Below are 72,089 nucleotides of genomic sequence, written 5' to 3'. Positions count from 1 at the left end.
ACAATATATATATCATAGCAGCCTTATGCCCTGTACACACGGTCGGACATTCCGACGACAAAATCCATCAGATTTTTTCCGATTTTTTGGCCCAAACTTGTCTTGCATACACTCGGTCCCACAAAGTTGTCGGAAAATCAGATCGTTCTGAACGAGGTGAAATACAACACGTGCGATGGGACTATAAAGAGGGTAGTAGCCAATAGCTTTCGTCTCGTAATTTATTCTGAGCGCGCGTGGCACTTTGTTCCGTCGGAATTGTCTCCACGCGATCGAAATTTAAACCGATCGGATTTTGTTGTCGGAAAATTTTAGATCCAGATCTCAAACTTTGTGTGTCGGAAATTCAGACGGAAAAAGTCAGATGGAGCCCCACACACGATCGGATTTTCCGACAACATAATCAGATCTGACTTTTTCCATTGGAATTTCCGACCGTGTGTACAGGGCAATGAGATCAGATCGCGCATTTTTCCGTCAGAAAGTCCAACCGTGTGTACAGGGCATTAGTGTTTTTACAGTAAAAATTCAAAGGGATTTTTTTGGGCGGTTGGGCGGTTACCAGACTAACAATTCTTTTGCTTTCCCCATTTTTTTGCACCCCGAAACAATTTTCCTGGCAGTTGTGGCTGAGATCTGGTCAACTCAAACACCACCAATCTATACAGAATTACACTATGTGGCCATTTTTCTATTTCTCCTATTCATTGATTGCAAACTGATATCAACCACCTTTGTATGGAAACAGATTATCCATAAGTTTTGGGACGCGATTTCGACAGGTCACATCCCAGCTGTCAGTTGACACCATAAAGCCTTATTGACTCACAGAACGTATATTCTTTTTGAGTCTGAACCTTCCGGTAAGCCTGCATCTTTATCGGTGGTGGTGTTGTTACACGGTGGTCGCAAGCTCCGTCTTTGAATTTTAGTGGTCTAAAGATCTACAAGGCTCTGACTATCACTGGGGGTTTTATCACACTTTCTATAGAGCTTTTCACCAGTGTTTGATTAATATTTTTGTTTCATTTATATTGCACTATATATATATGAGATTGTTGGTGCAATGTATCACTTTTTTCCTATTTGTTAACCACTTCAATACCGGGCCATAGTCAAATGATGGCCACAGATGGGATCTCCCATCCTGAGTGGACGTCATATGACGGCCTCGGTATTTCGCCGCTCCTGCGGGCCCCCGGGGCCCGCAGCGCGGCGATCGTGGATGAGCTGTGTCCCTCGGACACAGCCCATCCCCGATCTGTGTGGTTTCCATCTATAGCGACCCCCCCGATACATGTGACCGGCCGTGTCCAATCACAGCCAGTCACATATACTGCGCCGTTACAGCGCTCGTGCACCCGCCTAGGGCGCGTGCAGAGCGGCGATCGGGGGATGCGGCTTGTCACCCTGACACAGCCCAACCCCGATCTCAGTAAAGAGCCAATGAAATTGGCTCTTTACCACCTGACCAGCTGTGTCCAATCACAGCCGGTCACAGAATGTAAACAAACCGCGGTAACGAGATGTTACCGGGTTCTCCTCCTCACACACGATCAGTCCTCATTCCTCAGTCCTCCTCACACACGAACATCTCGTTACCGCTCAGTGTACACACCAACCATACTGATTACCCCTCCCCCCCAATAAAGAGGACCTGTCACCACCCATCAAAGTACCTGTCATCACCCATCACAGCCCATCTGAGTACCCGAGTACCTGTCAGCCCATCTGAGTACCCGAGTACCTGTCAGCCCATCTGAGTACCCGAGTACCTGAGTATCTGTCACAGCCCATCTGAGTACCTGAGTACCTGTCCCAGCCCATCTGAGTACCCGAGTACCTGAGTACCTGTCCCTGCCCATCTGAGAACCCGAGTACCTGTCCCAGCCCATCAGAGTACCCGAGTACCCGAGTACCTGTCACAGCCCATCTGAGTACCCGAGTACCTGTCAGCCCATCTGAGTACCTGAGTACCTGTCACAGCCCATCTGAGTACCCGAGTACCTGTCACAGCCCATATGAGTACCCGAGTACCTGTCACAGCCCATCTGAGTACCCGAGTACCTGTCACAGCCCATCTGAGTATCCGAGTACCTGAGCACCTGTCAGCCCATCTGAGTACCCGAGTACCTGTCCCAGCCCATCTGAGTACCCGAGTACCTGAGTACCTGTCCCTGCCCATCTGAGAACCCGAGTACCTGTCCCAGCCCATCAGAGTACCCGAGTACCCGAGTACCTGTCCCAGCCCATCTGAGTACCCGAGTACCCGAGTACCTGTCACAGCCCATCTGAGTACCCGAGTACCTGTCAGCCCATCTGAGTACCCGAGTACCTGTCACAGCCCATCTGAGTACCCGAGTACCTGTCACAGCCCATATGAGTACCCGAGTACCTGTCACAGCCCATCTGAGTACCCGAGTACCTGTCACAGCCCATCTGAGTACCCGAGTACCTGTCACAGTCCATCTGAGTATCCGAGTACCTGAGCACCTGTCAGCCCATCTGAGTACCCGAGTACCTGTCCCAGCCCATCTGAGTACCCAAGTACCTGAGTACCTGTCCCATCCCATCTGAGTACCTGTCCCAGCCCATCTGAGTACCCGAGTACCTGTCACAGCCCATCTGAGTACCCCAGTACCTGTCACAGTCCATCTGAGTACCCGAGTACCTGAGTACCTGTCACAGCCCATCTGAGTACCTGTCACAGTTCATCTGAGTACCCAAGTACCTGTCACAGTTCATCTGATTACCCGAGTGCCTGTCACCAGCCCGTTGGAGTACCCGAGTACCTGTCACCAGCCCGTCTGAGTATCCGAGTACCTATTTGCAGCCCATGCCTCATAGAATACACATTGGGGTGTTTGCTTTCCAAAATGGGGTCATTTTGTGGGTAATTCTATTGTCCTGGTGCTCCAGGACCTTCTAAAGTGTGATAGGTAGGAACGAAATGAGATGTGTAATTTATGCTCCTAGAACGCCTGAAGGTACCACTTCCATGTTGGACCTATGTATGTGGCCAGGCTGTGTAAAAGTCTCACACATGTGGTATTGTTATACTCAGGAGGAGTAGCAGAATGTGTTTTTGGGTGTAATTTTTGCTATATACATGCTATGTGTTAGAAATATCTTATAAATAGACAACTTTGTGTAAAAAAAAAAAAAAAAAGATTTTAATTTTCTTTCCACGTTTTCTGAAGACTTGTGTAAAAAAAATAACCACTCAAAAGACTCATTATGCTTCATAGAATATACTTTGGGTGTTTGTTTTCCAAAATGGGGTCATTTCCTGGGTAATTCCATTGTCCTGGTGCTCCAGGGCCTTCATAAATGTAATAGGTCGTTAGGAAATTAGAGGTGTCATTTATGCTCCTAGAACACCTGACGGCGCTCCCTGCATGTTAGGCCTCTGTATGTGGACACGCTGTGTAAAAGTCACACACATGTGGTATCGCCATACTCAGGATGAGTAGCAGAATGTATTTTGGGGTGTAATTTTTGCTAGGTGCATGATTTGAGTCAGAAATATCTTATAAACGGACCACTTTATGTAAAAAAAAATATGTTTTCATTTTCTTTCCACGTTTTCCGAAGACTTGTGGAAAAAAATGAACTGTTCAAAAGACTCATTATGCCTCATAGAATATATAGGTTGGGGTGTTTGCTTTCCAAAATGGGGTCATTTTGTGGGTAATTCTACTGTCCTGGTGCTCCAGGGCCTTCACAAATGTAATTGGTCGTTAGAGGTGTCATTTATGCTCCTAGAACCCCTTAGGGTGCTCCCTGCATTTTGGACTTCTCTGTGTGGCCAGCCTGTGTAAAAGTCCCACACATGTGGTATTGCCATACTCGGGAAGAGTTGCAGAATGTATTTTGGGGTGTAATTGGAAGTATGCATATGCTGTGTATGAGATATAACTTGTTATTATGACAATTTTGTAAAAAAAAAAACAAAAAAAAAACATTCTTCTTTTTCCCAAGAATTGTGGGAAAAAATTACAACTTCAAAAAACTCACCATGCCTCTTACTAAATACCTTGGACTGACTACTTTTCAAAAAGGGGTCATTTGGGGGGTATTTGTATTTTCCTGACATTTCAGAGCCTCAAGAAATGAGATAGGCCGTCAGTGCATCAGGTGTGATCAGATGTGATCAATTTTCAATGATTTGCACCATAGCTTGTAGACTCTATAACTTTCAGGCCGGGTTCACACCGCTGCGATGCGGGAACGCCGCGAATCCGCGGCGTTTTCCCGCATCGCATTACTCCCGCCGGCAGTTCACACTGCCCTATGCGGACGGCTGGGAGTGTCAATGATATGTTAATGACACCCCCAGATCCGTCCGCATATCGCAGTGCGATCTGCCGACTCGCACAGGAATCGGATCGCATGGTGTGAACCCCCATGCGATCCGATTCTGTTGCGGACCAAAAAAAGGGTCCCGTGCGAGTTTGCTGCGGGAGCGATGCGAATTCAGCCATGCTATCTGTATGGCTGTACTCGCATCGCTACGGAGATCGGATGTGATTTGCGGTGCGAATCACATCCGGATCTCCCCCCGCAGCAGTGTGAACCCAGCCTCAAAGAGACTAAATAATATCCACTAATTTGGTTTATTTTTACCAAAGAGATGTAGCCATATAAATTTTGGCCCAAATTTATGAACATTATTTGCAAAATTTTATCATAGAAACTAAAAAAAAGTGTTTTTTTTTTCAACATTTTCACTCTTTTTTTACTTATGCCGCAAAAAATAAAAAACCCTGTGGTGATTAATTACCACCAAAAGAAAGCTCTATTTGTATGAAAAAAATGCTAAAAATTTTGTTTGGGTACAGTGTTGTATGACTGAGTAACTGGCATTCAAAGTGTGAGAGCGCTGAAAGCTAAAAATTGGTCTGGTAAGGAAGCTGTATAAATTCCCTGTATTGAAGTGGTTAAATAGGTGTGATTTACAGTTTATGTCACAGAATTTGTCATCATTCACCTATATTCATTTATGAATTATGTCATTAGTTTGGCTAGGTCATTAATTGATATAATTTAGCGCTGCACTTTATTCACCTTTCTCACTTGAAACAAAGTTATCTGTTTGTTGTGTTAGCTGCTATTTTTGTTTTTGTTTTTTGGATGCGTGGGGTATTTTTTTACATTGTATTTGGCTGAAATTTTAGTTGGTCTACCTGACCGTGATTTGGTTTCAACAGAACCCCTCATTTTCCACTTCTTGATTAGAGTTTGAACACTGCTGATTGGCATTCTCAATTCCTTGGATATCTTTTTATATCCCTTTCCCGTTTTATACGGTTCAACTACCTTTTCCCACAGATCCTTTGACAATTCTTTTGCTTTCCCCATGACTCAGAATCCAGAAACGTCAGTGCAGCACTGGATGGAAGATGCAAGGGTCTGTCAGGAGTCCAGAAACTCGTTGACCTTTTTATTATGTGTGGTGCTTTCATCTGAAGAGGGAAAGGAAACTTTTGCTACTTTGTTATTACTGGATACCTTTGTTACATCAGAAAGAACTTTTGCTACTTTATTACCGGCTACCTTTGTTACATCAGAAAGAAGTTTTAGTAGCTGGAAATCCTTCTGACGCTTTGTGTCAATTATACTGACCTTTAGCCACTGAGATTGATCTATCCTTATTACGGACACTTTGGACACTAGTGTATAATAGATTAATTATTGAATTAATTTATTTATTTAATTCACAATTTGTTTATTTAGAGATTTATTCATTTAATTTATTGTGTGGCACATTTGGTTATCTAGTCACAGATTTATTTGTTCACTCGTGGAAGTTTGTATCCTGATTGCTCATTTTTTATTTAATCAATTAACTCATTTAGGGTCCTTTCACACGGGGCGGATCAGTTCTGATCCGCCCCGTGGATGTCCGTTTGCTCAGCGGGGATCACTCCGCCGATCCCCGCAGAGCAGGGAGATGACAGGTCTGTCTCCGCACACTGTGCAGGGACGGACCTGTCACAGCGCCGCTCTCCCCTATGGGAGATCGGATGACGACGGACCGCAGTGCCCGTCGTCACCCGATCCGATCCGCAGACGGATGGAAAAATAGCTTTTTCCTCCGTCACACTTTTTCGGATCGGAGCGGGTCGGATGTCAGCGGACATGTCACCGCTGACATCCGACGCTCCATAGAGCTCTATGGAGCACCCGTTCAGGTCCGCCTGAAAAACTGACAGGCGGGCCTGAACGGGACGTTAGTGTGAAAGGGGCCTTAGGTTGCGCAATTGAAGTTTTCTTTACTCACGCACAAGCCGTATATTCAGTTTTTTTTAGTTGCAACACCTTGTTTTTGCCTTTGTTTGTTTGTTTTGTGTTGAGTGTGAAATTACTCACATATATCTTTTCTGTAATAGTCAAATTAGAACATATGCACATTTTAATTAATTGTTGCTGGTTAGCGCGGATATTCTCCTTTTAACACTTTTAGACTCCTTTCACACTGCCGCGCCCATAGCGTCGGCGGTAAAACGCTGCCATTTTTAGCAGTGTTTTACCGTCGGATTTGCAGCGCATTTCGGCCGCTAGCGGGGGGTGCTTTTGCAGCAGTTTGAGGGCGGATTGCAGGCGCTATTTCTAATGCTGTAGCGCCTGCAAAACGCTCTCGGTGTGAAAGGGGTCTTATACACACACACTAATTACAAGTAAACTGATCGCAGGTGAGGATGGTTACCTTCAGGGCCGCTGATAGGCCAGTACAACTGGCCCTGCTGTACCGGGCCTGACCAGCAGGGGGGCCCAGGCAACTTGAACTGCAAAGTAAATTTTTAATGAAAAAAAAAAAAAGATTCTCCTCCACCGATCATCATCCACAGGGGAGGGACTATTTGTTGTATTTCGGGTGCGGAAGAATACGTCTTCTGCGCCCGCTCCTCATGCTCCGCACACAGCACAACTCCCGGCCAGCATATCCTATGGTGTTGCGGAGTGATATTCCTCTCTCTCTCTCTCTCCGCGTGAGAAGAAGTAGCAGATTGAGAGGAGCAGAGAGAGCAGGGGCCAGGCAATCGAGATATTGTGGACACTCAAGAAGAGGGAGGAAGTGATCTCTGCTGGGGCCAAGGCAGCTGAGCTAACAATTACACAGGTGAGGTGTATGCTTGCTTGGGGGGGGGGGGGGCAGGGGGGGGCTTGAAGTTCAACATCTACTACTACTCTGCAATACATACCCTGCCAATACTCTGCCAATACTCTGCAATACTTACCCTGCCAATACTTTGCAATACTTACCCTGCCAATACCCTGCCAATACACCTGAAAACTATCTACAGTAAACTATCTTTAACGAGACCTTTGTCATTTGTTTAATCTCCCTAATTTTTTCAAAATACCATTTTATTTATTCATTAATGGCTTGTATTACATATAGATATTAACGAGGTCTGTTCTCATTTGAAAACAGTATTTCTTTTGGATAATCAAACCTATAACTGGCTGTAGAAAAACAAATATCACTTGTAGACAAACCTACACTTTGTTTCAAGGCGGGGTCTGGGGAGGGGCAATGGGTGGGACCAGGGGTGGGGCTGAAGGAGGGACCAGGGGCGGGGCCAGGGTGGAGCTGAAGGGGGCCCCATCAGGTAGGCTGTACGGGGCCCCATGATTTCTATCAGCGGCCCTGGTTACCTTCAATAGCCATTGAAACCCCTTTGTGTCAACTTGTGTGCATGTAATCAGGCCAAAATCACCAGGGGTATGTAAACTTTTGATCAGGGTCGTTTGGGTAGTTTCTGTTGCCAATATGATTTAAAAAGAGTAAACACAGCTGATTGATAATAAATGGCTTCAGCCCAGGGTTGCCAACCTCCCGCGGCATATTTGACTGGCAAAACATGGAAAATATACTGGCGGAGCACATTTTTTGCTGGCAACTTGAGAAATTACAGAACTCCTATTGAAAAGTAACACAGTGAATATTTGAAAAGTATTGATACATGATAAAGAAACACTGACAATACCTAGAACAAAGTAATTTGCTTGATTTACACTTGAAAAAGTCAACACAGCATGAAATTATCAGGCCCCCCGATATTTACTGGCAGTTGTAAAAAAAAATCACAGATTTTTACAAACTGTCAGTAAATTTACTGACGGTTGGCAACCCTGCTTCAGCCAAACACTAACCATGAGTGAAAGAAAAGTTTTTTTTCATATTCTCTGAAAAATGGGCAAGAAATCATAAATTCTGCCAGGGGTGTGTAAACTTATGAGCACCACTGTATGTTTATTTTTTTTTCATTGCCATGCACTTTAGCAGAGGAGGAGAGCGCAGGATCTCTTTTACTTGTAAGGAAGCACAAGTTCTGACAAGGCAAGCGGTGACAAGGAGGCGCTCTGTGACTCAGTGTCAGCACTTAATTATTCGCCCGTGTAAAGCTTTTATCCTCCAGGTGCGCCATAAACCGCTCGACACCTGCACTCTGTCTTATAAAGCCGCAGATGTGACCGGCACAGACATCAGCACACAATGTGCTGGAACACTTTACGGCTTAGTGCGGTTTTCCATATTATACGAGCCTCCATTAACGTGCCGCCCCGGTGTCGGAGGATGCTGAGATGTTTACAGAGATCGCCATAAACTCCGCTGACGCTTCCATGTCTTGCTTTGGTTACAAATTGTATTTATTGGCGTTTTATAAAGTGCAGAAGGTGCACGAGCAACACCTGCAACTGTATACATCGAGCTTTACGCTGGAAATAACAAAACGGACATCCCCGGAACTTAAAGTGGGGGGAAAATTAATTTAAAAAATCTGGTGTATGCAATTGTTACACAAGTCATATTGCAACTGAATGTCATCAAAATTACCTTTTTGTTTTCAATCTGTGATTTTCTGAAAAAAATGCACTATGGCAACCTGGAGGCGTTCCGTACACAGATGGTATACAGAGCGCCCCTAGAAAAGTCATCTCCTGCTTGTGTGATTGGCTCACTGATTTTCCCAGAAGTCTGCACTAAGATACAAGTCAGATTTTGAGCATCCCCTGCAACAAAAGTTTCCGTTTTGGTGAAATACTCCCAATAGGAAATCACATCTAAAGGGATGCAGACCCTGCCAGCTTCCTCATTAAAGCCCTGTAAGTGCAGCAGCTGATTCATCTTTTTTTTTTGTACATTTTATTCGATCTTACATGTAGAAAAAGTAACAATACATTATACACAAATATTTGTATCCTAATACTCCAGTTATCGCTGCACCCCCCCCCCCCCCCCCCCCCCACCAGTATTCCTGCTTTACAACCCTTTACTTTTTCTGTTAGTCTACTTTTCCTCCTTGATTTATTCCCTTTCCTATGATCACCTTATCTCTCCCTGCATGATCTTAGTGTAGTTACTAGTTCCTTTGAACACTTCCCATTTCTTCCAAATGAGAGTACATCACGGGACACAGAGCTCCCGCCCTTCTTGGGTTTTACGTGGTTTCTTATTGCTTTGCTACAAAACTGAGGTGCCTCCCATATGGGGGAGGAATTCTCCTTAATTGGGGTTAGCCAGTGTCCAATCACCGAAGGTGCCTATATAACCCACTATATAATGAAGCTTCTGTGTCCCGTGATGTATGATCAAGAAAAGGATTTTACAGGTAAGCTATATATAAAAATCCTATTTTTAGTTTACAGTACAGTAATAGTGATCTGCCACTGGGATCACTTTTACAGGACACTCACCAGCTGTAAAAAAAAAAACGGTACCAAGATCAACAGCTGTAGCCGTGATCCTGTATTCTTCTTCTTCTTCTTATTATTATTATACAGGATTTATATAGCGCCGACAGTTTGCGCAGCACTTTACAACATTAGGGCAGACAGTACAATTACAATACAATTCGATACAGGGGGGAATCAGAGGGCCCTGCTCATTAGAGCTTACAATCTAGGAGGGAGGGTCAAGTTATACAAAGGGTAATAGCTAGACATGTGCATTTCGTTTCGTTCCGATTCGAAATTCGGACGAATTTTCATTATTCGGACATTCGGATGCATCCGAATTACAATGCTAACGAATTCAACTGAATTCGGCCGAAATTCGACTCAATACCGGATTCGAAATGATTTCAACATGATTCGACATTATTTCAACCGCATTCGAAAATATTTTATGACCCGACTTTAGGGCCATGTTATCGGGATAACTTGGTGCTAGAAACTCCAAATTTGGATATGTTGTAGTGCTAGTACTATTTTGTTTGCATACCAAATTTGGAGTTTCTATCACCAAGTGATCCCGAGATACGTGGCCCCAAATTCGGGTCACAAAATGTCAAGCACTTTTCTGCAGCAGAGAATGACATTTTGTGATCCGATTTTGGGGCCCCATATCTCAGCGTCACTTATAGCTAGAAACCGCAAATTTGGTATGCAAACACAATAGTACTAGCACTATAACATATCCAAATTTGGAGTTTCTAGCACCAAGTGACCCCGAGATACATGGCCTTAAAGTCGGGTCACAAAATATTTTCGAATGCGGTTGAAATAATGTCGAATCATGTTGAAATCATTTCGAATCATGTTGAAATCATTTTGAATGCGGTTGAAATAATGTCGAATCATTTTGAAATCATTTCGAATCATGTTGAAACCATTTCGAATGCGGTTGAAATAATGTCGAATCATGTTGAAATCATTTCGAATGCGGTTGAAATAATTTCGAATCATGTTGAAATCATTTTGAATGCGGTTGAAATAATGTCGAATCATGTTGAAATCATTTCGAATGCGGTTGAAATAATTTCGAATCATGTTGAAACCATTTCGAATGCGGTTGAAATAATGTCGAATCATGTTGAAATCATTTCGAATGCGGTTGAAATAATTTCGAATCATGTTGAAATCATTTTGAATGCGGTTGAAATAATGTCGAATCATGTTGAAATCATTTCGAATGCGGTTGAAATAATTTCGAATCATGTTGAAATAATTTTGAATGCGGTTGAAATAATTTCGAATCATGTTGAAACCATTTCGAATCCGCTGGAAATATTTTCGAATTTGGTTGAAATATTTTCGAATGTGGCCGATTTTTCGAATTCGGTAGAAAACTAAACGAAATCCAAAAACGAATTTAAGGAAGTTAACGAATATAACTAAACGAAATGAATGAATTAACGAATTAAAACGAAACTAAACAAATTTTTTCCTTTTGCACATGTCTAGTAATAGCTGTGGGGGATGAGCTAATGGAGAAAATAGTGCAGTTGTTAGATGAAGGCAGGATAGGCTTCTCTGAAGAGGAAAGTTTTCAGGGATCACCTAAAAGTGGATACATTTGGAGACAGTCTGACAGATTGAGGTTGTGAAATCCAGAGGATGGGCGAGGTTTGAGAGAAGCCCTGGAGGTGGATATGGCAGGAGGTGATGAGGGAGCTAGAGAGCAGGAGGTCTTGGGAAGAACGAAGAGGGCGATTAGGTTGGTATTTTGAGACTAGGCTGGTGATGTAGCTGGGGGCAGAGTTGTGGATGGCTTTGTAACTCATTGTTAGTATTTTGAATTTGTTGGGCGAGCCAGTGGAGGTATGGGCAGAGAGGGGTAGCAGACATTGAGCGGTTTGTTAGGTGGATGAGTCTGGTGGCAGCATTCATGATGGACTGAAGGGGGGATAGTCTATTTAAAGGTAAGCCAATGAGGAGGGAGTTGCAGTAGTCAAGGCGAGAGATAACCAGGGAGTGAATCAGGAGCTTTGTGGTTTTATTGGTTAGAAATGGACATAGTTTAGAGATGTTGCGGAGGTTGAGGCGGCAAGCTTTGGAAAGTGAGTGAGTTCAGAGTCCAGGATAACACCTAGCACGCTGACATGTAGGGGTGGGTGGATGGTTGTGCCATTACTCTTGACAGATAAGTCAGGGGAAGAGGCACGTGGGGGAGGAAATATTATTATAAGTTCGGTTTTGGACAAGTTGAGTTTGAGGAAGTGGTGTGACATCCATACAGATATGTCTGTTACTAAGTTAGTAATGAGTGAGGAGACTGATGGAGTGAGTTGAGGGGTGGAGAGATAGATTTGTGTGTCATCAGCGTAGAAAGGATATTAAAAGCTGTGAGAGGCCGACCCAGGGAAGAGGTGTAGATTGAAAATAAAAGAGGTCCAAGAACAGAACCTTGGGGGACCCCGATGGAGAAGGGAAGAGGAGTGGAGGAAGTATAATTGTAAGTGACACTGAAGGTGCATTGGGATAGGTAGGATGAGAGCCACTGAAGAGCACAGTCACGGAGATTGAAGAAGTAAAGTTTTTGAGGAGGAGGGGGTGGTCAGCCGCGTTTGGTTTTTGCAGTTAGTAGGTCATTTGTGAGTTTTAAAAGAGCAGTTTCTGTGGAGTGTTGAGGGTGAAATCCAGATTGAAAGGGATCAAGAAGGTTATTCTTAATGAGGTGGTCACTCAGTTGGTTGTAAACCAGGCGTTCAAGGAGTTTAGAGGAAAAGGGGAACAAGGAGATAGGGTGTCGTTTTTTAAGACTGGTAGGGTCAAAGGATGGCTTTTTAAGTATGGGGGTGACCAATGCATGTTTTAGAGCATTGGGGAAGATAGCAGAGGTGAGGGAGAGATTGAAGATGTGGGTTAGAGAGTGTAGGATAGATTCAGAGGGCGACTGCAGTATTTGAGAGGGAATAGGGTCCAGGGGACAGGTAGTTAGGTGGGCATTAGAAAGGAGTTTAGCAACTTCGTCTGTAGTAGCAGATTTGAATAAGGGGAGTGTCAATTGTATCTGTTGACATGGAGTTTTAACTGGGGGAGATACCTGTAGAGTGGCGATTTCATCACGGATTGTATCAATCTTGTTTTTGAAGTGATTAGCAATCTCCTGGGAAGTGAATGAGTCAGTGGGTGGAGGCGGTGGAGGACGAAGTAGAGAGTTGAAGGTAGAGAAGAGTTTACGGGGACTGGATAAGAAGGTGTTAATAAGAGTTGTAAAACAGGTCTGCTTGGCAGTGTGGAGGAAAGAATAGTATTTTTGGAGGGTAGATTTGTATTGGTTCAAGTATTTGAGAGACTTAGTCTTGTGCCACAGACGCTCAAGAGCGTGACTACGTTTTTTGAGAACTCTAGTGTTGTCTATTTTCCAGGGTTGTAGGGGTCGAAGCCTGATTCTGCGTGGGAGTGAACTTGTCCTGGGTGGAGGACAGGTATTTATTGTAAATGGAAGTGGCTTGGTTGGGGCAGGACAGGGGAGAGATTTTGTCATAGAGGTGGTCGGTAGCAGAATAGAGGAGAGAAGAGTTGAAGTTGCGAAAGTTTCTACGGTTAGACGATTGGAGCGAAAGGTGGTGGAAGACAGGGGGAGAGAGAAACTAATAAGGTGGTGGTCAGTGAGAGAGGAAAAGGATTGTTGGAAAAGTTGCATGGAGTGCATAGGTAGAGAATACAAGGTCAAGGGTGTTGCCATCAGAATGAGTAGAAGCCTGTACCCATTGCTTCAGGTCAAATGAAGAGGTTAGACTAAGAAGTTTAGAAGTAGCAGGAGTGTTTGTATTAGCAGGGATGTTGAAATCACCGAGAAGGATTGTGGGAATTTCTGAAGAGAAAAAGTAGGGTAGCCAGGCAGAAGACTCATCAAGGAAAGTCGATAATGGTCCAGTGGGCCGGTAGATCACAGCAATTCTTAGGGAAGTTGGAAAGAATAGACGTATACAGTGAGCTTCAAATGATGAGAGGGAAAGATAGGGAGGAGAGTGAATAACCTGGAAGGTGCTTTGGGGGATAGGAGGAATCCCACTCCACCTCTCTTGCGTCCATTAGGCCCAGGGGAGTGAGTCCGAGAAAGCCACCCTGGGAGAGGGAAGCAGGAGAAGGGGTGTCAGATTCATGGAGCCACCTGTAATAACCACTGGCTGAGAGGCCATATATAAAACGCAGTCAGGAAGTGATTGAATTGTAACATTATACCTAGAAAGTTTTGCATACTGCCCTTCACCATGTGGGGGCGCTCTATAGAACCTCATTTTTTACACAGGGAAATGTTTGGCCCTTTGGAAAGCGCTATGTTATCTTCATCAGGAAAAGTCCAGTTTTTTATTTTTAGAAACGATCGATTCTTCCATCCGCACACATCCACTAAACTCTGAATGACTTCAGCCAAACAATGACTGGCAACGTTTCAGCATGCGTCAAGGGAAAACTCCCATCTGTTCAAGTCTCCTGCCACTTACATAAAGGAACTTCTCTTCCTGAACCAGGAGCCTTTTATTTCTGGATATCGAGAAACGATATTGATGACAAGAGCTAACAGTTTTGCCATTGTCATCTGAAAACAGGTTCAGAATGGACTTATAGATATATTGATTCTTGCTAAGTGCATCAAGTGTCAGTGTCAAGTGTTTATTTTTCTTATTTATTTTTCTTCTTATTTTTTATTTTACACTGTCCATTTAGAAAAAAAAAATGTGGATCTTTTTTTTTCCTATTATGCCCTGTACACACGGTCAGACTTTCGGACGGAAAATGTGCGATCGGATCGTGTTGTCGGAAAATCCGATCGTGTGTGGGCGCCATCAGACTTTTTCCGTCTGAATTTCCGACACACAAAGTTTAAGAGCTGGATCTAAAATTTTCCGACAACAAAATCCAATCGTTTAAATTCCGATTGTGTGTAGAAAATTCAGATGAACAAAGTCTCGTTAAGGCCGGAGAGCGTAAGTGACGCGTGATGACCGAAGAGATGGAGATAACCGGGACGCGGCGGGAGGGGGGGCACTTCTCCCTCCGCCGCCGATGAAAGTGATCTTGCATTGAATCCGTCACGGAGACCACTTTTATCTGAAAGCGGACGGCCTGCCGTGGAAGAAAATACTGGGGTTATGGCAGCTATCTGCTGCCATAACAATGGTATTTAACATTAAAATAGTGACCTAAATACATGGTGGGCATTCTGTAAGTAGTTAATGCTGGGAGCCAGAATGGACTTCTCGTTCACGTGATCACTGTGATTGGCTGGACCTCATGTAACTTGGATTATGTGGCTCTCCGCTCTTCCTCCAGACTCTGAGACCTTGATTTCCAAACGAAATGCAACATTTTCCACAGTCAGTAATGATTTGGGGAGCCGTGCCATCTGCCGGTGTTGGTCCACTGTGTTTTATCAAGTCCAAAGTCAGTGCAGCCCTCTACCAGCTCTGTTGACCAGCTTTATCGAGATGCTGATTTCATTTTCCACCAGGACTTGGCACTTGCCCACAATGCCAAAACGACCAATACCTGGTTTAATGATCATGGTATCACTGTGCTTGATTGGTCAGTAAACTCGCCTGACCTAAACCCCATAGATAATCTGCGGGGTATTGTCAAGAGGAAGATGAGAGACACCAGACCCAACAATGTGAATTAGCTGAAGGCCACTATCAAAGTAACCTGGGGCTTTCATAATACCTCAGTCATGCCACAGGCTGACCGCCTCTGTGCTATGCCACATTGATGCAGTAATTTGTGAAAAAGGAGCCCCGACCAAGTACAATACTGTACATGGACATACTTTTCAGTAAGCCAACATTTCTGTATTGAAAACTCTTTTTTTTTATTGGTCTTATGTAATATTCAAATTTTACGAGATACTGAATTTTAGGTTTTTACTAGACATGTGCGATTGGTTTCGTACAAATCGAAAGTTCGTACGAATTTCCGGAAGTTCGTACATTCGTGAGGATCCGAAATACGAATTTTTATGCATACGAATTTTGTATGAAATACGAAATTTCGTTTACGAATTTCGGATAATTTTGTCATAACGATCTTTCGTTATTGTTACGTAAAATTAATGAAACTAAAAGTTAAAAACCCAGGAAGTCAGCACAGCACAGGGATGGTGGGAGCCCCTCATAATGAGCACGTCCCTAACAAAAATTCGTATTTCGTACAAATCCGAATTGGACACAAATTACAAATTACGAATTAATTTTAATATGAAATGGAATGAAACAAAGCAAATTTATTGACAGCGCACATGTCTAGTTTTTACTAGCTGTAAGCCATAATCATCAAAATTAAAAGAAAGAAATGCTTGAAATATATCACTTTTTGTCTAACGCATCTATATAAAATATATGAGTTTCACTTTTTGAATTAAATTACTGAAATAAATTAACTTTTTGATGATATTCTAATTTTATGAGATGCACCTTTATAATAATGATTCATTTTAATTATATGAATTCTTTTTAGAAGCTTGGCTTTCCCTAGTCACAGGCTAATGAACCTGTTGCACTGGTTCATGAGTTCAGGACAGGAAGTGATGCGAAGCTTGGCTTCCCCTATTCACATGCTAATGGATTCGTTGGAGTGGTTCATGAGTTCAGGACAGGAAGTGATGCTACAGGAAGTAGGGGGAGGAGAAAGAGGACTTAAACAAGGCCATGTACTGAACAAAGGAAGCACTGGTAGTTTTTGCAGGACTGGAAAGATTTTGGTTAAAAGGAAGAAGTCCCCATGAAAGAAGAACTTTTAGAGCAGGGGTGTTAATCTCAATTTCATTGCGGGCTGCATCAGCATTATGGTTGTCCTAAAAGGGCTGATTGTATCTGTAAGACTAGATGTCCAGAGCACCCCCCCCCCCCTCATCAGAAGTCAAGTCCACAACCCTTCCTTATATCACAGTGCACCCCTCTTACCTTGTGCTGCTGCCAGGAAGAGGCCGGGAGCGGAGCTGAGAAGCACAGTGTAGGGTCTGGAGGAGGACCAGAGGAGGTGGAGTCTGCTGAATGCTGAGACCAGGGGAGGTTGAGACAAAGAGTGCCTGTGGCTGCACAGAGAAAGGCAAGATCTGTAAGAGGAGTTCTGTCCTCTTCTCTGCTTCCTACTGTTGAGACAAGGTGGGGGCAGAGACAAGGGGGTATGCTGCAGCTGCAGGAGAGGTGCAAGGGTCATATTAAATGGCCTGGATGACTGGACATGGCCCAAGGGCCTTGTGTTTGACACTTGAGTATTCCTATTGCATACAATGCTCATTTCCTAAGGAGGATAGATAGCTTGTGCATGTGTATATTGTATGCATATATTTTGTAATATTTTGTATCTCTTAAATTGCTTTTCCCACAAGTGAGTGCAGCACTTTTTTTTAATAAGGCAAGTATACACTACAGAGTTGTTTATGCTTCCTTGCTTTTACCGCAAAGAACCTTCAAAATCACAAAGCAAACTTTTTAGATGCAGAAGGTCGGATCTGTAGACATAAAATTGTCTTTGTTACACCCTCCAATCCTCGATCTAGACATCTGTTCTCCCCGGACTTGTCTTATTTTGGAAACCGCAGCATCTGAAAACACATACATAAGGGGATTCCAAGGAGGATACATTGCGTTCCACATGCTTGGGCTGTTGGTGTCGTTGTTTGGTGTGTTTCTACTTGGCGGATATCCCTTCTGTATAACGTAGAGCTGCACAATTAATCGTTAAAAAATCGTGATCTCGATTCGACCCCCCCCCTACGATCTCTATTGCAGAGTTTGACGATTCTTTCATATAATAAGTGGAGAGACTTATCTGCTCACTCAGCTGTCAAAGGAAAACATCCCAGCAGTCTGACAAGTTTTTAACATGAAACATTGTAACTAACTCTTCCTTCTTAGATCAAAGGGATAAACTTCTGTGTGTAAAGAAAAAAATCCAGGCAGTCTGACAAGTTTTTAAACAATGTGTAAATGCAGGAAGTTTAACCACTTAAAGTCTGAATCTTTTTCAGACACTTGTTTCTTAAGTTAAAATCAAGTTCCAAAACTTCTAAAGCTGCACTCCGGCACAAAAAGCCCAATTTTTAATTTTTTACTGGTGTCAGTCTTTTTTTTATTTTTGTTATTTTATTGTTTTAGTATTTTTCACCATGTTATTTATATATCACTATATATATATATATATATATATATATATATATATATATATATATATAATATATAGCCCCCCCCCCCCCCCGATCCCTCCATAAAGAGTACCTGTCACCGCCTATTACTGTCACAAGGGATGTTTACATTCCATGTGACAGCAATAAAAGGGATCAGATTTTTTTTTTAACCACTTCCATACCATCTGGCACGCCTCTCCTGCATGTAAAAATCATTTTTTTTTTTGCTCGAAAATTTCTCAGAACATTATACATAAATAATGGAAATAAAATGGCGGTCATTGCAACTTTTTATCTTGCACGGTATTTGCGCAACAATTTTTCAAACGTGTTTGTTTTTGGAAAAAAAAACTTTCATGATTTAAAAAATAACAAAACAGTAAAGTTAGCCCAATTTTTATATACAATGTGAAAGAATAAATTATGCCAGTAAATATGTCACGCTTTAAAATTGCGCACACTCGTGGAATGGCGCCAAACTTCAGTACTTAAAAATCTCCATAGGCGACGCTTTAAATTATTTTTTTTACAGTTTACATGTTTAGAGTTACAGAGAAGGTTTAGTGCTAGAATTGTTGTTCGCGCTGTAACGCACGTGGCGATACCTCACGTGTGGGGTTTGAACTGCGTTTACATATGTGGGCGGAATTAACGTGTGCGTTCGCTTCTGAGCGCGAGCTACCGGGGACAGGTGCGTTTTAAAATATTTTTTATTAATTTATTTTTTATTTTACCTTTTTCTTTTATTTTTATTTTCTTTTACAACATTTTTTATTTTATTTTTTTGATCACTTTTATTCCTATTACAAGGAATGTAAGCATCCCTTGTAATAGGAATCATTCATGACAGGTCCTCTTTATGGAGAGATGCGGGGTCAATAAGACCCCCACATCTCTCCTCCAAGCTGGAAAGCATGAGATCAGGAAAAAAAATCCACAATCTCATGCTTACCAACCGCGATCGCGGCTTTGTTTATAACTGCGGCCCGGAAGTGACGTCATAACGTTGCGCCTGGGCCTCCGACGTTCATAGAGATCTATGCTCGTCATCTGACGGCGGGCAATTCTTTCTCCGGGGTCCCCGATGGCACGGGAGAGCCCGAAGAAGCACCAGATGGCGGCGAGAAGGGATCATGTCCCCTCCCGTCGCCTGTAAGAACGATCAAGCGGCGGAACTGCCGATATGATCATTCTTATGGTGTACAGAATCTCCATCATTCTAATATTCCCACCGAAAGTCCAGGACGTCATATGACGTCCTTGGGCGGGAGGTGGTTGAAGTGAGAATGTAAAAAAAAATTATTTTTTTTTGGACTGTCGAGTTTGCGCTGCAAAGAAAACGCATGCGTAAGTCACGCCCACATCTGTAAACGGTGTTCAAATCACACATGTGAGGTATCGACGCAATCGTTGGAGCGAGAGCAATAATTCTAGCAAAGGACCTCCTCTGTAACTCTAACCTGGTAACCGTTACATTTTTTTAAAGCATCTCCTATGGAGATTTTTAGGTACGGTAGTTTGTCACCATTCCACGAGTGTGCGCAATTTTAAAGCGTGACGTGTTGGGTATCTATTTACTCTGCGTAACATCATCTTTCACATTATACAAAAAAAAAAAATTGGGCTAACTTTACTGTTTAGTTATTTTTTTTAATTCATGAAAGTGTCTTTCCCCCCCCCCCCCCCCACAAAAGTGCGTTTGAAAGACCGCAGCGCAAATACCGTGTGACATAAAATATTGCAACAATCATCATTTTATTCTCTAGGATCTCTGCTAAAATATATATATAATGTCGGATCTTCTATATGCCACCCTGCCCTTTGCCTGTAAAGTCCGAATTAGGGCCTTTTGGCCCTTTACACTTTCTGTCCTCCAATCACGGATATGGCTTTAGGAGTGTTGATTCAATTTTTGCGATTTAAAGTTTCCTGACCGCCTCCCGCAGATATACTGCGGCAGAAGGGTACGTACAGGCAGATTAACGTACTTGTACGTTGTCCTTTAAGAGGCAGCTTGTGGGCGCACGCGTGCTGCCGGCGGCGCGCAAGCGCGTGTCCGCCAGGAACTTCGTGACCATGGGTCCCGCGGACCCCGATGTCCGCGGGGATACCCGCGATCGTCTCACGGTGAGGATGAACGGGGAGATGCTAATGTAAACAAGCATTTCCCCATTCTGCCTAGCGACACTGACACTGATCTTAGCTCCCTGTAATCAGGAGCGGTAACCATTGCCGTGTCACACACCGCCCCTCCCCCCCCCCATAGTTAGAATCACTCCCTAGGACACACTTAAAGGGGTGTTCCGGCCGCAATTTTATTATTTTTTTTAAAGTCAGCAGCTACACTTACCTGTCCAGCGAGCCCACGATCTTCTGCCGCCTGAGACCGATCTCTCCATCGGATCGGCTGCCGGCGTCTCTATCTCAACTAAGGGAAACAGGCAGTGGAGCCTTGCGGCCCGTTTCCTCCTGCGCATGCGCAAGTCGCACGGCACTTTGTGAATGGCCCCATTGTTTTCTGGGACACACCCAGAAGGCAACGGGGCCGCTCACCGAGGAGGAGGCAGATTAGGAAGACTGCCTAGCAACAGCGGTTTCAGGTAAGTTAAAAAACATTTTTTTTTTATATTTTTAAGAAAAATTTTAAATAATTTTAATGCCATTTTTTATTTTAGGGTGGCCCTCCGCTTTAACCCCATACAGCGCCACCTAGTGGTTAACCCCTTCACTGCCAGTGACATTTTTACAGTAATCAATGCAATTTTTTAGCACTGATCGCTGTATTAATGCCAGTGGTCCCAAAAATTTGTCAAAATTGTCCGATGTGTCCATCATAATGTCGCAGTCATGATAAAAATCGCTGATCACCGACATCACTAGTAAAAATGCCATAAAATCCCCTATCCCCTATTTTGTAGACGCTACAACTTTTGCGCAAACCAATCAATAATTGCTTATTGCATTTTTTTTTACCAAAAATATGTAGAAGAATAAATAGCGGCCTAAACTATGGAAAAATTATTTTTTTAATATTTTTTGGGGGATATTTATTATAGCAAAAATTTTAAAAAATGTGTTTTTTTTTTTTTTTTAAATTGTCGCTCTTTTTTGTTTATAGCGCAAAAAAAAACAGAGAGGTGATCAAATACCACCAAAAGAAAGCTCTATTTTTAGGGAAAAAAGGACGTCAATTTTGTTTTGGAGCAATGTTGCACGACCACGAAATCGTCAGTTAAAGCGACGCAGTGCAGAATCGCAAAAAGTGCTCCGGTCAGGAAGGGGCTGAAGTGGTTAATATATCACCTACACTTGTATGAGTAGAAGTTGATGGATTATTATAGCAGAGATGGGGATTCAGGATCCAGATATGTGAGCGGTACCAAGGAAACCCCTCCCCCCCCAGCGCTATTTCAGCAGGTAAAACCATTCCTATACACAGTATACAGTATATATTTCCTACACGTGTAGTAGTTAGCTCGGAGTTGCCTTTAAACATGCAGGTACATTCATACCCACCTCATTATATGAAGCGCCGCAGATTTGTGCCTACAGTTGCAGCCTATCGCTGACTACATATGTTTAAATAATCTGCGGTGAAATAATGTATGGAAAAGATCTGCTCTCAATTTTATACGCATCTGGGCACCGGTCACATCCAGAACAGATCAGGTTACTGAGCGTTCAGAATCCGATTCGCTCTCCCTCTATATATATATATATATATATATATATATATATATATATATATATATATACATCTACAGCTTGTTCTGCTTTCACATCAGCAATGAAACATTGTACCAAAAAAAATAATAATAATAATAAAAAAAAACACATTCATAAATTAACCCTTTATGGATTAAAATTAACCACTTGACCGTCGCAATGTTTTACCCCTTACATGACCCAGGGCATTTTTTTTGCTATTCAGAACTGCCCTACTTTAACCACTTAAGAGAAATGGTTATACATTTCTTTTTTCTTTTTTTTCTCCCCCAATTTTTTGTACATTTCTATAACTTTTGAGCAAACCAATCAATATACGCTCATTGGGATTTTTTTTATTACCAAAAATAAGTAGCAAAATACATACTAGCCTAAACTGATAGAAGAAATTTGATTTTTTACTTTTTTTTTATTTATTGGGTATGTTTTATTTCAAAATTGTCACTCTTTTTTATAGCGCAAAAAATAAAAATGGTAGAGGTGATCAAATACCACCATTTCTATAACTTTTGAGCAAACCAATCAATATGCGCTTATTGGGAATTTTTTTTTTACCAAAAATATGCAGCAGAATACATATTGGCCTAAATTGATAAAGAAATTTGATTTTTTACACTTTTTTTTTTAATTGGGTATGTTTTATAGCAAGTAAAAAATATTGTTGTTTTTTTTTTCAAAAATTGTCACTTTTATAGCGCAAAAAATAATAACTGCAGAGATGATCAAATACCACAATTTCTATAACTTTTGAGCAAACCAATCAATATACGCTTATTGGGATTTTTATTATTACCAAAAATAAGTAGAAAAATACATATTAGCCTAAATTGATAAAGAAATTAGATTTTTTTACTTTTTATTTTTTTATTGGGTATGTCTTATAGCAGAAAGAAAAAAAATATTGTTTTTATTTTTTGTTTTTTTTTCAAAATTGTCACTCTTTTTTATAGCGAAAAAAATAAAAACTGCAGGGGTGATCAAATACCACCATTTCTATAACTTTTGAGCAAACCAATCAATATACGCTTATTGGGATTTTTTTTTTTTTGTACCAAAAATATGCAGCAGCATACATATTGGCCTAAATTGATAAAGAAATTTGATTTTTTTACACTTTTTTTTTTTATTGGGTATGTTTTATAGCAAGTAAAAAATATTGTTTTTTTTTTTTCAAAAATTTTCACTTTTATAGCGCAAAAAATAATAACTGCAGAGATGATCAAATACCACCATTTCTATAACTTTTGAGCAAACCAATCAATATACGCTTATTGGGATTTTTTTTATTACCAAAAATAAGTAGCAAAATACATATTAGCCTAAACTGATAAAGAAATTAGATTTTTTACTTTTTTTTTTTATTGGGTATGTTTTATAGCAGAAAGAAAAAAAATATTGTTTTTTTTTCAAAATTGTCACTCTTTTTTATAGCGCAAAAAATAAAAATGGCAGAGGTGATCAAATACCACCATTTCTATAACTTTTGAGCAAACCAATCAATATACGCTTATTGGGATTTTTTTTTACCAAAAATATGCAGCAGCATACATATTGGCCTAAATTGATAAAGAAATTAGATTTTTTACACTTTTTTTTTTAATTGGGTATGTTTTATAGCAAGTAAAAAATATTGTTGTTTTTTTTTCAAAAATTGTCACTTTTATAGCGCAAAAAATTAAAACTGCAGAGGTGATCAAATACCACCAAAAGAAAGCTATGTAAACAAGGCAGACCACCGTTCTGGTAAAGGGGAAGACAGAGATCTTTTGTTCCTGCGAATCAGGAACATCCCCCACACAATTAAACAATGAAAATAAAAAAAGTCCAAATCCATAAATCTAGCCCATAGTTTGTAGATGCTATAACTTTTGCGCAAACCAATCAATATACGCTTATTATGATTTTTCTTTTTTATTTACCAAAAATATCTAGCAGAATACATATTGGCCTAAACTGATAAATAAATTAGATTCTTTACATTTTTTTTTATTGGGTATGTTTTATAGCAGCAAGTAAAAAAATATTGTTTTTTTTTTTTAAATTGTTGCTCTTTTTTATAGCAAAAAAAAAAAATCAAAACTGCAGAGGTGATCAAATACCACTATTTCTATAACTTTTGTGCAAACCAATCAATATATGCTTATTGGGATTTTTTTTTTTACCAAAAATATGTAGCAGAATACATATTGGCCTAAATTGATAAAGAAATTCGATTTTTGTAAAAAAAAATTATTGGGTATGTTTTACAGCAAGTAAAAAATATTGTTTTTTTTTTTAAATTGTCACTCTTTTGTGCAAAAAACAAAAAACTGCAGAGGTGATCAAATACCACTATTTCTATAACTTTTGAGCAAACCAATGAATATACAATTATTGTGATTTTTTTATTACCAAAAATATGAAGCAGAATACATATTGGCCTAAATTGATAAAGAAATTCGATTTTTAAAATTTTTTTAATTGGTTATGTTTTATAGCAGAAAGTAAAAAATATTGTTTTTTTTTTCAAAATTGGCGCTAATTTTTATAGCGCAAAAAATCAAAACTGCAGAGGTGATCAAATACCACCATTTCTATAACTTTGGAGCAAACAAATAAATATACGCTTATTGGGATTTTTTTTTTTTACCAAAAATATGCAGCAGAATACATATTGGCCTAAATTGATAAACAAATTAGATTTTTTTTAACATTTTTTTTTTTATTGGGTATAAAACATACCCAATAAAAAAAAAATGTTAATAGCAAAAAGAAAATTTTTTTTTTTTTTTTTTCAAAATTATCGCTTTTTTTATAGCAAAAAATAAAACTGCAGAGGTGATCAAATATGGACATCAATTTTATTTGGGTACAGTGTTGCACGACCATGCATTTGTCAGCTAAAGTAAGCAGTGCCGTATCGCTTAAAATGACCTGGTCATTAAGGGGGTAAAACCTTGCGGGGCTGAAGTGGTTAACTGGCATTTGTGCAGTCATGCAACACTGTATCCAAATTAAATTGATATAATTTTTGTACACAAAATAGAGCTTTCTTTTGGTGGTATTTGATCACCACTGTATTATTTTTATTATATAAACAAAAAAAGACCAAAAATGTGGAAAAAAAAACAATATTCTATACTTTGTGTTAACCACTTGCCTACAGGGCACTTTTACCTCCTTCCTGCCCATGCCAATTTCCAGCTTTCAGCGTTGCCACACTTTGAATGACAATTGTGCAGTCATGCAACACTGTACCCATTTTACATTTTTATCTTTCTTTTTTTTTCACACAAACAGAGCTTTCTTTTGGTGCTATTTAATCATCATCACTGTTTTTTTTTTTTTTTAAATTAAAAAATAAATAATAGTTATATTCTATATAAATGAAAAAAGGACCAACATTATTGAAAAAAAAAACACTCTTATATTTTCTACTTCCTTAAATTATAAACCATATGCAATAAAATCTAATTTCTTTATAGAATTAGGCCAAAATATTCTGCTACACGAGAAAAAATCTCAATAAGAATATATTAATTGATATGTGTGAAAGTTATAGGGTCCACAAGCTATGGGATATATATTTAAAAAAAGAGAAATCCTGATATACTGACGGCCCACCTCATTATTTGGTGAAAATAACCCAAATCAGTGTATATTATTTAGTCTGTAGGAAAGTTATAGAGTCCACAAACTATGAGATATACTGTATGTCTATCCTTCCTGATATACTGATGGCCTATCTCATTTTTTCAATGCCCTTAAAACACTAGTACAGTACAAATACCCCCCCAAATGACCCCTTTTTGTTAAATAGACAGTCTTAGGTATGTAGTAAGAGGCATGGTGAGTTTTTCGAAGTTGTAATTTTTTTGTGCTTGAACACCATCTAGCCTCCACATTCAATGTGCCTTCAACCAGGTAATGTGAACCTGTCGCTATCATGACTTGATTAAAGTGATTGAGTTATCCTTGTGGTGTTAAATGCTAGAGTATTTTTCCAATACTTATTTGGACACCACTTCATGTCACTACTAGTAGCTACACCAGGGTTTATCAGCCAAGGTTCAATGGAACCCTAGAGTTTCTCCAGAGATTGCTAGGGGTTCCTTGAGCAATAAGCAATTTCTTCCTCTTAAGTTCCCACCGACACCATTGATGTTTTTCACTATAATTCTTCTCAATGATCATCTATCCTCCACATACAATGTGCCTTCAACCATGTAATGTGAACAGGTGACGCCTGTCCCATACAGTCAGGTTCTTGGACAATCAACATCTCCCTTGACATATTTTAGTAGCCCTGCCATGATTTCATTAAAGTGATTTAGTTATCCTTGTGGTGTTAAATGCTTAGATTCTCGATTGGATTGAGGTCTGGACTTTGACTTGGCCATTCTAACACCTGGATACGTTTATTTGTGAATCACTTCTTTGTAGATTTTGCTGTATGTTTGGGATCATTGTCTTGTTGGAAGATAAATCTCCGTCCCAGTTTCAGGTCTTTTGCAGACTCCAACAGGTTTTCATCCAGAATGGACCTGTATTTGGCTGCATCCATCTTCCCCTCAATTTTAACTATCTTCCCTGTCCCTGCTGAAGAAAAGCAGGCCCAAACCATGATTCTGCCACCACCATGTGTGACAGTGGGGATGGTGTGTTGAGGGTGATGAGCTGTGTTGCTTTTACGCCAAACATATCGTTTTGCATTGTGGGCAAAAAGTTGGATTTTGGTTTCATCTGACCAGAGCACCTTCTTCCACATGTTTGGTGTGTCTCCCAGGTGGCTTGTGGCAAACTTTAGACGAGACTTTTTATGGATATCTTTAAGAAATGGCTTTCTTCTTGCCACTCTTCCATAAAGGCCAGATTTGTGCAGTGTACGACTGATTGTTGTCCTATGGACAGACTCTCCCACCTCAGCTGTAGTTATCGGCAGTTCATCCAGAGTGATCATGGGCCTCTTGGCTGCATCTCTGATCAGTCTTCTCCTTGTTTGAGCTGAAAGTTTAGAGGGACGGCCGGGTCTTGGTAGATTTGCAGTGATCTGATACTCCTTCCATTTCAAAATGATCGCTTGCACAGTGCTCCTTGGGATGTTTAAAGCTTGGGAAATCTTTTTGTATCCAAATCCGGCTTTAAACTTCTCCACAACAGTATTACGGACCTGCCTGGTGTGTTCCTTGGTCTTCATGATGCTCTCTGCGCTTTCAACAGAACCCTGAGACTATCACAGAGCAGGTGCATTTATACAGAGACTTGATTACACACAGGTGGATTCTATTTATCACCATCAGTCATTTAGGACAACATTGGATCATTCAGAGATCCTCGCTGAACTTCTGGAGTGAGTTTGCTGCACTGAAAGTAAAGGGGCCGAATAATTTTGCACGCACCACTTTTCAGTTTTTTATTTGCTAAAAAAGTTTAAAATATCCAATAGATTTCGTTCCACTTCACAATTGTGTCCCACTTGTTGGTGATTCTTCCCAAAAAATAACAATTTTATATCTTTATGTTTGAAGCCTGAAATGTGGCAAAAGGTTGAAAAGTTCAAGGGGGCCGAATACTTTCGCAAGGCACTGTAAGTTCCCACTGACACCATTGATATTTTTCGCTATAATTTTTCTCAATGATCATCTATTCTCCACATACAATGTGCCTTCAACCATGTAATGTGAACGGGTGACACCTGTCCCATACAGTCAGGTTCTTGGACAATCAACATCTCCCTTGACATATTTTAGGGGCCCTGTCATGATTTGATTAAAGTGATTGAGTTATCCTTGTGGTGTTAAATGCTAGGGTATTTTTCCAATACTTATTTGGACGTCACTTCATGTCACTACTAGTAGCTACACCAGGGTTTATCAACCAAGGTTCAATGGATCCCCCGGGGGTTCCTCCAGAGATTGCTAGGGGTTCCTTGAGCAATAAGGGTTCCTCTGTGTTGACAAGGTTGAGAAAGTCTGAGTTACACCATGACCTGGATAAATGCTGGCCCCTATTATACCTATTCTTCCCGCCACAAGATGACCTTGGTTAAATGATACCGAATATCATCCAACCTGGAATACCGAGGAAAGACTGTAAGCCCCTGTACACACGGTCGGAGATTTCGACAACCAAATCCGTCGGATTTTGTCCATTGGATTTTGTCCGTCGGATTGTGTCCGAAACTGTTGCATACACACGGTCGGACTAAGTTGTCGAAAAATCCGATTATTCAGAACGTGATGACGTAATTTCGTTACGATGGGACTACGTTCAGGCTAGTAGCCAATAGCTTTGATGTAGGAATTTGATCTGAGCATGCGTGGCACTTGGTCCGATCAAAATTCTCTACACATGATCGGAGTATGTCCGACCGAACCAGTTGGTCGGGAAATATTTCCAACAAGTTGGAAAATTGGGTCCGACAGATATTCCGACAGAATCAGTACGATGCATACCACACACAGTGGGATTATCCGACAACGCGGTCCGATAGGACACATTCCGACGGATTCTCCGACCATGTGTACAAGGGCTTAGTGTAGGGCCTCATGGCCATACCTCCTGAGCACAGTGCCGAGCACTCATAGTATGTGGATGCATAAAACAGCACTGATGTCAGCTCTGCTCTGGGCATCATCCATAACTGCCCACCGCCAGAAAAGGACCTAGCATATCACTTGACCAACCGAAAGACGTCAGAAAATACTAAGTCCACCTTTAAGTACCTTAAGTGCTATTGCAGCTTGAATTGGGGTCTATTTCATAAAAAAAAAGCAAGAACTTGGACCTCAGAATATAGATTTTTATTACTAACGGGCTTTAATGCATTAAACTCTCTTAGGAAACATTTCAATCTGTTGTGCATTTACGGCAAAAGTGATATCAGTCCAATCCCTGTGTTGTTAATATATTTCAATTTGAGATTCATTTTATTGTTTCTGTTTTTGATTAGCTCAAACGAAAAAAAAAAAAACAATGTTGTACATTGAAAGAAAGAGCTAATGGCTTTTAATGCACTAAACTTTGTCCAGCCGTGGCACCCGACGTTCCATTTAAGAGGAAACAATGGAAACAGTTATTGCTAGCCTAATGGATTTGTCAGTTCTGTCCCTGCCATTCAACTCATAAATAATGACTTTGACTGCCTGACTTGGGTCTAACTTGGCCACAGAGGCCCTCGAATGACCAATTATTATTAGTTCAATAAGTAGCAGTGATCCACTAACATGTGCTAACATAAGTAGGTACTGTAAGTACTACCAGGTGAGGGTCTTTGGGTGTCTACTAACAAAAGTCTCAACTAAGCTCCACCCCGGTCCCATCTGCATCTTATGGGCTCAAGGACAGTTCCAAATTGAACATGTGTATTATCTTCTGCCAAAGAACCACGCTCTAGTAGATGAACCAAATGTTGTTGGTCTGTTTTTGTACCAATTTCAAGTCTTTCATAGACCACGAAACCCAGCAAGAACCCAACTTCAAAAAAAAAACCCCTATCCCACCAAGCTGTCATCACAAGAAGAAACGGCCAACCCAAACTGCTAACCGGCAAAAGAATAATAAAAAAAATAATAAAAAAATAAGTTGCGCAAGAAATGCAAAAAAATCACAGATCAAGTGACATAAGATGCAAATAAATAAACAGTGAACGTTCAAAAAATTCACAAACACAGAATACATGTGTACATATGAAAACTTAATAGTGAATAATAAGAATCAAAATGAGTGAATATATAAAAAAAAAATCAAAAAAGTAAATGAATCAAAAATAAAAATGAAAATAGTGAAAGTCCATTAAGATGAAAAAAATGGGTAAAAATAAGAGGCAATCTGTTGAAATACAAAGTTCCAAGGGTTGTCCACCTTCACCAACAGGTGAAGAGAGGGGAAGAGGAGGAAAAGATCCCAATCTGAGGAGAAGAAACCACTTTATAAGTGGGGACCGTTACCGGAACAGATGGACCCGTAAGAAGACGTAAGGTATTACGAAACATGTAGGGCGGTGCTATGCACTGACGCCATCACGCCACATGTGCCCTTAGTACACGGGTGTTTGTATTTTGAATTTGCCGGCTAAGTTTTATTCATTCAAGTTTTTATTTTGTAGTGTTGTGGTTCCCACCGCTTACTTTCTTTTTTACTAGTAATACAGGCTCCTTTTTAAATGGTATTTCACAATCGGAGTCCTTTTTTCCTATATTCTTTGTACACTCTTGGCTTTGGGTCGGAGTGTACTCCCCCAAAGTGAAGTGCCTGTTGGTCTGTTCCTGCTATACCCTGTTGCTCCCATCCATATTCGGAGGACCCCGGATGTTTCGGACACTTACAGGTCCCTGCAGAGGGTTTAATCTGCCTGCTTTTATGACCTTCCTCTAGAGGGGGTCCATCTGTTCCGGTAAGAGTCCCCACTTATAGAGTGGGTTCTTCTCCTCAGATTGGGATCTTTTCCTCCTCTTCCCATGTCTTCTCCTGTTGGTGAAGGTGGACAACCCTTGGAACTTTGTATTTCAAAGGATTGCCTCTTTTTTTACCAATTACCAATTTTACCAATTACTAATACTTAACCACTTGAGGTCCGCACTATAGCCGAATGACGGCCACAGCGCAGACCTGAATTTCTGGGATGTCCTCCCCTTTGCGTGCTTGCCGTGTGCGCCCTGCACACGCTGTGATCACCGAGTCACCGAGACTCACTTGATCAAGATCCAAGTAAGGGGCTGATCCCGGCCCCTTACTACGTGATCAGCTGTCAGCCAATGACAACTGATCACGTGTGTAAACAAAAGCTTGGTAATCTGCTTTTTCAGCGTGAGGAGAAAAAAGCCCATCACAGGCTTATGCTCAAGGGACATCGGTCACAAAAATGAAAATAGGCACATCTGCCTCCTCCTCTGTGTCTGCAAGTGCCCCCTGCCATTGCCCACAGTACCCACCACTGCCACCTATCAATGCCCATAAGTGCCACCTATCAATGCCCACAAGTGCCACCTATCAATGCCCACCAGTGGTGCCAGTGCCTCATCAGTGCCACCTAGCAGTGCTGCCTTTCAGTTTAACCTATCAGTGCCCATCACTGCCACCCATCAGTGCCCATCACTGCCACCTATCAATGCCAACTATCACTGCCACATATTAGTTCCACCTATTAGTGCCCATCAATGCCACCTATCAATGCCCTTCAGTGCCACCCATCAGTGCCACCTATCAGTGCCCGCCAGTGCCACCTATCAGTGCCCACCAGTGCCGCCCTATCGGTGCCCATCAGTGCAGCCTATCGGTGCCCATCAGTGCAGCCCATCGGTGCCCATAAGTGCAGCCTCATCAGTGTACATCAATGAAAGAGAAAAATGACCTGTTTGCAAAATTGTATAACAAAATATAAAAATATATACCGTATTTATCGGCGTATAACACGCACTTTTTCCCCTTAGAACCAGGGGAAAATTGCGGGTGCGTGTTATACGCAGATCCTCCGCGATTTTTGTGCGATTTTTGAGCCCTGGGTGGCTTTCAGCCGCCCTCGGGCCTTCTCGTGGCTTTTGCCCGCCTTCGGCCGCTCTCGGCGGCTTTCGGGCAGCCTTCGGCCATTCTCGGCGGCCGAAAACCGCGAGAAAGGCCGAGAGCGGCCGAAAGCTGACGAGAATGGTCGAAGGCAGCCGAAAGCCGCCGGGAATGACTGAAGGCAGCCGAAAGCCGCCGAGATCAGCCAAAGGCTGGCCGAAAGCCCCCGAGAACGGCCGAAGGTGGCCGAAAACCGCGAGAAGGGCCGAAGGCGGCCGAGTACTACCGGGCACCCCTGAGATACACAGGACATCTCGGCGGCGCCATTTTTTAAAATCTGAAATGAACACTGACAAGGGGACAATGATGCACAAGGCTGCATTACAAGGCTGCAATGATGGACAGGCTGCATGACAAGGCTGCAAATGACACTGATAAGGCTGCATTGATGGGCATTTAAATGTAAGTTTTTTTCCCTAAAATTTCCTTCCAAAAATTTTTTTCCTTAAAATTCCCTCCTAAACTTGGGGTGCGTGTTATACGCCGGTGCGTGTTATACGCCGATAAATAGGGTAATTAAAAAAAAAAATCTGTCTTTTTAAAACATTTTTAACAAAAAATAAAAACCTAGAGGTGATCAAATACCACCAAAAGAAAGTTCTATCTGTGGGAATTTAAAAAAAAAAAAAAAAGTCATATGGCTACAGTGTTGTATGCCCGCGCAATTGTCATTCAAAGTGCGACAGCGCTGAAAGCTGAAAACTGGTCTGGACAGGAGGGGGGTTTAAGTGCCCAGTAAGCAAGTGGTTAATGGACTTTCACTATTTTCATTTTTATTTTTATTTTTGATTCATTTACTTTTTCAATAATTTTTTATCTATATTCACTAATTTTGATTCTTATTATTCACTATTAAATTTTCAAATGTACGCATGTATTCTGTGTTTATGAATTTTTTGAACGTTCACTGTTTATTTATTTATTTGCATCTTATGCTTTTTTTCATTTCTAGCGCAACTTATTTTTTTATTATTTTATTTGCACCATAGAGATATTTGATGACACTCTGGAACCTTCAAGCTCCAGGCCCCCAAACTGAGACTGCGGGAACACTAAAAACACAGCTTAGGCCGCGTACACACGAGAGGATTGTCCGTCCAACTAAGTCCATCAGACAATCCGACAGACAGTCCGTCCTACTTTTGAATGAACGGACTTGACCACACACGATGAACAGACAGTCCGCTGAAAGCTTGCGCGATGACGTGTACAGCACGTACGACGGGACTAGAAATACGACGTCCAATACACTGCAATGCAACCTTCGGCCGTGTAAATCCTTTCTGAGCATGCGCCATACTTAGTCCGTCCAACTTGCCTACTCACGAGCGGACTGTCCGCTGAAACCAAAGTTGGACGGACAATATTACGGAAATTCCGAAAGACTTAGTCCGCCAGACTGTCCGCTGAAAAAGTCCGCTGAAGCCCACACACGAGCGGACTGTCCGCTGAAACACGTTTCAGCGGACTAAGTTGGACGGACAATCCTCTCGTGTGTACGCGGCCTTACTTTTTCTCAGAAACGATAGTCTGCAACTTCGCATTAGGCCTTAACGTGAATCCTGTGTCGTTTTCTTCTACATTTCCACAGTGGCAGGGTCTCGAACTGTCGCAATAGATAGATAGATACTGGACATTAAAAGGAGAAGCAGAACGGTGAGGAGCTCATCTCTCTGTCACTCCGCTCTCTCCTCCCAACATCATCATTCAACCTCAATGGTTGAAAGGATCAGTCCAAAGGTTTTGTAAGAGATTGTGTGAAAAATCATAATATATAAAGCATATATGTGTTCTATCAGTCCAATTCCTTCACCCCAAACTCGCTCATCCATGTCTTAAATTACCTTGTTTTGTGCTCTGGTGCTCAATCATGTTGGAAGAGGAAGGGGCCATCCCCAAACTGTTCCCACCAAGTTGGGAGCATGAAATTGTCCAAAATGTCTGGTATGCTGACACCTTAAGAGTTCCCTTCACTGAAACTAAGGGGGCCAAGCCCAACCCCTGAAAAACCACCCAACAACATAATCCCCCCTCCACCAAAATGATTGGGACCAGTGCACAAAGCAAGGTCCATAAAGACATGGATGAGCAAGTTTGGGGTGGGGGAACTTAACTGGCCTCCATAAAGTCCTGACCTCAACCTGATAGAACACCTTTGGGATGAATTAGAGCAGAGGCTGCAAGCCAGACCTTCTTGTCCAAAATCAGTGCCTGACCTCACATACGCGCTTCTGGAGGAATGGTCAAACATTCCCATAGACACACTCCTAAACCTTGTGGAAGGCCTTCCCAGAAGAGTTGAAACTGTAAGGCTACTTTCACACTGAGGCGCTGGGTGCGCTGGCGGTAAAGTGGCGCTATATTTAGCGGCGCTTTACCATAGTTTTAGCGGAGCTTTTTCGGCCGCTAGCGGGGCAGTTTTAACCCCCGCAGCGGCGCTTTGCAGGTGGGTTTGGAGCGCTGCCCCAGTGTTTTCATTAGGAAGGGGCGTTTTAGGAGCCGTAAATACACCGCTCCTACAGCGATCCAAAGATGCGGCTTGCAGGACATTTTTCAGCGTCCTGCAAGCGCACCGCTCCAGTCTGATAGCCCTCTGGCTTTTACACTGGAGATACAGCAGTGGCTGTTTGAAGGCGCTTTGCAGGTGCTATTTTTAGCACTCTAGCGCCTGCAAAGCGCCTCAGTGTGAAAGGGGCCTTATAGCTGCAAAGGGTGGGCCAACTCGGACTAAGACTGGGATGCCATTAAAGTTCATGTGCGTGTAAAGGTAGGTGTCCCAATACTTTTGGTAATATAGTGTAGATAGATAGACAGACAGACAGACAGACAGACAGACACTGGACATTGCATTGAGAGGAGAAGCAGCAGATGAGCTCATCTCTCTTGCCCTCTTCCTATAATGCCCTGTACACACGGTCGGAAAATGTGCGATCGGATCGTGTTGTCGGAAAATAAGATCGTGTGTGGGCTCTATCGGACTATTTCCGTCGGAATTTCCGACACACAAAGTTTGAGATCTGGATCTAAAATTGTCCGACAACAAAATCTGATCGTTTAAATTCAGATGGTGTGTAGACAATTCCGACAGACAAAGTGCCACGCATGCTCAGAATAAATTACGAGATGAAAGCTATTGGCTACTGGCCAGTTTATAGTCCCGTCGTACGTGTTCTACGTCACCTCGTTCAGAACGATCGGATTTTCCGACAACTTTGTGCGACCGTGTGTATGCAACACAAGTTTGGGCCAAAATCCGTGGGAAAAAATCTGACGAATTTTGTCGTTGGAAAGTCCGACCGTGTGTACAGTGCATTAGCATGATTTAACCTCAATGGTTGAATGGAACAACGCAAGAGATATAGCGGGACATCCTAACATACAGTATAAAAGATAGATACTGCAGATGATAGATTTAGCATGTCACAAAATAATAAACAAATAGAAGCTTTTCCCAGGCCGGGGTGAATGATGTTGCCTCTTACATTCTTCTCGATTTATTATGGACGGTTTCCGTCACTGGTAGCAGTAAACCCGCCGAGTCACACAGCCATAAAGCACGGCTGGGACTTTTCGTTGTATCTCAGGCTGTTTGCTGTGAGTCTGCACTTCTCCAATTCTCATGTAAATGTTTAGTGTCCATGGATACACTGCGCTCTGCTGACATGTGCATTTCCTATCATCCCGCGCTGCCGGGGAACGCGCCCTGAGACTCCATTACACAGCAGCCCCCGCTGACTCCTCTGTCCAATTGCCAAAATTAACCCAGTTTAGCCTCTGTAAGTACATGTAGGATGGTCATTGATCTATAGGGTTAAACGTGGCCATCCAGGCATACTGTGCATGCATTGTTATACCAGATTAGAGTTCATGTTCATCACTATTCTAATATATCAACCCAGACCTGGGCTATTATGCAACATTGGGTATTGTCAGTTCCACGGCCTTTACCCTCCCTGGCGGTTTTCCTGAGCGTGACTCGGGTTAAATTTCAGTACCATTAGCGGTAACCCCGAGCCACACTCGGGATCGCATCTCAGGATCCTGGTGCAGGTTACTTACCTTGTCCCCAGGATCCTGCAATGCCCCCCCCCCATTGTGTCTGTGGGCTGGGTCCTCCGCCCGATGCCTCTGTGTACCGGGCTCCGTTCACTGCAAGTGTCGCAACACATTGGGGCAGAGCCCGGTGGCAAATTCAAAAAGTACAAAATTCAGAACACATACAGTACACTCAGGGCCGGACTTACCATTGGGCTTGACTGGGCTCAAGCCCATGGGCCCCGCCCAATAGGGGGCCCCGCGGGGCCCTGCTGAGATACATAGCCGAGTGTACTCAGCTCGGCTCCGCTCACAGTCACACCCAGTTCCGCCCTATGATGGACATAACACAGGGACTGGGCATGACTGTGAGCCGAGCCGATTACACTTGGCTACTCTCAGCTCCGCTCGGGACTGCGAGAGGACCCGAGAGCCGCTGTAACGACATATTCGGCGACCCATCGCAGTTTGCTACGGAAGTGACGTTCCGTTGCTGCCATCTTGCTAAACCCCACACTCGCCCGCAGTAAGGATACACTAAGAAGAGATAAAGCGGACATGTTGTTACACCCACCGGAGTTTTGCATTTTAGACGTATTTATAACATTAAAGTTAGTATATAGTGAAATACAGGACTTACAACTCCTTCTGACTACTTAGTCTTAGCCCTTGTACACGCGGTCGGAGAATCCGTCGGAATGTGTCCTATCGGACCGTGTTGTCGGATAATCCGACTGTGTGTGGTATGCATCGGACTGTTTCCGTAGGAATATCCGTCTGACCAAATTTTCAAACTTGCTGGAAATATTTTCCGACAAACTGCTCCGATAGGACATACTCCGATCATGTGTAGAGAATTCCGATTGGACAAAGTGCCACGCATTCTCAGATCAAATTCCTACATCAAAGCTATTGGCTACTAGCCTGAATGTAGTCCCATCGTAACGAAATTACGTCATCAAGTTCTGAACGATCAGATTTTTCGACAACTTTGTCCGACCGTGTGTATGCAACAGTTTCGGACAAGATCCGACGGACAAAATCCGACGGACAAAATCCGACGGATTTGGTTGTCGAAATCTCCAACCGTGTGTACAAGGGCTTAGATGTTGAATTTTAAAAGCAACTTCTGTTTAGCAAACCTGTGAGATGAGCAGGGTTGCCGCTGCTTTTAAAATTCAAGATCTAAGTAGTCAGAAGGAGTTCTAAGTCCTGTATTTCACTATATAAACTGACTTTCCTGTTATAAATACGTGTAGAATGCAAAATTCCAGTGGGTGTAACAACATGTCCGCTTTACCCCTTCTTAGTGTATCCTTACTGTGGACGAGTGTGGGGTGTGCCAAGATGATGGCGACGGAACGTCACTTCCATAGCAAACTGCGATGGGTCGTCGAATATGTCGTTACGTCACCGAGAGGATCCGAGAGCCGCCCAGATACACAGGACTCTGTATCTCGGCTGCGCCAATTTTAAACTTCAAAACTGCAATGACAAGGCTGCATATTGATGGACAAGGCTGCAGATGGACACTGATAAGGCTGCATTGATGGGCATTTAAATGTAAATTTTTCCTTAAACTTCCCTCCTAAAAGTTTTTTCCTTAAAATTCCCTCCTAAACTTTGAGTGCGTGTTATACCAGCTAGGAAACAGCGATAGTAAATTAGAACACTTGCAGAATTGAGCAATAGTGAATTGTGGGGAAATGCATTTTATTATTATATATATATTTTTTAATAATTATTTATAGTTATTTATTATATTAAAAATTATGATTTTGTCTTTCAGACTTTATCATACCCGAGATGTCTACTAGATTCTTGTTAAGATTGGACAGATTTAAGTGTGTTTTTTGCTAAGAATTACAGGCCTACAATATAAAATGCCAAATTTCTATGCAAAACAATTGTACCACTTTGAGACACAAAAATCTGACATAATCATACCACCAGGGAGGCTACAGGAGTATAGCCAAAGCTTTTTCCCCAAAGTGGCCATAATCTGCCCCGAGGGTAGGTCTATCAAACGTGGGCCATGGGCAGGAGCAGCAATGTCCTCGGGACTAGTATGGAGATATTGGTAGATATGAGATCCCTTGTTTCCAAGCCCTAGATCTGGTCACCTTTTTCAGGAGGCCAGGTGCTGAATATCACCAAGGACTTGTGACCCACCGACTGGGAGCATCCAAAGGAAAGAAAATCAGCTGCAAAAAAAAAAAGAAAGAAAATCAGCTGCATTTCATGAATACCTTTAATATCTTTTATTCAGTCAAACCACACTTCAGACAGTTCCTGTCTGTGACCCCCACTGACACGTTTCACCCACAAGACTGGAATGACTCGTGGTCTAGATCAGTGGTTCTCAACTGCTAGTGCCGTGACCCCTAAATTTCCTAAGTTGTGGGGACCCCTAACAGTAAAATTATTTTTGTAGTGTGGGTTGTCAGCACCCATGGCAAGACAAGTAATTTGCGTCCCTAACCTGCAGACATTTAGCACCCCCCGAGTCCTTTTAATGGCAACTATAATCACAGGTAGTGTTACCCACTTGGCCTCCGGCTTCACGGTGTCTCCAATTTTGTGGTGTCTCGTAGCAGTGACACCTATGCCAAAATCAGGAGATAGGATCTCCTCCAGCCCCTCCCACTTCACATTCCCCACCAGTCAGCTGACCTCTAGTTTCTGCCCAGCAGCCATGCCGTGAACTAAATTGGCGCCTATGAAGAGGCTGAGTGGGCGGCCACAGGCTCCAGGGGTACCTGCAAAAAAGCTGGGAGGGCTGTGCGGGCTTCAGGAATTACCCAGGATTCGGTGACAATGGCAAATCGTCATTCGACCTCCCGAGGGGGTCTCAACCCCCAGGTTTAGAACCACTAGTCTATATTAAATATAGTTACCAGCATTGGAGTCTTCACAGAGTGCAGCCATACTTTTTCCCTTTGATTTCGTACCATAGACAGCTAATGCCGCGTACACACGACTGGACTTTTTGACGGACTAGGCCCGACGCACTTTCGGTGGAGTTTCGACGGACTTTCCGAACAAATGGACTTGGCCACACACAAGCATACCAAAGTCCGATGGATTTGAACGCGGTGACATACGACCGGACTAGAATAAGGAAGTTCATAGTCAGTAGCCAATAGCTTCCCTTGTGTCGGTTTTCATTCGTCGGACTAGCTACATAATGGATTTTTCGACCGGCCTCGAGTCCGGCGCAAAGATTTGAAACATTTCTAGGTCAGTCGGACTTTTGGGAGAAAAAAGTCCGCTGGAGCCCACACACATTCGTAATATCCGACAGATTCATTCCGTTGGACCTAGTCCATCGAAAAGTCCGGTCGTGTTTACGCGGCATAACAAAAACAGAGAGTGTATATTAAAAAAAAAAAAATTTGATTTTCTGCTGAACATAGATGTCCAGAGCCAAGGAAACAATTCCTGCAAAGCATTACTGCAACTTGCCCCTCTGCCTATTGCTATTAAATGTGAGTATAAGTGATGTAGCACTACCCACACATGGCATGCAGATGTCTGGGTTCCCCACACCTACGCAGCTCAAGCTCCCTTAAGTATATAGGACAACCCTCCTAGCCTCCGCCCTTTAGTTTCCAGAACATTCTCCCACAATCCAGAACAAGGAGGAGGCACCAGAGAGCTGCTTGCATGAGTCATCCAGCCCTGAACTCCAGTAAACCCTGACCCAAATTTCATGACTCAGGCTTACCTACTCTCACACTAGAAGCACAATGGAGGGTGCTACAGAGAAAATACATTGAAAATGTAAATGAGGCTATAAATGTATTGCTTATTATCAGCATCTGTAGTAAGGTTGATTGAGCTTAAAAAATAATGTTCTATAAAGCAACCCTGATAGGTTAAAAAAAACTATTGAAATATAAAATATAGGTATTGAAATTTCCTTTCAAATTTGGCTGTTAGTGAAGGTAACGAATACAAATTTGATCCGAAGTTACGAATCATCCGAAATAATGATTGATGAATCTAAACAAGTGGAACCTAACAAATTATTAATAATAAATAACAATAATAATAAATATATATATATATTATTATGATTTATTATTAATTTGATCTGTTCCATTTGTTTAGATGTGGCATTAGTTATTTTGGATAATTCGTAAGGTCGGATAAATTCGTTATGTTCACTAACAGCCAAATTTGAAAAGAAAATTCCAATACCTATTATTTAACCCTTTCCCGCCGAGCGTACGCACATCTGCGTACTCGGCTTCCGAGGGTTATACCGGGATGATGCCCGCACCTGCAGGCATCATCCCGGTACCGTTTTTTACAGCAGGCGATTGGCTATCCAGGCATAACAACCGATGCGGCTAAAAGCCGCTCGGCTGTTATGCCGGAGGAGCGGGAGGGGACGTCCCCCCCTCCCGCCGCCTCTCGCCGCTGTTACCGGTGCTCCCGCTCGATCGGGAGCACCGATTTGCGATCCGTCGGCTCTGGCTGCTGGGGAGGAACTGGAACGAAGCCGTAATCGGCTTCGTTCCAGTCTCCTCATCGTAAACACGGAAGCGACGTCATGACGTCACTTCCCGTTTACTCGGCTGCCAATGGCGCCGGTTTTAAAAAAATATCCGGTATTCAGAATCGCCGTTTTCGGCGATCTGAATACATTGAAGTGTAAAGGAGGGGTGGGGGGTCTTTTAGACCCCCGATCCCTCCATAAAGAGTACCTGTCACCACCTATTACTGTCACAAGGGATGTTTACATTCCTTGTGACAGCAATAAAAGTGATCAAATTTTTTTTTTTTTTTTTAAACAATTTAGTCATTTAAAAATAAATAAAAAAAATAAAAAAATAAAAAAAAAAATTTCAAAGCGCCCGCCGTCCCCGCGAGCTCGCGAAGCAAAGAAAACGCATACGGAAGTCGCGCCCGCGTATGTAAACGGTGTTCAAATCACACATGTGAGGTATCGCCGCGATCGTCAGAGCGAGAGCAATAATTCTAGCAGTAGACCTCCTCTGTAACGCTAACCTGGTAACCGTAAAAAATTTTTAAAGCGTCGCCTATTGAGATTTTTAGGTACCGTACTTTGTCGTCAATCTACAAGTGCGCGCAATTATAAAGTGTGACATGTTTGGTATCTATTTACTCGGCGTAACATTATCTTTCACATTTCGCAAAAAAATTGGGCTAATTTTACTGTTTTGTTTTTTTTTTATTCATGAAAGTGTCCCTTTTCCCAAAAAGTTGCGTTTAAAACACCACTGCGCAAATACCGTGTGACATAAAATATTGCAACAATCGCCGTTTTATTCTCTAGAGCCTCTGCTAAAAAAATATATATAATGTTTGGGGGTTCCAAGTAATTTTCTAGCAAAAAATATGGATTTTAACTTGTAAACACCAAATTCCAAAAATAGGCTTAGTCATGAAAGGGTTAATAGTTAGTTATTATTAGTTGGTTATGATTTTTAATTTTTGGATTTTTGTTCTTTCGAATTTTCGGATTTTCGAAAATTTCAAATTTACGAATTTTTGAATTTACGAATTTACGAATTGCAATCATAATGAATGACCCCGAAAAACAAAAAATACAAATAAAAAAAACACATGAAACGAAAACAAACAAATTTTTCGGCAGTGCACATGGTGACAGGTTCATGGGTGGTCAAGGCTCATTCATGTGTGTCATCTAAACCAATAGGAGTGCTAATGGAGCTCAACTTGCTGAAAAAGTTCCTGTTGGATCTGATAGAACACAGTGGATCACAGTTTGTTGTGTATGGAGCTGTGTAGCCACAAGACCGGTCAGGGTGTCCATGCTGACCCGTGTCCACAGCCAAAAGCACCTACAATGGGCATGGGACCACGGAGCAATGGAAGAAGGTGGGCTGGTCTGATAAAACACATTTATTTTACATCATGTGGATGATGGCCGGGTGTGTTACTTACATTGGGAAGAGAGGGCACCAGGATGTAGCATGGGAAGAAGGCAATCCGGCAGAGGCAGTGTGTTGCTTTGGGCAATGTTCTGCTGGGAAACCTTGGCCATTCATGTGGATGCTACTTTGACATGTACCAACTACCTAAACGTTGTTGATGACCAAGTAGGGACAATTTAGACAGGAGCCAATTAACCTACCAGCATGTCTCTGGATTGTGGGAGGAAATCTGCATGAGTACCTGGAGGAAACCCCTCCGGAATACCTGAAGGAAACCCACATAGGCACAGGGAGAACATGCAAACTCCATGCAGGTAGTGCGTGGTTGGGATTTAAATTGATGACCCTAGTGCTGCCAGGCATAAGCACATGTGGCTGTATCCTGGCTCTGGAGGGTCTATGCCAATGGATGGGCATTGGTGGAACTTGGTTAAAGTGCCTTGGGGATCTCAGCGTTAATATGACTGACGTTCCCCTGGGATGGGTCAAGTGAAGCACACAAACTACTATGGTTTTAGCACATGATTAAAAATACTTGAAAAAATAAAAAAGAAAGAAATGTTGGGACTTTATATGAGACCGTGACCATCCAGTACACAGGTCTCCATCCCTATTTATATGAGAAATAAATGGGAAAAATTGGGGACAGTTGGGGCATTTGGCAAAAAAAAAAAGCTTGTAAGATGGAGAATAAAATTATTTCTTTCTTTCTTGCTTTGCTTTCTTGCATTGTGGCTATTTGCACACTTGGTGTGCTTTCAATATGCCCTTTTACTTGTTCTCTCACTACTTTTTTCACACCTATCCTCCATCTTGTGTTTTTTTAGTATACTACTTAATCCGCTCACCATTATATAACATTATCTATTACAGTTACCCTTTTGGGTTCATACGCTACACTACAATGTTGGAAGGGGAACTCTTCTGCCGGTCACTTTCATACGTGTTTCCTGGCTTGCCGTGCCTTGCTGCCATTTGGCTACCTCCTCAGCTCCCGGGGGGGGGGGGGGGGATGCTTTACTCATCCCCTGATGCCCTCAATCATTATGAATATTATCACATATGCTTTACTATTTTTATACAATATACCCATAGGTAAGAGTGTTAGGACCAGTTATTTTGCTCCCTCTCTTCCTATTGTAGTTTGATATGACTAACAATAATTTATATTATATTATAGGGATCCCCATTTAGCTGCTCCTGATGAGTGGACAAACTTCCATGAAACGCGTCGAGCATTCATATTTGATGTTATGTCACAGCAATCATGTATCTATCAAGGGGTCTCAATGTCTAAGCCATCAATTTCATACCAATATAATTCAGACTTGTGCACAACAGAAAATTTTGTTTAGTTTTGGTTCGTTGTCATTCGTAAAATACATAATTTTGTTCTGTTATATTCATTATGTTATGTTAATACGTTTTCTGATAATTCGTTATTATTCGTAAAGTGTCAAATTCATTCGTTCGTATTCGTTGAAATTCCATATTTATGTATGTATAGACATTCGTGATAATGATTCGTAGTTTGGAAAGTCGTCTGTTTATTGAATCTTTTAACACACACAATGACAACGTCTCTTCTCCTCGGCTCAAATACAATACAACACCCTTCTAACTCAGTTCTCAGGAATGCACTTTGCCAGTAGTCCAACCTCCGGCACAAAATTAATTAGCTGATTGGACTATAAGATTTACTTTGAGCTGACCTTTTGTTTCATTAGATCTTTAAAGAATTACCAAATCATGTCAAATTCATTCGAATTAATTCAAATTCATTCGTTATAGTTCTTTCGTATTCGTTGTAATTTGTTATTTTTTTATTTGGACATTCGGATGCATCCGAATGTCCGAAAGATGCAAAATTCGGCCAAATTTCCATTCGTTACGAAACGAATTGCACAAGCCTAATATAATTTTGATTGTGTATATACATGTTGGGTGTAGTGCTGAATGTTACTATCATGTATCACATGTTACAGTGTTTAACATACTATTATTTTACTATAATGTGACTAAATTATCATGTTTTATCTGCTCTGTACCATACTTATTGATTCTATGTCTGTATCATTTATTGCATTGTGCTCTCATGTGGTACCAGCAAATAAATATACTATTTTAATTACATTTGATGACTTATTCTGCCCAGTGATGTGTTCCATATAAAGTCCCAATTGCCCCAACTGTCCCCAATTGTTCCCCTTTATTTCTCATGATTAAACATACAGTATATGAGGGAATGAACACAGGCAATTCCCTCATATCGTTTTTGAGTTATTTGCTGACTACAATACTTAGTTCACCTGATTGCCCCGGAGGAAGAGCGAATCTTGAAACACGTCTCACATCTGGGCAGCAATATATTTGATATAAAGCTACTGAATGTCCTCCTGAATTGGGAGGATTGACATATAATAACTCTCAATGTATTTTTTTGCATTATAAAGTTGAGAGATGTGGCACAATAACAGTAATAACAACACTTGATAACATTCACATTTGATCTCATCTCTTCTTTGTTTTCTCGTCAGGGCCATCTTTTCCAAAAATTGAGGAGATAAAAAAAAAAAAAGAGAAAAGTAAAAAACAAAAATTAATAAAAAAAGAAAATAAAACCTCTCAATTTGTCAACGTTTGGATGTCCTTACAATTATACCTTGTGAAGTGGGGTATATTAGAAATCTCTGGCCTGTAGTTAGGATTTAAATGCTGTATTAATAAAAGTCTTGTAGGATTTTTTTTATAACTATTTCATGTTTATTCTGTTTTGGTGCCCTAAAAAAATCCCCATCACCCGATACATCTCTTTTATTATATACTAGCAATTATGCTAGCACAACGAAAAAAAATTGTTTCGTTTCAGATAAGTTTGTTATGTTAGAATGATTTTTTTTTCTGTAATTTGTTTTGTTTATTCAGATTTGTTTCACGTATTGATTATTTTCAAATCGATTTGAAAATAGAATTTCGGAAGACAGCTAAATTTGTTCTATTTTTTTTTCCATTTTCTTCTTTTCTCATTTCTTTCTTTCTTTTCTATTCGGTTTTATTCTATTACGTTCTATTCTATTCTACTTTTTTTTGCTTCTATTTTATTCTTTTTTATAATATTATTTATTATTCTATTCTGTTTTATTCTATTCTATCTTATTCTGTTTTTATCAAATGTATTTTATTCTATTCTATTCTATTTTATAAAGCTCCTTTAATAACTGAATGGATAGTCAAACTAAATAAGCTTATGAGAATGAAAGAACTATCGGCGCAACCACACAACCAATATTCCCATTTCCAGGACGTATGGCTTCTCTGGATATCCTTTATGAAAAACCCTGATTTTGTAACCTTACTATCTTAGAAATCCTCCACCTGACCCCAAAATCACAATTTTTTTTTTTTTTTTTTTTTATACAGTATTGGACATCGACAGGTCCATGTCATTTTTCCCCTCTTTTATTTTAATTCTTTTTCTTATTTACCTTCTTTATTTATTTTGTTTTATATTTTTTTTTTGCTTTTTGCTTTTTGCTTTTCTCCACATTAGCTATGGTGTTTACTGCTTAATTTCTTAAACTATATTTGCAATTCTATTACAATATTTCTCATGGCAATTTATGTTAAGATCTACCAGATATATCATTAAATATACCTAAAGATCTTATGAGCCCTACTGTATATTCTTATGTTGTGAATTGTATTGTATTGTTTTGGGGTCTTTTCTTTTTTTTCTCTCTCTTTTCCCTTTTTTTGTAAATTTGTACAAATATTTATGATTAAAATTTCAATAAAGATATAGTATCAAATTTAAAAAAAAAAAAAAAAAAAAGCCTTAATAGGAAGCATCATCTTATTTCACTTTTATACATTAATGTATTTATTTCAATATGTTTCCATTTCAAATTCAAATAAATTTTCAAATTTGAATTATTTTCAACTAAGTTTCAAGTTTTTGAATTCTTTTAATTTGTTTCATTATAAAAAAAAATTGGATACATCGAAATTTGTTAACCACATGACGACCAGCGCATGACGATGTACGTCGGCACAATGGCCCTTTTAAGATGCGGCATTGTGGGTACTCCGTGACCGTGCCCGTGGGTCTGGCGGACTCGATGTCCGCCGGGGACCCGCGATCATGTCACGTAGAGGCAGAACGGGGAGGTACCTATGTAAACAAGGCATTTCCCTGTTCTGCCTAGCAAAATGACAGAGATCTACTGATCCCTGTCATAGGGAGCAGTGATCTCTGTCATGTTGTAGTGAGCCCATCCCCCCACAGATAGAATCACTCCCTAGGACACACTTAACCCCTTGATCGCCCCCCCCCCCCAGTGTTTAACCCCTTCCCTGCCACAGTAATCAGTGCATTTTTATAGCACTGATCGCTGTATAAATGACAATGGTCCCAAAATAGTGTCAAAAGTGTCCGATGTGTCCACCATAATGTTGCAGTCATGATAAAAATCACAGATCGCCGCCATTACTAATAAAAAAAAAATTGTAAAAATGCCATAAATCTATCCCCTATTTTGCAGACGCTATAACTTTTGCGAAAACCAACCAATATAAGCTTATTACAATTTTTTTACCAAATATATGTAGAAGAATACATATCGGCCTAAACTGAGGAAAAAAAAAGTTTTTTTTATATATATTTTTGGGGGATATTTACTATAGCAAAAAGTAAAAAAAACTGTTGCTCTTTTTTTGTTTATAGCGCGAAAAATGAAAACCGCAGAGGTGATCAAATACCACCAAAAGAAAGCTCTATTTATGGGGAGGAAATAAGATGTAAATTTTGTTTGGGTGCAATGTTGCACGGCCGCGCAATTGTCAGTTATGCCCCATACACACGGTTGGACATTCCGAACAAAAAATCCGTCTGTTTTTTTCCGACGGATTTTGGCCGAAACTTGTCTTGCCTACACACGGTCGCACAAAGTTGTCGGAAAATCCGATCGTTCGGAACGAGGTGACCTACAAAACGTACTACGGGACTACGTAGAGGCCAGTAGCCAATAGCTTTCGTCTCCAAATTTTTTCTGAGCGTGCGTGGCACTTTGCGCGTCGTAATTCTCTACACACGATCGGAAAAAGTCCGATCGGATTTTGTTGTCGAAAATTTTTAGATGCTGCTCTCAAACTTTTTCCGTCGGAAATTCCCATCAGAAAAAGTCCGATAGAGTCCACACGCGCGATTGGATTTTCCGACAACATAATCCGATTAGACTTTTTCCGTTTGAATTTCCGACCGTGTGTACGGGGCATTAAAGTGCCGTATCGCAAAAAGTGCTCTGGTCAGGAAGGGGGGTAAAATCTTCCGGGGCTGAAGTGGTTAATATTGTAATTGCAAAATTCTAGATACATTTGAATCTCCAAATAATGAAAATTTCCTGCGAATTTTGATTCGAATTGAAACGAAGCGCACATGCCCACTAGCAATATTGGCGAGGGTGGGCACAGATGGCGTTTCCAATTGCACCCTTTTCTTATTTATGTTCCCCCCTCTATATTGTGACGTTCATAAAGACTTATGATGGAATTGCTTTAAGTGAGCCTGCTACTTTGCCTTAAATGTATTAAATGTAAATGTTATGATATTAAATGTATAGGATTTCTTTAAATAAAAAAATGAAATCAGCTTTCTATAGCTTCTAGTTATATTACTACACTACAGTACATTAGCCTTATGGCATCTATTAAGAAGGTGGAGTATTTGGGAGTTGGATACGGAAGGGTTCAGGGGGTTATCTGTGACTCTGAAAGACACGGAAATAGAATAATAATGGAGATTGGGACACAGACGTAGAAACTATGCAGAACATTCTCTGTATGGGCGATCTCTCTAACACTCAATGAATTACTTACAGCAGAAAACACCTGACACCGTCCAACATGAAGCTGTTCACTGTTCCTCCCGTGCTTTGCAATTCATTACAACCTCCACCCTGATGATTAATGCAGTACCAGACCGATTCAAAATGGAACATTTTCATGCATAGTATCTACATATTGAACTCAGTCCTGAAGGCGCATTTGATAAAGCAGTGGATTTTTAATTTTTTTTGGTTTCGCAGTGCGGTGCGCACAACCAAAACGAACACCGGGTGCAATAAAATGTGAGCAAGCCAGTGAAGTAGGGCTGTGAAAATTAAAGATTAATTCCTCGATTAATCGTTAATTTTTTTGATCGATCAAAATTCTTTTTTTTTTTATAAATTCTTTATTTTCATAATATAGTGATACAGTCTTTCATTTCTAGACACATACACATCTACATCTTATATTTAAACCAAGCCGTTCATAATTTCATCGTGCTAGATTTCTCCTATTACATTACCTATTTCCTTATATTCACTATTATTATTTTTTCTTTTTTTCCCCCCTTAACCTGGTATAGCCCTGGTTATTTATCTTTAAAGAGAAAGAAGCAAATAATAAAACAACAGAAAATAAGAAAACGAAGAGAGAGAGAAATAAATAAATGAATAAATAAATAAATAATAAAATGTTCTCCTTTAGCCTCCTCCCCCTCTCCCATCCCTCTCCTCCCCCACCCCTCCCCAAGACAGAAAAAGAAAAAAAAAAACGAAAACATACAGGGATCAGCATCTACTGGTTTTGTTCCCTACATAAAATATAGGGTTTCCATACTTCATGATACCTATCTTCTTGCTCTTTCAGTATCATAGTCAGATTTTCCATTTGTTGAATCTCCGATACCCTGCTCATCCATTGTGATTTGGTTGGAGCCAGCGTCGTTTTCCATAAAACTGGAATGCATGCTTTTGCTGCTGTAAGAAAAATGCGTTAAGAGAGATTTTTTATATTTTTCTATAGATAACGGAACATCGTGCAATAGAAAAGCCGCCGGATTTTCCCCAAGAGACACATCTGTTATTTCCTTTACTGTTTCCGATACCATCTTCCAGAAATCTTTTACCCTGGTACACTCCCAGAATATGTGTAATAAGGTTCCCTCGGCTCTCTGGCAACGCCAGCACAAATTTGATACTTGTGGGTATATCCGGTGCAATACTTCTGGGGTCCTGTACCATCTAGACAAAATTTTGTAGCCCCCTTCTTGGTATCTAGTTGCTATCGACGCCTTATGTGTGAACATGAAGATCTTATTTTTCTGTAAGTCTGAGAAAGTGACTCCCAGGTCTCTCTCCCATGCTCGTATAAAAGTTAGGTCTTGTGAAGTTTCTTGTTCCATCCGCAGTACGTACATTGATGAGAGGGAATGTCTCAGTGGTTCACCTTTTAAACATATCTGTTCAAACTCAGATAATGTCCTGATCACCGGTATTCTCTGCCTACTTATTCGCAGAAACGCATTTAACTGTACTCGCCTAAATGGGTCCAAATCCTCCCTAAATTCTTGTTCAATCTCTTCCTTATACATGACATGATTATCAATTGAGAAATGTATAATCCTACTGATTCCCTTTCGTCTTAAATCCCTAAAAACCTTATCTGTTAAACCTGGCTGGAAACCAGGAGTGCCCAGTACTGGTATCATAGGGCTTGGATGTTCTGATATCCTGGTTTTCTTAAATAGCTTTTGGACTACCTGTAGTGTGGCACCCACTGTCGGATGTCTCCGTACTTCCTGTGGTATTTCTACATCTGAGAGCCACACTATTCCTTCCAATGGTATCGGGATTATTGCTTGTTCCATATCGATCCAAGGTTTTTCTTTTTGAATTCTACACCAATCTATTACCCGTGTTAGATGTGATGCCTCATAGTAGCCTACTGGATCTGGGAATCCTACCCCTCCTCTCTCTTTAGGTAATATCAGAATGTCCCTACGTATTCTCGCTTTTTTACCTGCCCATATAAATTTTATGAATCTTGATCTCAAATCTCTCAGATATCTTCCCGGGAGCTTTATCGGTAGAGTTTGGAACAAATATAACAACCTAGGCATTACGTTAATTTTGATTATATTGATTCTCCCAAACCATGTAAAAACCGTTTTGTCCCACCGTTCTAGATCTAACTTAATCTGACGTATTAATGGGATAAAGTTTAGTTCCAACAGTCTGTTCAACTTGTTTGATATTTTAGTCCCTAAATAACATATATGGGAATCCGTCCATCTAAACGCGAAATGTGCCGCTAGCTGAGATTTCATTTCATTATTCATTTCTACTCCCATCGCTTCCGATTTGCTATAATTTACTTTAAAGTTAGATATCTCTCCATATATGCGAAGCTCCAGTAACAAAGAAGGTAAAGAAATCCCTGGGGAGGTTATAAAAAACATCAGATCGTCCGCATATGCGGCCAATTTGTGTTCATCATTTTTTCTTATTGAAATGCCCTGAATATCCGGGTTAGCCCGGATTGTTCTCAAAAAGGGTTCTAATGTAAGAATAAATATGATAGGGGAGAGTGGACATCCCTGACGCGTTCCATTCCTTATACAGAATGGTTCAGACATTGTCTCATTTATTTTTACCCTAGCTTTTGGGCAGGAGTATAAACTATCAATCCAATTCTGTATCCCCTTTTTCAATCCTATATGCTGTAGCGTTGCTCTCAGGAATGTCCAGTCGACCCTATCAAATGCCTTTTCCGCATCTGCCGATATAAGTACTAGCGGTTTTTGATGGTATTGTGCTATATATAGAGCATCAATAACTCTCTGCGTATTTTCTCTTCCCTCCCTGCCAGGGGTAAAACCTACTTGATCTGGATGTATTAATGCTGGAATAAATGGCAAGAGTCTATTCGCTAGTATTTTTGTTAGAATCTTAAGGTCTACATTTAATAAGGAAATTGGGCGGTAACTGGCACATTGAGTTGGGTCTTTCCCTTCTTTTGCAATCACTGTTATATGAGCCATTAGTGTTTCTGGTCGCATCCTTTGCCCCTCTCGTATTGAGTTATAAGCCTCTATGAATTTTGGTGCCAATTTTTCAAAAAAGATCTTATAATAAAGTAATGTATACCCATCCGAGCCAGGGGCCTTTCCGGGTTTCATTTCTTTAATGGCTTCTGACAGTTCCTCTACTGTAATTGGTCCATCTATGTTTTCTGCTTCTTCTTCGAGAAGCTTAGGCATACCCGATGCCATTATATATTCTTTTGCCTTTTCCCCTCTAGAAGGTAACCCCACCTTTGGCCGTCGATCTTCAATTTGATATAGGGTAGTATAGTAATCTCTAAATGCTTTCGCGATAGCCTGTGATGAGTTAACTAACACATCTCCTTGGGTTTTAATTCTCTCAATATAATTTCGTGCTCTCGTTTCTCTGAGCGCATTTGCCAGCACTCTGCTGGGTTTATTTCCATATTCATAATATATTTGTCTGCACCGAGTTAATTTTGCTTTTGCTTTATCCGTCAATAACAAGTTCAATTCTTCCCGTAACCTCAATAATTTTTCTTCAGTTTGTTGCAACTGCGATTTCTTATGTACTGATTCGAGTGTCCGGATCTCTTCCAGCAGAGTATCTAGTTTAGCGCCCAGAGCCCGTTTCCTTTGTGCTCCTAAAGAGATAAGAATTCCCCTGATATAACATTTGTGTGCCTCCCATCTACATAGCGGGGTTACCTCCTCTGATTCATTTGCTATAAAAAATAGTTCCAATTCCTGGGCTATCTGGTTCTCGTACTCTGGTTCTCTCAGGAGTGTCTCATTCATCTTCCAGTTCCATTCTCGCGGGACTTTCTCTCCCCATTCCATAACACTATTGGTTGGTGCATGATCTGACAGCGTAATTGATCCTATGGACGCCTCCTTTACGCAGGTCAATGCGCTTTGGGATATAAAAATATAGTCTATTCTAGTGTATGTTTTATGTTTCGCTGAAAAAAAAGTATAATCTCTTTCCTGTACATGGAGAATTCTCCATGTATCTATTAACTGCAAATCCTGTAACATTTTCTTCACTCTGCGCAATTTCACTGCAGATAGATGAGAGACTCCCTTTGATACATCCAGAGCCGGGTCTAATGCGATATTCAGGTCCCCTCCCAGCATCAAAATCCCTTCCTTATTTTGGTATACCAGATTCAGATATGCCTCAAGTACCGCAACCTGGCCCTCGTTCGGTAGGTACATATTCACTAGTGTTACTTTTTGTTCTTGTAGAATACCTTTGACAATCAGAAGTCGTCCTGCCTCATCAGTAATTATCTTACATTCTTTCCATGGTATTTGATTTGAAATCATAATTGATACTCCATTTGCCTTTGTAGTCTGAGCCGCGCTATGATATACTGTAGTAAATCTCCTATTTCCCCATTTTGGGATTTTATCCTTTCTAAAATGTGTCTCTTGTAGGAAAACAATTTGGGTCCTCAATCTTCCTAGTTCCGTTAACAGTCTAGTACGTTTCTCTGGGCTGTTTAACCCTTTTACGTTATAGGAAGTCAGTTTTATCCTAGTCATCTTTTATCGCTTGGCTACAACCGAATCTCAACACCGAGAATCCAAATAACTGGGAGGAGGGGAGGGGGTGATGAGGAGGAGGAAGAGAAAAAAACAGAGAGGCTGAGAAAAAGGAAAGGAAAAAAAAAAAAAAAAAAAAAAAAAAGAAAAGTATCCCAGGACCAGACAGACTCAAGGCCCTAGGTAATGTAAAATCTAGGCGTTAGCAGGCTCTCTACTGCTAAGAATCTACCCGCCAATTGCCTAGTTGAAAGAAATAAAAATTTAAGACGCCTCTGGCTATCCTCCCCTAGAAGGAGAGGCGTCTAACTTATGGAAAGTGAATAAGCAAGACAGCGATCTGAGCTCTGTTAGCAATCCATATGCACCCTTTAACCTGTCATACCATCAACCCTTTTTTAATGTATCGAAATTTTTGGCTATTCTATCTTTTGCATTTTAATAACCTCTTTACATCCCTATCTATCCCAGCCCCCCCCCCTCCCTTCTCCTTTTCTTCTTTCCTCTTTTCCTCTCCTCCCATTACCCCCATTACTTTGTATTTATTAGATTCCGAGGGAGAGATAATAACAAAAAGAAAAACAAAAAAAAACATATATTTATATGGGGAATACCTCCAAGCGGGTCTCTATATTATTATATTTTTCCTGCATTACTATTCATTCTTTCACTCTCTACTCTTATTTTCAGCATCTCCCTTTTTCTTTTTTCTCTTTTTTCCCTTTCCCCTCTCCTCTCCTCCTTACCTCTCCTCCTTTCTTTCCTCCCTCTTCTCTCCATATATCCCATGTCCCGCTACTCAGTCGGATAAGGAGATTGGTCCCGTCATCAGGGCGCTAGGAAACCTCTATTTCCCCTATACCTCCCTGCCCTCCCCCCTCAATCCGTATCCACCAGTGAATCCCTCATCTCTGTATTATACCCTTATCCTAGTGATAATATATCATATTTATTAACCTTTTATTCCCCCTACATGACCTTCTGGTTGAGAGGGGTTGATTCAACCGGAGCAACCCCAAAAAAAAAAAAAAAAAAAAAAAAAAAAAAAAAAGATGTTTCCCTTTAAACACCCAATCGTGTACTCATCTAATATCCAATTTTACAACATCAATCACAATTCAAAGACATACCTCTCTATGAGAGGAAAAGAGAAAAAAAAAAAAAAAAAAAAAATATTATATTTATATACCCAAAGTATATTATTATCAACCTATCTATAGTGCAATATTTTATTTTATTTATTCCTATACCTTTAACCACTTCAGGACCGCCGTATTGCCATTGTACGTCAGCACAATGGCACAGGCAGGCAGAATCACGTACATCTACGTGATTGCCTTCCAGCGGGTGGGGGGTCCCATCGGACCCCCTCCCGCTGGATACGGCGGTCCGATTCGGTCCAGGAGCGCTCCGTGATGAGGGGATGGCCGTTCGTTTTCGGCCACCCCCTCTGGATCGCTCCTGGCCAATGAGAAGCTTCCTCCCCTGTGTATTGTTTACACAGGAAGGAGGAAGTGATGTCATTCTCCTCGGGGCGGTCTTTTTGACCGGACTACGAGGAGAAGAGTAAAAGTAAGTCTGCACGAACACTACACTGACATGTAGGTACACACAGGCACACAAACCCCCCCCGATCCCCCCCCCGATCGCCCCCCGATCCCCCCCCCGCCCCCCCTCCCCCCCCAGTCACAGTGTCACTGATTGCATTGATCATTTCTTTACTGATCAATGCATTCAGTGTCAGTTGTGACAGTAAAAACTGTCAGGACAGTTAGTGTTAGGTCCAGGGTAGCCCCCTATCACCCCCCAATAAAGATTTAACCCCCTGATTGCCCCTAGAGTTAACCCTTTCACCCCCTTTTGCCAGTGTCACTAAGCGATCATTTTTCTGATCGCTGCATGTGTCGCTAGTGTCGCTAGGTAGCTAGTTATTTTTTTAGGTTCACCGCCAGGTTTTTATATCGCTAGGTACCCCGATATACTACCCAATAATGTTTTTAACCCCCTGATTGCCGCTAGTTAACCCTTTCACCCCCTTTTGCCAGTGTCACTAAGCGATCGTTTTTCTGATCGCTGCATTAGTGTCGCTACAGTCGCTAGGTAGCTAGTTATTTTTTTAGGTTCACCGCCAGGTTTTTATAGCGCTAGGTACCCCGATATACTACCCAATAATGTTTTTAACCCCCTGATTGCCGCTAGTTAACCCTTTCACCCCCTTTTGCCAGTGTCACTAAGCGATCATTTTTCTGATCGCTGCATGTGTCGCTAGGTAGCTAGTTATTTTTTTAGGTTCACCGCCAGGTTTTTATATCGCTAGGTACCCCGATATACTACCCAATAATGTTTTTAACCCCCTGATTGCCGCTAGTTAACCCTTTCACCCCCTTTTGCCAGTGTCACTAAGCGATCGTTTTTCTGATCGCTGCATTAGTGTCGCTACAGTCGCTAGGTAGCTAGTTATTTTTTTAGGTTCACCGCCAGGTTTTTATAGCGCTAGGTACCCCGATATACTACCCAATAATGGTTTTAACCCCCTGATTTCCGCTAGTTAACCCTTTCACCCCCTTTTGCCAGTGTCACTAAGCGATAATTTTTCTGAACGCTGCATCAGTGTCGCTAGTGTCGCTAGGTAGCTAGTTAACTAGGCTCCCAAAAAGTCCCCCACATGTGGTATCCCCGTACTCGGGAGAAGCAGCAGAATTTATTTTGGGGTGTAATTTGACTTCTGCCCATAGCATGTGTGAGCAATATATCATTTAGTGACAACTTTGTGCAAAAAAAAAAAAGTTTGTAATATTCCCGCAACTTTTGGCAAAATATAAAATATTCCATGGACTCAACATGCCTCTCAGTAAATAGCTTGGGGTGTCTACTTTCCAAAATGGGGTCATTTGGGGGGGTTTTGTGCTATTTTGGCATTTTATGGCCTTCGAAACTGTGATAGGTAGTGAGGAGTTAAATCAAAAATTTGCACCCTTAGAAATCCTGAAGGTGGTGATTGGTTTTCGGGGTGCCGTGCGCGACTAGACTCCCAAAAAGTCCCACACATGTGGTATCCCCGTACTCGGGAGAAGCAGCAGAATGTATTTTGGGGTGTCATTTCACATATAACCATGGCATGTGTGAGCAATATATCATTTAGTGACAACTTTTTGTAAAAAAAAATTTTTTTTTTTTTTTTTGTCATTATTCAATCCCTTAGGACAAAAAAAATAAATATTCAATGGGCTCAACATACCCATCAGCAATTTCCTTGGGGTGTCTACTTTCCAAAATGGGGTCATTTGGGGGGGATTTGTACTGCCCTGCCATTTTAGCACCTCAAGAAATGAGATCGGCAGTCATAAATTAAAAGCTGTGTAAATTTCAGAAAATGTACTCTAGTTTGTAGACGCTATAACTTTTGCGCAAACCAAAAAATATACGCTTATTGACATTTTTTTTACTAAAGACATGTGGCTGAATAAATTTTGCCCTCAATGTATGACTAAAATTTAGTTTATTCGATTTTTCTTATAACAAAAAGAAGAAAATATCTTTTTTTTTCAAAATTTTCGCTCTTTTTTCATTTATATCGCAAAAAAAAAAAATCGCAGAGGCAATCAAATACCATCAAAAGAAAGCTCTATTTGTGGGAAGAAAAGGACGCAAATTTCGTTTGGGTGCAATATTGCATGACCGCGCAATTACCAGTTAAAGCAGCGCAGTGCGAAATTGCAAAAAGACCTCTGGTCCTTAAGGTGTTTATTGGTCCGGAACTGAAGTGGTTAATATCTCCCCCATCCCTTAAACTTTATTATACTATATTTAATTTAATTATAACACCTCTTAGTGTCTCTTATCCCCCCTACCCTCCTCACCTCCCCCCTTCCCGGCACCCCTATACCTGGGTCCCACTCCCCCCCCTCTTCGCCTCCTATTCGCCTCCTATTCCCCTTCATGGGATATATTCCGTTTTCTATTTCCTTCCCCCCCCCTCAGAGGTCCCCCCCCCCCAAAAAAAAAAAAAAAAAAAAATACAATAAAAAATTCCATGGATAACTAATCTCAAAAATGCATATTCCCAGACCCGGACTTAATAAAATTCCATTTATACTAGGATCCAAAAGTAGATCCTCATTACGCCTTCCTGATACTTAAACACTAAATTCATACGTATAATAAATTCTTTTTTACACTTTAACAAATCATAATACTTTAAATCTATTAATTCCCCCCAAAAAAAAAAAAAAAAAAAAAAAAAACATTTTTTCTTTATAAGTTCATTTTGATTTATCTCGATCCGTCCATACTGATTTCTTCTTCCTATGATGGGCTTGGTCTAGATCTCTCCCTCTGCCATAAATTTTGTTGGGAGGGTCGTTCCAATAATTCTGTCCAATTTGGTACTTCAATAGCCTCTGCGCCCAGAAAAAAGAAGAGGTCTGGGAGTTGGGTCGTTTCCCTTAAATTGAAGCTTTGCCCCCCCTTTTTCACTACTACTGCCAATGGGTGACCCCATTTATATGTAGCTCCTTGGCTTATCACATAGTCTAGTAGGGGCTTTAGCATCCTTCTCCTCATTTTAGTTTGTCCACATATATCCGGATATATTTGTATTTCACTTCCTTCAAACTCTACTGTTCCCTCTTGCCAAGCCGCTCTTAGTATGTCCTCTTTTACCCTGTAAAAGTGTACCCGGCACAAAACATCTCGTGATTTAAACCGTGCAGGAACATGCATCCTGGGAATCCGATGCACCCGGTCAAGCTCAATCTGAGTGTTCGGGGGGTTGTGCAGCATTTGGTTTAGGATAGTTGTCACTATATCTCTTAGGGTGTCCCCCTCGCTTCCCTCAGGGATCCCCCTAATCCGGATATTGTTCCTCCTACTTCTATTTTCTGTTTCTTCAGAATGCAGTTGTATCATAGCCATTTGCTGATATTGTTTATTTAATTTGTCCTCCATAGCCACCAGCCTTATGTCAGTCAAATTATTTATCCTTTCTAGATTGCACACTCTACTATCAACCGCTATGATATTCTCCCGTGCCTCCTTAATTTCTTCTTTCAGTGAACCCACTATGCCAGCCAGAAGTTTTTGTATATCTTCCTTCGTTGGGAGAGCCTGAATAAGCTGTCTAATATCCGGCTCAATCCCCTGCTCCTGTGTATTACATATGGCATATGTACATACCTGCTCCTCTCCTCCTGAGGCTATAGGGGTCACCACCATATGTACCGCGCCAATTCTTTTGACCAGTACTCTACTCTCTCTGCTGACTTCCCGGGTCTTCAGGGAGTTCCGCCGGAGATACGGTGACGTCACCGGACTCCTTCCCCCTTCCCCAAGTGCCTCCGGGTCTGCTAACAAACGGAAGGGGGGAGGAGTCCGGTGACGTTGACGTTTCTGATTGAACGTAACGTGTACGGGGGAGGAGCTACGCATGACGCCACCCGATGCTGCCCTACGGAACTAACACGATTGTCGGCTTTACATGCTGTGTTTTTATTACCTTTATGTGAGTAGTTTGTGTTTGAACACAAAAATTAAATCTTATACTTAAGCGGTGAGCACTTAGATCTTTTCTTTCTACCCATGACCTGAGATTGTGAGAGAAGTTTATGGCCCATGTTAACCCTTTTGATACCCGCATGCATGACCACCTGTTTGCACAGGGGTCCATGCCATAAGGTGAGAGTGATTCGTTAGACCGGAGGTGGAGGGATTGTGTCAGACCCACGTACCTGACAGGTGAGCCCAAGATAGCAGTTGAAGGTCTCCCTTACGGGTCTGGTTCACTGCCCCTGGTAGGATGGACGGGTGGCACGGGAGCGCAGACGGGTATAAGAGCCTGGCGGGTTAGATGCTGGAGAAGAGATCCAACGGCTGGGTTCGGACAGGTAGACAGTCTCTCACAGCTGGATGCAGGAGCAGATGCAAGCAGGAGATGGTGAGCAGGTCCAGCCACAGACACAGATGACAGCAGGCAGACGGTGCAGAATAGGGATGAGCAAGTTCAAGTCCGGGTCACAAGCAGGGTAGGCAACAGACAGGCAGCATGGTACAAAGGAGCGGGCAGATGCGAGGTCAGAGACAGGCCGAGGTCAAAGGCAGGCAGCAGACAGGATAATCCAAGGGACAGGCCGGGTAAACAGGAGGTCAGGAACACAAGCAAAGTCACAGGTAACAGGGCACAGGAAGCTGCAGATCGGACAGCACCGAGTACACCGCGGGGGAACACTTAAGTAGGCCAATTGGCGCCAACGCGCACCGACGCACGCGCGCACGCACGCGCACCCGTGCGCGCATGCGCACCAGCGCACACACGTGTACGCACAGGAGCGCCAGCGCGCGCCAGCACACACCGACGCCCCGCAGCGCGCCCAGTGACACGTCCGCTACAGGCAACTCTCTGACAGATTGTCACACTACTGTGGAAAAAAAGGACTTACGTCAGTGCTACAGTTTGAATTTAAAACGTTTGTGTGAACTGTGAAGTTAAGTCATGGATTGTGGAAACTAACTAGTGTCAGGTGATTGCATATAGTGTATACCACATTTACCACTGACTTATGCAGAGTTGCAATGCAAGGAGATGAGTTAAAAGTAGTTGGATCTGTATGTGCGTTATAATTAATCGAAATTAGTCGATTAATCGATTAAAAAATAAAATAGATTAATCGAACACAACATTTTTAATCAGTAACAGCCCTAAAGTGAAGCACACAAAGAAAGTGTACAGGGTCTACTCATGGGCCTCCTCCGAAGAGAACCCTGGCCAAGATCGTCCACTGGGGTGCTCGTGGTCCACCCGGCTGAAACCATTCCTCAGGGGATCTGCTGAGACAAGGTCCACCCAAGAACGAGGTGGGACTCCCTGGAAGGGAGGTCCCATGGGCAAGGGAGAACCTGATCATAAGGCCACATGCCTTCCCGCCCAAGATATTTAGGGCAAGTTCGAGGACCTGAACCCTACTCATCAGAGGGGAGTAAAGTGCATACATGCTGTGTAAAAAGAGCAAAATAAAGAAGTGCTCAGGGAGTGGCAAAGCGCTACACAAGGGCTGGCCTTTCCGGTATAAAAATTCCTCAGCCAAAAGGCCGAGCCCAGCAGGCAGGTGTGCAAAAAAAGCGTGCAAGGGTGCTGTGACTATGGCAGAAGAGTAAGAAAGCAGATCATTTTTCTGAGTGAATAAATGAAAGTACCTGCATACACCCCTACCCCCAGTCTCCACCCCCCCCCCCCCCCCCTACACACACACTCACACATATAAAAACACACACGCATAAGAAAAAAAAAGACAAAAAACACTAATTGAAATAATAGAAAACTACCTAAAATGCACCCACTTCCAAAAAAGCAAGAAAAACACAAAGTAGATTGATTGACATAAACTAAAGTACCTAAATACACCCTTGCCCAAAAAAAAAACAAAAAAAAAACACAGAGAACACTAACCAAAATAACCTAAAGTAACTACTGAACGGCCGCAACATACAGGGATATACAATGTAATACTGACATATAATCACACACATGCGTTGGACTTGATGGACTTTTTTCGACCTCACCTACTATGTAACTAAAATCCCTGCACAGCCCCCTCCCCCCCCCCCCCCCCCCAAAATAAAAAGAAAAGAAAACACACATACACAAAATACAAAAAAACACACCAACTGAAATAAACTACCTAAAAAACCCACAGATAACACTAATGGAAATAACCTAAAACAACATAAATCCCACCACAGAACAAAATAAAAAACACACCAATTGAAATAAACTAAAGTACTTAAGTACTTAATTAAATTCTTCCACCCTCCCCCCCCCCCCCCCCCCCAAAAAAAGAGAAGAACACTAACTGAAATAACCTAAAGTAACTGAAATCTCTTCAACCCCCCCCCCCCAAAAAAAAAAATCAACAAAAAAAAACACATATACAAAAAATAAAAAAACCAACTGAACTAAACTACTTAAAATCCCCCCGCCCAAAAAAAAAAAACAAAAAAAAAAAACACAGAGAACACTAACAGAAATAACCTAAAATAACATAAATCCCACCCTCCCCCCACAGAACACACACATAAAATAAAAAACACACTAATTGAAATAAACTAAAGTACGTAAGTACTTAATTCAATCCTTCCAACCCCCCCCCCCCCCCCCCAAAAAAAAACCACAGAGAACACTAACTGAAACAACCTAAAGTAACTGAAAATCCCCTCAAATCCCCCCCCCCAAAAAAAATTAAAAAAAAACATACACAAAATACTAAAAAACACACCAACTGAAATAAACTAAACTAACTAATATACCCCCCCCCCCCAAAAAAAAAAAAAAAAAAAAAAACACAGAGAACACTAATGGAAATAACCTAAAATAACATAAATCCCACCCTCCCCCCCACAGAACACAAACATAAAATAAAAAACACACCAATTGAACTAAACTAAATGACTAAAGTACTTAATTAAATCCTTCCAAACCCCCCCCCCCCCCCAAAAAAAAAAAAAACAGAGAACACTAATTAAAAAAAAAAAAAAAAAAAAGAAAAGACCCACAGAGAACACCAGAACACTAATGGAAACAACCTAAAGTAACTAAAATCCCTCCCCCAAAGCACACACACACATACACAAAAATACAAAAAAACAAAACAAAACACAACAATTGAAATAAACGAGACTACCTAAAATAATTCCACCCCCCCCCCCCAAAAAAAAGCAAGAAAAATGAAAACACAAAAAATACTAATTCAAATAAACTAAACTACCTGAAATACACCTCCCCCCCCCAAAAAAAAAAAAAAAAAAAAATGAGAAGACACATAGAATACTAGTTGAAATAAAAGTTCATTACATTTTTTATCAAAAAAATACAAAAACCCAGTAGTGATTAAATGACACCAAAAAGAAGCTCTATTTGTGTGAAAAAAAAATGATAAAAATGTCATATGGGTACAGTGTAGTATGACCGTGCAATTGTCGTTCAAAGTGTGACAGCGCTGAAAGCTGAAAATTGGCCTGGGCAGGAAGTGCCCAGTATTGAAGGGGTTAATCCAGCGATGTGCACGAAAGCAGCGGCTCCTTCTTTCTCCTTACTGGCTCACACAGCAGCGCACCCCAAACCAATCATAGTTTTCATAATATACTAATAAATAACTTTCTGCTTTCTTATTTGTACTTGTATTGCTACAGTTTTCCAATCTATTCTTGTAGCCTGCATGTCTTCCAAAGTTAATTCCATAACACTTAACCAGATAATTGCAAGCCGGGATGGTTAAGATGAGCAACACATTCGCTTTTCATCTATTAAGCCAACAGGGCTTTTCGAGATTCAAAGTCAAAGATTTCACAAGGCCTGAAAGCGGTGATGAAACAATCGTTGACCTCAAGAGACCCGCTGGGGTTTTTTTTGCCTTTCCAAGCCCTGAACAGTTCTAAAAATGAAGTTTCTAAGAAGTCAGTAAACACCGAAAACAATTGCTATGTTTTGTTTATTGCCCCATGGTCGTTTTCTTTTCACTTTTAATCAAAAGTGACACAATGGAAGGATAGTCAATTAAACTGACCGTGGAACAATGACACATAGTAACCATCGAATGGAAGCTCATCATGAAAAAGCCAGCAACAAGAGAAGAGCTTGGAAAAAAAATAAAAATCATTGGCAAAAATTTGAATAAAACAAGTCAAGGCCGAGGATGAAGCAACAACTTGACTACAGGGATCAAGCTGGGTTCATTTATTCACCAAGCCTAGGGACATTATTGGGTTTGAAAAAAATGGCCCCATTGATCCAGGCTGTGAACAAATGTTTTTGTAAATGTCTTGAATTGACTTGGCTGATGCAAGGTTAGGCCATTAGGTAATTCTTTTTGCTAAAGAGTTTCCAAGACTTATACTGGAACTCTGTGTCTGTAGGGAGTATAGGGCAGGGGTTGTGGGGTGGTAGTAATGTCCTCCAAGCTTACCTCCTCGTTGGGCGTCAAGCAAGGGTCATATGAGAGGCCTACCCCGGGTGGGTTTTTCTGAGCTATGCTAAGCACTTTGGTTAGGGTCACTCCATTACACAAGCAAAAAGATATACAAGCTCAACCGCCAGAATAGTATAAGTACTTGCTGAGATACGGCGCTCAGGCTGGGTGGGGTCAAACTTCCTTAGTAGACATTTAAAACAAAAACCAATGCATTAATCCTGTTTAACATGATGTAGCCAATAAAGAAAACTAAAATGAGTTATCGTGTGGCCGGCCTCAATCTTTGCCTTACACATGGGGCACCTTTGCTTGGACAGGTGACAGAAGTAAACTCTCTCGATATAATTATACACCACCACCATGGTCACTGATGCATTCAGGAGGTACCCACAGAGCCATGCCTTCTCCACCTGTCCTCACTCTGAGTAACAGTATGGTGCACCTAGCGATGACTCCATAAGTGCGCTCACTTAAAGCGGGAGTCCGCCGGGAGTGCGCGTTTTTTTTTTTTTTTAAAAAGCCAGCAGCTACAAATACTGCAGCTGCTGACTTTTAAAATAGTGACACTTACCTGTCCAGCGCGCCCGCGATGTCGGCACCCGAAGCCAATCTCTAGATCATCACTCGGGTGCTGCCGCCGCCATCTTGGGTATGGGAATCAGGAAATGGAGCCTTTCGGCTTCATTTCCCGGTTCCCTACTGCGCATGCGCGAGTCGCGCTGCGCAATAAGGACGGTCCCCGCTGCCTCTGGGATCCGTGTGTTTCCCAGCAGGCAGCGGGGCACTTGCGGAAGGGGGCGGGCACTTGCAGAAAGGGGCGTAATCTACGCCCCTTTCCGCAGAGAGCTATCCCGGAAGTGGGTGCAGTTACCTGGATTATCCAGGTAACTGCACCCCCCCCCCCGAAAGGTGGCAATTGTGGCGCCGGAGGGGGGGAGGATTCCGATGAGCGGAAGGTCCATTTTAGAGTGGACCTCCACTTTAACTCTTCCTCTTCTGTACCTGTGGACAGGCTGGGGACCTCTGAGGTGCTGATCTGCTCCCGTCGCTATGAGAGATGCACCTTCTCCCGGGGATAGTGGCGTCAACAACTCCTCCTGCTAGAAGCTGTCCCACCTGTCACATGTACATGCTTATGACAGGCTGCTAGTGAAACCTTCGTTACCCTTGGTAAGTACTTGTGTCTTCACACCGTATTAACTTCTTGTACCGTTATCTCAAAAAGAGCTTTCTTTTGGTGGTATTTACTCCACACTCTTTTTTTTATTTTTTGCCAAATAAACAAAAAAAAGTAGAATTTGGGAAAAAAAAAAATAATAATTTTTGTTTCTGTTATAAAATTTTGCAAATAAATAATTTTTCTTTCCATAAATTTAGTAAATACAATATATGAAGTGCAGCGCTAAATAATCCTGTGTAAATCCAAATAAACGTGACAAAATCACAAAAGAAGGGAAAAATATATGTGTTCCCCCCCCTACAACATTATATGCAACTAAACAATTGCACACAATTTACATATTATATGATAAAGTGAGTGATTTAAATAGAATCAATGTAAAAAGTCCATTGTGTATAAAGTGAAATCCCAAATAAAATGAAGATGATCTAAAAAACCATCCGAAAGTAATTCATCCAGAGTCTTCACCAAAGTGCCGATACCACCACCTTAGAAGATGTAGGCTTACCAGATGATGTTGACCCAATTGAACGTATATTCAAGGGGTCACAAATGCTTATTGCTCCAATTTGGGGCACTGGCTTTCCAATCGCTGATCAATGGATCACACCTTGAGGGTAGCCTTTCTCCAATTCTTGGACATAAATGGTCATGATCATTGAAAAGACATCTCCGACAGCAACCGAAATTGACATGAAATGGAAGGATATGGCCAAAATAGCATAATACCGTTTAAAATGAAATTTATTTAAAATAAAATAATGAACTCACATTTAAGTAGTCATTCAAGCGCTTATCAATAAAAACTGAGCAGTAGTGGAGGCTTGCTGACGCGTTTCGTCCTCTAGGACATCATCTGGGGGGTGGTTTCCATAAATTTAGGCCAAAATGTTTACTGCTACATTTCTTTGGTGAAAAGAACCCAAATCAATGTATATTATTTAGTCTGACCTCGGCAGCAATGCTGGCAGCACTCATACGTCTATTTCCCAAAGACAACCTCTGGATATGACACTGAAAAGATATAATAAAATATTTACAAAAATGTGAGGGGTGAGAGATAGACACACACACACACAAACAACTCTTATAAATAAATGTAAAAAAACATTTTAAAATGTCTTAAAACATGGATGGTGTCAGTGGGGCAGTGGACGGTGTCTGTCGTTTATTTTTGTTTTGTTTTTTAATATTTTTATTTTTGGGTTATTTTTTTTATTTAAGAATGTAAACTACACTGGGTAACTTACCCAGGGGTTCAATCTAAATGAAGAAAGAAAGTTGCTGGAACTAGCAGCCACTATATTAATGCAATACAATGCAATCCATAAGTAGACTTGTGCACAACGGAAAATTCCGTTTAGTTTCTGTTCGTTGTCATTCGTAAAATACATAATTTCGTTCTGTTATATTCGTTATGTCACGTTAATACGTTTTCGGATAATTCGTTATTATTCGTAAAGTGTCGAATTCATTCGTTGGTATTCGTTGAAATTCGCTATTTATGTATGTATAGACATTCGTGATAATGATTCGTAGTTTGGAAACTCGTTTGTTTATTGAATCTTTTAACACACACAATGACAACGTCTCTTCTCCTCGGCTCAAATACAATACAACACCACTCAGTTCTCAGGAATGCACTTTGCCGGTAATCCATCCTCCGGCACAAAATTAATTAGCTGATTGGACTATAAGATTTACTTTGAGCTGACCTTTTGTTTCATTAGATCTTTAAAGAATTACCGAATCATGTCGAATTCATTCCAATTCATTCGTTATATTTCTTTTGTGTTCGTTGTTATTCGTTATTTTTTTATTCGGACATTCGAATGCATCCGAATGTCCGAAAGATGCAAAATGTGTCCGAATTTCAATTCGTTACGAAACGAATTGCACAAGCCTATCCATAAGCCATAAAGTCAATTCCGAAAAAAGTCCTTAAGGCAAAGCAACGCTTCCAAATAATTTTGTACACCGTTAGAGGAAAATAGTACAAAAAATCCAGTGAGACAAATTCAGTCAAGATGCTTGGGTGACAGTTCATAGAAAATCATCAGGTGTATGGAGAATTCAACCCTTCACCGCACCACGTGATTCCACTCCCCAGGGATTTCACTTGAAATATGTCAAATCACTATGCGCAGCCTAAAGATGGGAAGTCAGCTGGCAAGACGGTTTAGATGACCCGGAATCCCAATCTGAGTGCCTTGAACTTTTTAATGGGGTAGGATTAAACTCCAAGAACTTGTACTTAAGAGGAAAGAGAAAAAACTAGACCATTCGAGGTTAAGATAACTGAATTTCAGTCCCAACTAGATCCACGAAAACTACATCTCAAATTATAGAATTTAATAAAGAAATGACTAAGCGATTGGAAATAGTTGATCAAGACACACAGAAAAAAATACAATTCCATAGGGACATTGGGGATTTCAAAAACCTACAATCTATTTATGGCAGAACTCCAATTTGGATTGCAATATATGGACTCACAGGTGCAGCCGATGGGTGAAGCACGGGTGAGTATCATTCGACCAAAAGGAGGGAATAATACCACAGGGCAACCCCCCCAGGCCATATATTGGGACCAATAATAATAAACCAGGAGGACAGGGACCCCAAGAAATCATAATAGGGGAAGGGGAAGCAAGATGGGGGTACAATTACTACGATCAGTATCCTCAGACTAATAATGGGTATGCAGCACCACCACTTCTCCTTTTGTCCAACCATTTTGAATCCCTCTACAATCACAGAGAATCCTATAATCCACCATCTCCTTACCCCTACACACCCCAAGGTCTTTTTTTATGGAGAAGAGGGAGAGGGATCCAAGAGGATGAGGCGACCACCCATGGAGGGGTCACCCTCCTCGCTCCTTCCAACCTTCCAGAGAACAGGATTGTGGCGCCCTCTGGAGATGGAGAGACCATACACCCCACAGGTAGGGGGAACAAAGGAAAATAAACACATCAGAGGGTGTAGGGCAGGACAAAGAGTCCAAGAGAAAAAGAAGAAGGGAGACAGACTAACAGGCATCTATAACCTCAACAATATTACCTTAACAGACAAAGAAATTAACATCTTAAACACTGGTTTGAAATGTTCCACAAAAAAAAACATCAATAAATGTAATGTTTATATTGACATTCATAAATATGTACGTAAGATAAACATGAAAAAGTATTTTTTGGGCAACCAATCTCATGTAGTAAGAAGGACGGAGAGAGTCACTTTAGGAGTCAACAGCGGCTTAAAAAAAAAAATCCTTGTGTTTAACCCCCCTCCCACGACCAACCCATCATATAGAGGTCTTTAAACAATTAGTCTTGAAAGATATAGAGGTAATTGTCCCTAAAAAATCATTAAGGCATATACAGGAAAGGATCAGTTCCCTAGAAAAAGGAAGGACATCATAATTCGCCCAGCAGACAAAGGGGGGGGGGGTGTTAATTATGAACAAAGAGTTTTACCACTCCAACTAAATGAGATGTTGGCTAATGAGATTACGTATGCTCCATTGACTAGAGATCCCACTAAATCTTTCAGGCAGGATGTAACGAATCTGGTGGACTATGGGTATGACAATAGGGTGTTAACAAAGAAAAAAAAAGATACTTGGTGCCGAGATTCACCTGAGTACCGACTATATAGACCCTCCCTAAAGTCCACAAAGATTCAAAGAACCTGCCTGCCCATCCAATAGTGAACTGCATAGGCTTGGTCATAGCCAGACTGGGACAATATCTGGACCGTTCCTTCAACCCAATGTGACTAACACCAAAGCGTATCTGAAAGATACCAAAGATTTCTTACAACCTCTAGCCAAAATAGTATCGCCAGACGAAGTAGAGATCTTTTTGGTAACAGCTCCTCACTGTATACTATTATACAGCATGATGATGCACCGTTAGCCCTTAATTGGGCCTGTGACAGACCTAGCCTATCTGTCACATTCCGCTTGAGTGCTACCATCAATATACCGCTTCCTAATTCCTGGAACACGAGTCCAATGGATCTGGCTATAGGAACCCCCAAGAACTAGACAACACCAGTCTTGGAGTATATCAGGAATACCCTTTTATTTGAGATCTCCCACACATATATACAGCAAGATAACTAAAACCTAACCTAATTAGCATGAGCTCATTATCTAATCATTGACCCAGACTAGTTGACTGAGAGATAAAATTTTTCAGGGTACGTCTCCTAGCTCACTGACTGACTATTCAATACACATGACCATATTACCATAAACATCAACACAGGGTTAATTAGCACAACAACATTGTGTGGAATATTCTTACAAGCCAGACTTGACTCATTTACACAACAGACAGGTCGCTGGAGTTGATGACATTAGCATCTAACAGTTTGTGTCCCAACAGTGTGATTCAGTCTATTGCTAATATGGCATATACATATCCAGAGTCTGTGTGTCTTGGGGGGCGGCATGGACCTGAATCCAAGTAACACCTCAGGGGTCCCCAGGCATATAGCTCACAAAGAGCACCGTTCCCCCAAATGCCAGGGCTCATAATCGCAATGCAAGAGGCTGGTATTCAGTCCCCTCCAACCGCCTCTGTCCCGGCTAGGTCTGTCACAGGGCCTTCAGCCAAAGGGAAGATATTCTTTACATTCATAAAAAAAAATTGAGTATGGTGTTAGAATATTGTTTGTCACACAATTATTTGTGGTTCGATGGCCATTTCTACACTCAGAAGAGGGGGGTTGCTATGGGTGCAAAATTTGGGCCCAGCTTAGCCAACCTCTTCATGAGTTAGTGGGAAGATAAATTTATTTATGCCCAAAGGAGAACGACACTGCTCTTTTACAAGAGGTACATTGATGACTTGTTCCTGATATAGGCAGGCCCGAAACAGTCATTAATTGACTTTATGAGTGTTTTAAATGCAAATATGAATAATATTAAATTGGACTACCAGAACAAGTTAATTATTTAGACGTGACAGTTATGAGACATTCTGAACAATTAGTTACTAAAGCATACTTTAAGGCTTCGGATCGTAACAGTTATCTATTAATACATAGCGGCCACCATCCAATGTGGCTACGAAATATTCTGAAGGGACAGTTCATGTGGATAAGGAGGAACTGTACCTCCTAATCCAACTTCCTGGTTCAATCAGATGTGCTAAAAAATAGATTTATGGAAAAAGGATATAAAGTAGAACAGTTGAATTCAACAGTCCAACAAGTAGGTCAACACTCCCAAATGTAGTGCCTGGAGGATAGAGAAAATGTCAGAGATTAAAGATATGAGTGAGGATTCATCAGTAACTTCCATTCCCAATTTAGAGAAGTAGAACAGATTTTTAAAAAGTATGAACATGACCCTTAATAAGGGTCTCCCAATGGAACCCGTATTTATCTACAGGAAGTCTTCTTCTTTTGGAGAAATCAGTTAAAAAGGTCTTAGACCCACCTCAAAGACCGATCATGTTTTGGGATAGAAAAGGGTTTTACGCATGCAGAAGGTGTAAGGCGTGCCAACAAACCAATACACACCTGAGGGGATTATCTACCTTTCAGAGCAAATGGCAGGGAATTCGATATTAAGGAATTCATATAGTGTAATTCCACTCATGTTGTTTACGCCTTACAGTGCCCATGCGGCCTTATGTATATAGGCTGGACTAAACGAGTATCTGAACATATCTACAACATTCTGATTGGATATAAGGATCATAGTGTGTCACTTCACTTTAGATTCAAACACAATAGCGACCCCTCTGGACTGTTGTTTTGGGTTGTAGAGAAGCTGTGTCCCTCCTGGAGGGGTTCTAATAGGGTGAGGGAAATATCCAAGAGTGAGACTGGAGAAAGTGGATTAATCCCACCAATACTCTCCAACCAAAGGGGTTGAACATCGAACTCAATTTTGCTTTATAATCAACTACTAATTGAGTTCAACGGTGTTCAATATGGCACCTTAAAGTTGGCAGGATGATGTCCTTCCAAATGTAGGTTTTTATATTCAACCAATTATCACTCCTTTGAGGTGTGCCAAAACATTTAGGGCCACAACTGAAGGAACATTATATGTGTGATTGATTAGGACCTTGGGTATTGTGACAGACCTAGCCAGGACAGATGCTTTTGGAGGGGACTGAATGTTAGCCTCTTGCCCACCGATCATGGGCCCTGGCATTTGGGGGGAATCGTGCTATTTGTGAGTTGTATGCCTGGGGACCCTGGAGGTGGTGTTACTTATGATTCAGGTCCATATCCCCCCAAGACTCTGGGAACCCTGTAATTTGCCATATTATAAATAGTGACTGATTCATAATATTGGGGCTCATAGAAGATGCTGATGTCATCAACTCTGCTATTGTGAGAAGGTTTTCTTGGATTTGCCCAAAGACTATTCTTGGTTGTTAATTCTGAACAATACATGATCATTGAAAGAGCCGATCACATTGACCTGCGGAGATGGAATGTCTGGTCACCTAGGCTGCCTCAAGTACTGTGTTAATTAACCACTTCAATACAGGGCACTTTCGCCCCCTTCCTTCCCAGCCCAATTTTCAGCTTTCATCGCTCTAGCGCTTTCAGTGACAATTGTGCGGTCATGCTACACTGTACCCAAATGAAATTTTTATCATTTTGTTCGCACAAATAGAGCTTTATTTTGGTGGTATTTATTCACGACTCCATTTTTTATTTTTTGCGATATAAGCGCAAAAAAAGCGGAAATTTGGAAAAAAAAACAATATTTTCTTTTTTCTATTTTAAAAGAAATCCAATAAAATCTAATTTTGTCATAAATTTAAGCCAAAATGTATTCTGCTACATGTTTTTGGTAAAAAAAATTCCGTTAAGTGTATAATAATTGGTTTGTGTGATCACGAACATATGCACGCAAATGATCATGCACATATGTGTGCAGGTGATCACGTACATATGTGTGCAGATAATCATTGGGACATGTGATTTTAGTGGGACATATGTGGGGGACATGTTTTTATTATTAGGGACATGTGTATTTATTATTTGGGGACATGTGTGGGGACATTGTGTTTATACTGTGTGGTGTGTTTACACTGTGTGGTGATGTGTGTATTACACTAGACTGGTGATCAGTGAGTAAAAAGCTGTAAAAACAGCTCATACTCACTGATCACCAGCCGGCTGCAGCTATCCGCTCTCCTCTCCTCAGCGATGACTTCTGTGTGAAGAGAGGAGGAGCCGATTGCCTAGTAACCGGCTGTTTGTTTACATCACATGACGGCCATGATTGGCCACGGCCGTCATGTGATCAGGAGGGCCAATCATAGAGCCCTCCTGCCGATCTGAGATGCGCCGTGTCTGGGTGACACGGGCGCATCGGGATCGCGCCGCTGCGCGGGCACGCACGCGCGCGATCCCGCTCCTTCTGATGGACGTTCCTGAACGTCCTATCAGAAGTAGACGGCTCCCACCCGGCCGTATATGTGCATTGGCCGGGTGGGAAGTGGTTAACATGTTAATTATATAATTGTCTTTTAAGCTGTCCTAGAGGGGAGAGAGGGGGAGTATCCATGAGCCAGCCCTACCTCGTTATCTAACCCCTTGTGTTAAAAGTGTATAAAAAGGCTGTATTCTGTCCAATAAAGGATTCAAGATTCTACAAGCTATTTTCGGCTAGACTTGTATTCAACGCAGCTATAATAATATATCTCTCTGATGATCAGACTGGAGGAAGCGGTATTACTGACGGAAGCACTTAGCGGAGTGGGGGATAGGATCCGTCACAAGTATATGCTTTTAGACTTTATAGGATTAAGGTCTAATAAACCAATAGTAGTTGTATCAACTGCATTGGATGAAGTTTGGGATGTATATATTTATATATTCCTAACTTCCTTTATTAACATTGCCCAATATTTTTATTCTCTACGAAGATTTCCTATATATATATATATATATATATATATATATATATATATATATATATATATATATATATATATATATATATATACATTTTATAATTATATATGCAGTCTCTCGGATATTTTCTCTGTATAATATATGATTATGTGATTTAAGAGTCATGGATTGGATGATTTGATGGATTACCACGATAATTTTACCACCTGGCAAGTCGGGTGAAATGGGTGGCACTATGGATGTTAGGTATATTACATTGACAGTGGTGTGGCATATGTGTCATTCAATCTATCAAATGAAAATATTAATTTTATTTTGGATGATCAGAACAATTTATTATGTATCATGTTTGTAGGTTTTATCATATTAAATGTGGCTTTTGCACATGTATACTCAGCGGATAGCTACTGCACCGCAGGGTACCCGGTGGCAACCGATCCTCCAGTTATGTGGTTGCTGGGATAATAGGTGCATCTGACCCATACACTATACAATTAGTCTGGAGATGCTGGCAGTGTGGATCGCTATGCGTTCTATTCCAGCTCAGATCATCTGTGGTGAGTGCCACTGAAGATCTGACCCCGAGTATTAGAAGGGATTAAGACTGAACAGACTATTATCTCCAAAGTTGCAAGTCCATGCCGTGCGGCCACGCCTATTGAGAAAGACCTAATGACGAAACGTGTCTAGGCTTGACCACACGGCTTGCTGCACAGGTCTACTGTATTCAATCTTTTCCCAGGATTCACTGCAGACAAATTGACCTTCACAAGCGTTGAGAGAGTATCGAATGATGGCAAACAGTGCGCTGTTTTATTGAATGCTAGCTTTTAACCATTGTGTGTACGTGCATAGGGTTAAGGGGGGATTCGATATATAATAAAATTTTAACAGAGTTAAAGCGGGATTCCACCCTAAAGTGGAACCTCTGCTGATCGGATCCCTCCCCCCCTCCGGTGTCACAATTGACACCTTTCAGGGGGGAGGGGGTGGAGATACCTGTCAAAGACAGGTATTTTCACCCACTTCCGGGCATAGACTCCCGTGGGAGTCTACGCCATTTTCTGCCCTGCCGCGCTGTCTGCTGGGACACACACGGGTCCCAGTGACAGCGCGGAGATTTCCTATTGCGCGGCGCGACTCGCGCATGCGCAGTAGGGAACCGGGAAGTGAAGCTGATTCGCTTCACTTCCTGATTCCCTCACCTAGAATGGTGACTGCAGCAGCCGAGAGCTGAGCGATCGATCGGCCTCGGCTGCCGGCATCGCTGGACCCCGGGACAGGTGAGTGTCCATTTATTAAAAGTCAGCAGCTGTAGTATTTATAGCTGCTGGCTTTTAATATTTTTTTTTTTGGTGGAATCCCTCTTTAAGCTATGAGGATTGTTTTCCTTTATATTTGAGCCCATGGAACTACATATGATTACGTGAGTGAGAATAACGTGATTTGGAGTGTACCAATCCATGGTCCTGGTGATTTATTTGAGATATCCTGGAAGATGATCCATTGATCCAAAGCGTGAATAGACATATTTCTGGTAAGTGCAATTCCC

Source organism: Lithobates pipiens, unplaced genomic scaffold (assembly GCF_037356315.1).
Source record: "Lithobates pipiens isolate NorthernLeopardFrog02 unplaced genomic scaffold, aLitPip1_a1.2 Scaffold_22, whole genome shotgun sequence".
NCBI lineage: Eukaryota > Metazoa > Chordata > Amphibia > Anura > Ranidae > Lithobates > Lithobates pipiens.
Note: the sequence above shows the minus strand (reverse complement) of the source record.